Below are 72,089 nucleotides of genomic sequence, written 5' to 3' on the forward strand. Positions count from 1 at the left end.
AAAATTAGCCTGCTCAAGAGCATGTAACTATTAGGTTAAGCTCTAAAGTCGAAAACATTTTAAGCTTTTCTAAAGGATTAGGCCCAAATAGTCAACATCTGGTAGGAGCTCAATGAATCAATATATGACATTAGAAAGCACCGGGAAAGATGGGCTGGGAAGAAAAAAAGGTCCCTTCCAACTGGTGACCTGTCAGAAAAGTGCCACTATCTACAGGAAAGATCCCCAGGAGCACAGCAGGAAATTATACACCACTTATTTGACTTCCCATTTTAGAGAAAGTGCTGAAATTCTTTTCAGAGATCAAGGAGTTTGGAGGAACTTTGACACAACAAAAAACACCGTTATGAAAGAACAGAACTTGAGCAAGTTCCTGGTCTATCACAGTTAAACTCCATACACCAGAAGGCAACTTTTTCACCTAGAATTACACTTTGTTACTCATTTGTTTTATTTTGTTCTACTCAACTTTTATGTCACAATGAAAGTATTTATGGACCTCATACCAATGAGTATCTTGGGTACTTCAAGTGATAGCAATGGCATTACATATATTACCATACCAGATTGTAACTAAGGAATGAATATTTGAAATTATTATAAAAATAATAAAAAGAATTTTACAGAGGCACCCTGCTCCTTTGACCAGCCGGTCTGCCCTCCTTTTTATTTGTTGTGGGGGATGCCTCTGCCAATGTATTTGGTAGTATTAGGAATAAGAAACAGTGGGGATAACAATCAGGTAATAGCTATTGGCAACTATATGTTCTACCTAATACTAAATGAAAGTACAGTGGTCCCTTGTTGTCTGCTGGGGTTTGCTTCCAGGACCTTCCACTGATACCAAAATCTGTCAATGTTTAAGTCTAATTATATGTAATCATATAGTAAAATACACTCACGTAAGCTGGCAAAGTTAACATTGTTTTTGGATATTTGGGGGGGGGGGTATTTTCAAATCATGGATGATTAGATCCATGGATACAGAATCCATGGCAATGGAGGCCAACTGTATCCAGTTCACTGAGCCATTCTTTTTCTCTTTATTATTAACAATAGGACACCTTTCTGCCTTTAAGTAGGGTTCACACATCCAAATATGGGATTCTTCTCCCCCCACATGCATTTCTGTCCCTTCAAATAGGAGGCATCTCTTATAATAAGGATCGGGTTTTCTGGCCCCCTAATAAGCAACATTTCTTTTAATATGGGACACTTGGTAGCATTAAGTCCTGTGGACTATAGAAGACTGCAGCCAGAGCCGGCCCTAGGTATTTTTCAAGTGTAGGCGAACAGAATTTTGGCATCCCCCCCCCCCCCCCCCAAACCAATAACTGAAAAATAAAAGCGTTGGATAAGCGAAAATGTTTGATAATAAGGAGGGATTAAGGAAAAGCCTATTAAACATCAAATTACATTAAGATTTTACAAATTAAGCACTAAAACATCATGTTTTACAACAAATCAACAGAAAAAGCAGTTCAATACCTTGCGGAGGCAGGCCGCAGGAGATAGGAGTTGCCTCGATGGTGCCCCCCAACAAGATGATGCCACAGGCAACTGCCTAGTTGGCCTGGTGGTTGAACCGCCTCTGACTGCAGCCGTAACCTATTTTTTCCAACTATAATGCATATATTTGTCATGCTGTGCAGAATGCCTCACCCAGATGATATACATTTCTCTTCTTATCAGAGAGTAATATTCTTTGAAGACACTAAAATCTGGTGCCATTGAGTCCTGTGGAACTATTCATATATAAAAAGGCTTTTCTTAAGCTGCTGACCTTAAAGACAGGGAAAGGTTTCTCTCATGTCCAGAAGAAAAAAGGATAAACAGATTATTTAGACAGAACTGTTAATCCTTTGACGACAGATCAAAAATTCTCTTACCCAATATCTTTTCTGAGAATCAGTGAAAGAAAGGTAAATATTTACAATTCATATAATGCAAGGATGTACATTTAAATGACTTCAGGGCAGCCTGCAATACTGGAATTTTAGAACATGCCAGTGGCTGAAAATGTATGAACAAGAAAGACAATCAGAGAATAGACAAACCGTTTTTAACCTGAATGTAAGTCAGGTTATAGGAAAAAGTGATAACATGAATGCCCAATGTTTGCTTGAAGACCTGTCTTACAGAAATGATCAACTTGCTACAAAGCAAATCTGTTCCTTCACTTTTTAGTTGAAGAGATTCATGACCTTATCAGACAGGGGAAAATTCATTGGCATGCTCCTTCTTGCCATCCCTTGAAGTTTGGAGCCTGCCGGCTTCTATTACAAGATGCACAACTACATTAGTTGGGCTCCGTGTTTAAAGGGGTGGCAGAGAGGAGCATACTTCCACCATGGCAACATGGAAGACTTCCCATGTTCTGCCTGGAACAATGGGGGAAGCTGGACAGTTTATGTTTCCCCCTTCCCGGTGGGTGAGTTGTGGAATGCAGGTTGTGGGGTGACTGATAGTTTTCATTTATTCAGAAGCCTGTCACATTCAAAGGCTATATTTGTCTCTTTCCTCTTGAGATAACCAGTAATGAGAAGTAAGTGACTCTTCATGTATCAAATGCCTCAAGTGCCTACTGGGGGGTCTATAACCAATTTGGGTGCCTGCAATGTACCAGCAAGTTGTGATCTGAATGAAACCAATAGATAACCAATAAATTACATCTCAGAAAACTTTGGACATATGGAATTTGCCAATTCCAAAGCTATCCCGGGTACTTCAGAAATCATGGCTCAGCCCATGAAAAATTGAAAAGCCAGTTCCACACTGACAGTGTGGGTGGTGGTGGAAAGATGCAGCTCTGCTGGGAAGAAGATGTTAAAGAAGTTCAGTCATCTTTATCTGTGTCTCATGTAGACTCATGTCTTAAGTAGAACTCATGAAAGCAATATTTTTGGCCAACAGTTATGATAATACCCTAGCCTCCATGGTATTTGGATATTCTGTAATCCAAAAAAAAATTCTCATAAATTCTAGTCCTGATGCTGGATGTCAAAAAAACTTCTTTCAGATGCATAAACGAAGTGTAGGTAATTCTGGCATGCCCTGATTGCCAGTGTTTTCCTCAAAGGGATCCCCTGTCTTTAACTTTGGTCCTGCCTTTCTCTTCAGTGCTGATAGCTACCTTGTTCCATGATGTTAGCTAGAATTCTATTGGTTTCTTATATATGTATACATTCACCTATGGAAATATTTGTCCAGTGTGAAGCATTTATATTCAATTTGAGATTGCAGAGACAGAATTGCACATGTGATACTGTTACGCAAACAGGTGCACATTGTGCATAAATATTTCATTGCACAGTTGAAAGTAAAACATGGTGCAATGAAAAATCTTGAGTGCTTTAGTTACATACTAGAAATTCAAAACATAATCACACAGACAGAAAAATTAGGTGAAAATAACTCCAGAACCATTTGTGATGCTTCCAATATACTTTTGAAGGTCTATGCTATGATATATGAGCTGGTTACTAGGAAAGACTCATAAATCTTTCCATGGTGGATTCTAAATTTTCCAGTTTTATTCCATTTTATTCAATTTCTTCATAAGTTATGAATGTTTAGTTTCTATGTGATAAAGTTCAGGCATTTTTGGTCTTGTATCCCTTAATATGTACATTTTCCCAATAATTTTCTTCATCTAATACCTTATTGAGATTTCCTTTACCACTATACAATTTTTATGGATTTTCCCAATGTATGTATAGTTTTTCCTTAATATTCCTATACTTATTAACATATGAAGATGTGTATGACTATAAAGGGATAACTGATGTATTAATTTTAGAAGTACAGATTATTAGATGAGTCTGCATTACAATAAGAATCAAGTGGATCTCTGTGACATAAAACTGAACTATATGTAGGTCTAGTTGCTTCAGTTATATTTCTGTCACTTAATATACCTCTAATTCTCCCATTAGAAAAAGATTTTTATGTAGAGTTGGCATACAATTCAGAGGCTGAATCCATTTATTCCTGCATGTAGCTAGAAATTTATGGAGACTGCTTTGACAGAAAACATTGGCATGGTTGTTTTCAATGTCAAGAATAATGTGAGCTAAATTTTGTAATCATCTCAGATAACATTTGTCTTTGGCATGCTGAATGTGTGCTGAATGCTTATTTGATTTAGTGTTTACATATAGAGTCTTATGTTTCCTAATTATTCTGTGAATGCAAAAATAAAAATCAGATCTTTACAACAATCCAATTTAAGAAATTAGGCAATTATTTGTCAAATCTTTCTGTTCTTGAATTCTACAGGGCAACAAAAACATTTCTTGATTTCCCACTTCAAGAAAAGAAATGAGAATGATTCAAGAAAAGGTTTTCTTCAGTGCCTGCATCTGCATTATTCTATCGCAAGAAATCATTTTCTTGTCATGAAGGAGGAGATTCATGTTCCACACGGTGGAGAGACCAAACAAACTGTCAGCTCAGGCACTTCATCATGACTGATGAAGATGGAGAATAGGCCACACCATAACTCCAAAGCAACAAGAAATAGAAGAACTTGTCTGAAGAAAAACCATATGATCAGGAAGGAATGGGAGTGGGCTGGAGTGTGAGGGTGTCCTAATCTCGGCTAGTTCATCACTGATAGTGGGACAACTCCTAGCAAGCTTTTGAAGTATCATTAGGTTCTTCATCAAGCAAAGACGTTAAAAAAAGATGGTGAAGGTGTAGAGGTACAAACAATGTGGATGGATAACCTTCTGCCAGTACTCAAGATGAGCGTCGTGCTTCCTGAAAATCTCCATGAAGACAACAGTCTGGAAGTATTGGCTTTGGATTACAATTTTGGACTAGGTGATTTTAATATTTTATACTAGGATGTTTTCATTTGTTTTGTCTTAATGTTTAAATGTTTGTTTATGCCTAATGCTTTAATATGGTTAATGGTTTTAATTTATAGCTTTATGTTATTGTCTAGATATTATGTTTTGTTTTTCACATGTATGTCCTTATTTAATTTTTCCATTATTATGTTGGAAACCGCTTTGAGTCCCCTCAGGGGTAAGAAAAGTGGTTTATAAATGCAGTAAAATAAATAAATAAATACTGCAAAAGGAGCTGGAGTGGGAATGGGACTCTAGCTGCGGTAAGCTGGTAAACTGGCTGGGATTTCTGGGAATTGAAGTCCAAAACACTGTATTGTGGCTATTTTTTTTACTGGTGTCATGTAATATTGATAAAACATTTTGTTAAAGTTGTCCAACAATGAATAATTTCTGAAAATATTTATTTTTACTTTCCAGAGGCATTCCCACTCATCTAGACTAATTGTATGGCCAATATTACAGGCCAATTTTAACATACATTCCTTGATATATTCATCTTCCATATGTAGTTTCAGCAGCCGGGCATGCATTGAATGCGATTTCCTGCTTCTTGGCAGGGGGTTGGACTGGATGGCCCGTGAGGTCTCTTCCAACTCTACGATTCTATGATTCTATGATTCTATGATTCTATGTTTGTCTTGTCTTTGTTCTATGTTAAAAGGCATTGAATGTTTGCCTTATATGTGTAATGTGATCCGCCCTGAGTCCCCTTCGGGGTGAGAAGGGCGGAATATAATACTGCAAATAAATAAATAAATACTTAATTCAGAAAACAGTATTTTCTACATAAGAAAAACAAATTTTAAAATCTATTTTCTGGACCAAAAATATGCAGACTTTGCATGGAAGAAGTAATCCATTACAGCATTTTGGCACAGGAATCATTTTACACAGAATAAGTCCAAACTATCTTGAAAAATGTATGGTTTTTTTACTACCTGTTCACAGTCGGAAGCAAATCGCTAACATGATGTTGAGAATGAAATTAGTGAAGAATTACATCCTTATAACCTGCAGAAATGCATAGTTGATGGGCATTTTCCCCCTTTTTTTCCATCAGTGGTGCATTTCAAATCTGAATTTTTCTGCTTGGGTTGTAAAGAAAAAGGACTGATTTGTACAAGTCAGTGATATGCAAAACGGTTATGCTCTCAAAGTGTTGAAATGAGGAGGGTTTTTTGCCCTCTGTTCCCAACATGTATTACATTAGATCCCGGAACATTTCCTCCCTTCAATATATAAAAGTAAAAGCCCATGTGTTACATTGTGTGACGAACCAAAGGCACATTGTAATGATATTCTACAGGAGATGGAAAAGCCAGTAATAAAAACATTGTGACACTGTAATCCCCATGCAATAACAAAGACTTAGAGATAGGGAAATGACACATTCACCGCAGCAGGGACTGGAGGCAATCTCTGTTGCGATGATTCAAATGCCTAATATGAAAGAAATGACCTCTTCTGCTAATCTCCAGAGGAACTGCATCTACTATAGATACATGCATTCATAACTTTGCATATTTTTAAAAAAAGAAAAGCACTATGGCATAGAAGATTGTAGCACCAAGATATTGCTGAATTAATACAGAACTGTAAGTGTATTTCCACTTTTCAGGTTGCCATTTGTTATCATGGCTCCATGGTGTAGAATGTTGTTGTTTGTAGTTTGGATGCATCTACATTATAAAATTCACACCATTTGACATCACTTTAACTGCTATGGCTCAATGCTATGGTTTCATAGAAATCATAGTTTTACAATGGATTTAGCCTTCTCCTCCTAATAGTGCTGGTGCCTTCCCAAACTACAAATCCAAGTATTACAAAGCATTAAGCCATGTCAGTTAAAGTGGCATTAAACTGCAATAATTCTACAATGTAAATGCACTGGTAGACTATTTTGCTAAAATACTTTCTAAGTACCTTGCCAATCCCAATATTCCAATCCCAATGTTGACTTGATGGAAGTCAATAGCAGAAAACTGCTTAAAGTGCAAAAGACAAAGACCGAATACCATAAAAATACAATGCAGAGAAAAAGAGAAAATTGGCAAAATAAGGCTCTCCATGGACAGTCCGTGGGAAAAATTGAGAGCAAAATTGACAAGGAAAAAACATGGATGTGGCTCATAAATGGAACTTTGAAAAAGGAAATAGATTGCCTGATTCTTGCAGCCCAAGAACAAGCAATTAGAACAAATGCCATCAAAGCCAAAATTGAAAAGTTGACTACAGATCCCAAGTGTAGACTCTGCAAGGAAGCGGACAAAATGATGGATCACATACTCAGCTGCTGCAAGAAGATTGTGCAGGCGGACTACAAGAAGCATAATACTGTTGTTCAGATGATCCACTGGAACTTGTGCCACAAATACCATCTGCCTGCAACAAAGAACTGGTGGGATCATAAGCCTGAAAATGAACACGTCAAGGTGCTCTGGGACATCTGACTTCAGACTGACAGAGTTTTAGAGCACAATACTCCTGACCTCACGATCGTGGGGAAAAACATAATATGGATTGTTGGGTTGCTGTGTGTTTTTCGGACTGTATGGCCATGTTCCAGAACTATTCTCTCCTGACGTTTCACCCACATCTATGGCAGGCATCCTCGGAGGTTGTGAGGTTACATATGCTGGATTTTGTATCACAAAATCACAAGTCGAACACTTCCCAAGTGTTTAGGACTGTGTGATTTATTATTATTATTATTATTATTATTATTATTATTATTATTATTTGTGTGATTTATGCAAGGCCAGACCAAGTAAACATTTTGTTCCTTTAAAAATTGAAATGTATCATCAAACTTTTACATATCCTTCTTTCATATACATAGAATTAACATTCTAAACGTGAAATCCCCATATTGGAATTTTCTCTTCTTCCAAGAAGTTTTTGAAGGGTTCCCAATCTTTCTTAAATATTGAAGGGTCTTTCGTCTGTAAATATCTTGTTAGAATGTCCATTTCTGTTATTTCAGCTACTTTTACCATCCATTCTTCAATGTTTGGTGTTCCTTCTAGTTTCCACATCCATGCATACACAATTCTTGCTGCAGTTATCATCAGAATGAAAGGTCTATCATATGTCTTCAAAAGTTACCTATCTTTTATGCCTAGTAAAAGTGAACCTGGATTCAAGGGTATTTTAAATTTTAATAGTTTTTCTATAATTTTATCAATCTCTATCCAAATATGGTGGGTTTTTTTTTCCTTTTTGCAGGACCATCACATATGAAAAAATGATCCCGTTGCTTGTTTACATTTCCAGTAGATATTTTTCAATTGTGGCTGTATTGTGGCTATTTTTACTGGTGTCATGTAATATTGATAAAACATTTTGTTAAAGTTGTCCAACAATGGGGTAAGAAAAGTGGTTTATAAATGCAGTAAAATAAATAAATAAATACTGCAAAAGGAGCTGGAGTGGGAATGGGACTCTAGCTGCAGTAAGCTGGTAAACTGGCTGGGATTTCTGGGAATTGAAGTCCAAAACACTGTATTGTGGCTATTTTTTTTACTGGTGTCATGTAATATTGATAAAACATTTTGTTAAAGTTGTCCAACAATGAATAATTTCTAAAAATATTTATTTTTACTTTCCAGAGGCATTCCCACTCATCTAGACTAATTGTATGGCCAATATTACAGGCCCATTTTAACATACATTCTTTGATATATTCATCTTCCATATGTAGTTTCAGCAGCCGGGCATGCATTTTGGATAGTTGTTTATTTCCTGTTTGTAATATTTTGTCAAAATTGGTGTTTTTTTTCCAAATCCTATGTGTACATTCTTTTGATATTGATGGCACATTTATGTAAATTCAAACCAGTACAGATAATAGCCTTGTAGGTTTGTTTTCATCCTTGTTTTTAGTTGGAGATTGCCTTGTGTCTTCTATCAAGTCGCTTCTTAACCTTCCCTTCTCCAGGCTACATGTACCTAGTGAGGAGCACGACACTAACTTCACCCGCACCTAGAGATGACTTAAAGAGAGATAGCTACTATGCACAGACAAGACTGCTCCATAGTAGAAGGTGAGTATAGAGTCCTCAATACAAAATTAGATAAGACTGAATGTGATGCTGGGAAAAAAACCTCTTGCTAGTTCCTATTTTTAATTTTATAATTGGTTCCTATTTTTGCAGCATCATTGTGTACCTTCTGGTAATTTCAGATTTATGGTGACCCTAAGGTGAATCCACCATGGGATTTTCTCAGAAGGATTTGTTCAAAAGAGATTTTTGACTGCCCAAGATCACCCATTAGGTTTCTATGTCTGAGCAGGGATTGAAACCAAGATCTCTGGAGTCATAGTTCAGTGCTTTAACCACACTGGCTCTTTTCACTGTGTTCATGCATTAAAAATCCTAACAACAACGAAATCCTAGATCCCTTTGTTTGTGAAAGGATTTTCCTTTTACCTTTCTGTGAGATACAGGTTCCCATGGCTTTTCAGCATGTTGTTTTTCTTGTTTGTGTTTCTGAAACATTAAGGCTGAAGATCAGGACAAGGAGCCTTGGCTAGGTGGGCACATGCTAATTGGTTGCTGGGATGTTTTGTGTCACTGTATTCCTTATCTAGAAAGCCGGCGAAGGAAATAGGTGTGCACTTGGTCAGTCTTACTCAATAATATAATTTGCCATTGAAGCAAAGCTTAATCATTTGCAGAGAAAGGGACATTAATGGACTTTACCAACCCCAGATGATTTTAGAGGTACATTGGGAGACCAGCAAACATTAATCTATTTCTCAGAACACCAAAAGCCTCCATCTCTCTCTTCCACTTAATTTGATTCCTGTCCTGAGAACAAATTGACAATGCATTAACTTAAGTGCTTATTTTTTAAAATCTTGTAAATGAATGCTTTTGGACTTGTAAAAGCCAAGATAACAGCATGAAGAAAGCCTTGTGGAAATTTGCAATGCTTTTAACCTTAATGCAAGCCATTTTGGTGGCACCCAGTTCTTTTGATTATGATAAGGACAGTTTATACCCCAAACCTTCAATTCTTAAACTGGTAAATGGGGGATTCAAGTGCAATGGACAGAAATCAGTTATGCTGTTTTGTTTGGAACCAAGGACATTGAAAGAGGGAAAAGAATGACACAGAAATACAACATTATCCTACTCTCCCAGTTCTGAAAAAGCACAGCTTTTGTGAGAAGTTATTGAACAACATTCAAAATAAAGCAATGGAGCAAAAGCAGACAATTTCCTTGAAGTAATTCAACAAATTCAAAAATTCTTCCAAGAAAACCCTATAATAGAATCTAGGGTTCCAACCATCATAAATGACTTGAAGGAACACATAATCTCCCCATATAAAGCTAGGACTGACAGATGGGAGCTCATCCAATCTCACAGATTTGAACTACAAACCTTCAAGTCAGCAGTTCAGCCGGCACAACGGTTTAACCCATTGTGCCATCATAATTCCTATTTGCTCATGTGATTATGACACAGACTATATATAAAACCAAAAACTTGATTTGGAGGACTTCGAGATTCCTAGAGATATGTAACGATTTCTTAATTTGAGATTTTCCCATTTTCATGGGGATCATGTACCCTTAACTCCAGATAATGTGGACAGATTACCGTAATGACTGAGGTCCTGCATCAGATATATAACCACAATATAATTGTGTTCTGTAACTTTCCATCAAACTTTCCATACTAATGGAAGTCTGCCAAACAAAGGAAGAAAGGAAGGAAAATATTAGCCAACTCAGATTTCCAAGTGACAGGCAGAAAGACTGAAGCATAGTGCCTTATCCAAAAACATTCATGAAGTATATAGTTACAGAGACAAATAGCGAAATACCTCTAAAACTCCACATTGACAGTACCTCATCTGTCACTATCTAAACCAGCTTTTTGTGCTGTAATAAATAAGTCCTTGAGAATAATAGCATTTATGCAAGTGACAACCAGGAGAGGAAAGGCCCCTGGATATCTAATGTGTGCAATCTATGCTGTTCCATAAAGTACAATTTTAGATGTCACTGATTATTTAGGCAATAAGACACACTGAGTAATGTGCACCTAAGCAATTATTGCATAGCTCGAGTGGTATTGTCAAACTCAATGCCTAAGGTACAGTACAGCTGCTCAAATCACCTCTGGAAGAACTTGTACCAGAATCTTGATGAAATGAGATGGAAATAATCAAGGAAAAAAGCCTGTCTGTGCATACATTCATTGGCTGGGAATGACATGAGTTTGACGGGACTGACTGACAACCCCTGCAGAAAACTTCATTTGTGTCAAATTTTGAAGCTAACACATAATTGAAAAGACAACCTGCTGTGTTAAACACACATTTCACCTCCAGCTCAACCATGCTTTTCCAAACAAAAAATTTCTACATATATTTAGACTTCTAGTTTTAGATTTGCAATTTGTGAAGAAAGACAACACACACACAGAATACAAAGATAGTCAAGGGCATTAGATATTCATCCAAATATGACTAATTGGAAAATATAACAACAACAACAACAACAACAACAACAACAACAACAACATTTATTTCTTACCTTTCTCTTCCTGTGGCTTCAGTAAGGATCAACAACAAATATCACATTACATCATATCAGTTAAAAGAACATATAAAAACAATGTATATTAAATTCATCAGTAAAGACTACTGGAAGAGGCTGGTGGTCATTATAGTGATTTAAAATCAGATACTGTCTTGAGCTGACAATTTGTTCCAGAAGGTCATCCGAGTCTAGGGTAGCTGAAGAAAATGTCCTCTGAGTAATAGTCATTTTAGCTTTGCCTGACTGAAGTCGATGTCTCCCAGAGGATCTGCATGTACAAGGATGTTGTTTATATGGGGGAAGAGATTCCTGCAGGTAATCTGGGCCCAAATCATGTAAGGTTTTAAATGAGTTTATTTTTCTTCTATTGGCGCTGTTCTGAATGGATGGAAATTGATAGATTGCTATCAATATGCGGACAACACCCAACTCCTTCTACACTTGGAGCCTGGAGCAACGTCAATACCAGACAATTTCACCTTATGTCTGGAGGCTCTGTCAAACTGGCTACATGCTAGTAGACTGAAGGTGAACCCGGCGAAGACTGAGATTCTCTGGCATGGCCGCTTGACTGGTCTGACCCATTTGCTACCCACCTTCGATGGTTCTGCCCTATCTCCTTCGCCTACCGTTAAGAGCCTGGGTGTCGTCTTGGATTCGCAGCTGACAATGGAAGCTCAAGTCGCTGCTGCCAGCAAACAGGCCTTTTTCCACCTACGACAAGCGAGGCAACTGGCACCCTATCTATCTGATGAGGCTCTGGCAACAGTCATCCATGCCACGGTCATGTCTAGGCTGGACTATCATAACGCCCTGTATGTTGGCCTTTCGATGTCCACGACCCGAAAGCTCCATTTTGTTCAGAATGCGGCAGCCAGGCTACTCACAAGAACACCCATGAAATGCCACATAACACCAGTGCTGCAGCATCTGCATTGGCTTCCAACTGATTACCGTGGTCTATATAAGATGTTAGTTCTGACCCTTAAAATTCTTTACGGCCAGGGCCCACTGTACCTTAGGGACCGTCTCTCCTTCTCCCATCATCGGAGGTCGCAACGACCATCTCAACGCGACTTACTTTACATACCGGGTCCTAGGGAAGTGCACTTGGAAAGGACCAGACGCAGAGCTTTTTCTATTTCTGCCCCTGCCTTATGGAATGCCTTGCCGCCCTATATGAGAACCATGCGCGAGTTAGGGCTTTTTACCCTAGCACTTAAGACCTGGCTCTTTACCAGAGCTTTTACTCTATGTTAATTTTATCAATATTTGTATGTATGTATTTTTATCCTTTACTATTTTATCTTGTAAATTGCCTAGAGCATCTTGGATGGAAGGCGATTAATAAGTAATTAAATGATGATGATGATGATGATGATGATGATGATGATGATGATGATGATGATGATGATGATGAAATGGCAAAGGCATTGAGATGTGCCCTCAACAGTGAAAAGGAATTAACACCTATCCTGGGTTCCTTATTTTACTCCATCCATAATATGAAGCACATGCCCTTTATTGCATTGCTCTCACAGTCATTCCTCTTTCTTTCATTATCCTGGATCCCACTTTTGCATTCACAGAACATATTGATGACAACATTTCTATATGCCATGAGCAGGTATTATTTATGTGATTTGGAAAGAAAGAAAAAGGCTGGTGTCAACCCTGGTGGACAATTCCAAACCAGAGTGCCGATGCCTGAAGAAACCAACTCCCATGATACCATAGCATTGAACCATTGCAATAAAAGTGGGGTCACGCTGCATTCATTCCAGCAGTCATATTGGGATTTTATTCCTATAGAAGTCAGTGTAGAAACAGGTTCCAAAACTCCAGCTAGAAGGTGCATATTTAACAGATACACTAATTTAAGTCTTGTAGTTTGCACATAGTGAGAATGTAAGAGTTCTTCTGGATCAGAGCAAAGACCTATGTTTACACTGCAGCCAGCAAAATAGGTAGGGCATGAACAACATTCAACAGTTACATATGAAGATATAATATATTTGACATTCAAGGCATGGTGCAGGTGATATTTAGAAATTAAGACATGTAGCTGCTGATAGCCTTATCCTATATAACACTATCTATTTCCTCCTTAAAGCTATCTGCCTTTGGCTATTGCTATATTTTCTGGTGTTGAATTTAAGTATATGCCTACTCATTAAGTATTCTTGTCATCTGTCCTGAATCTGCTAGCATCAACTTCCAGTAGATGACACTGGATATGTTGTTTGTTACTGTTTTGTTGTGACTGTTATATGTGTATGTGTGTCTGACAATGTACTTTCTTCACAAATAATACCATTTTCCTTTATTCTAGGTAACCCTATTCATCCCCCCCCAACCAAATAGTGAGAAACAAACAGCCAGCTGTTTTAGCCTTTAACCATCCCTTTATAGAATATTGTACAGACTGAGAATTCATTTTTTTCAAAATACTAATTATCAAACTACTGATATCTTTAGCTATTACTGGCATCTTGTGCTTATCTCTCAGTGCATTTTGTTGCTTCATGAGAAATCTGCACAGTAAAAACATGATGAGCAAATATCAGCACAATATTATGTATACCACTGATGCATTACATAGTTTTACCTCAGGAAATTAGTGTTTGGATTACATGTTTGAAGCACAGAAGTTTATATCCCTTATAAAATTTTAATCCCAGCTAGGTTAATGCTTTCTTAATATGCACACAAACACCTGAGCTTTATTTTTGCCATAGCTTTCATTTCTTACTGTAATAAAACTGCCATCTGAATACTATAAAGATTCAGTTGTAGCCATTCCAAACAGGGAGACAGACTCCTTCTTGTAAATCACTTATCACGGGGGATTAGCTGTATTCTTATGCATTTCTCTTTGTGGAGCAGTTCTTCCAAAACATTGAAAGCTCATAGCCACTGTGTGATGGATCCTGGCTGTCTTTACATTTTTCCACTCCTGGTAGATATTGTGGAGTAAACCCAGTTTAGACCCATATTAAGAAAAGCTCGGGGAGTAAGATTTGGCACAATATGGACAGGAGGATCAAATCAGATGGCTATCAGTGCCATCATCAATGGAAGTAAAAGGAGATGGATAGGATATGTGCTGCTGCTGTTGCTGGTGTCAGATGGCCACAGACCTCCATGAGAGATCTTGGTGGCTGTGAGTGCCCGATCCTGACACCACCAGGATCCCTTTGCTGATGTCAGCAGAGTGTGTCCATATCATTTAGGAGCACTCATAGAACTTTGTAGTCATCTGGAAATGATGACGCTGACAATAATTGACCATCCAGAAGGGCCAATGCCCTGGACTAGACCATCTAGATTCTGACTCATTCCTGTTGCAGGACCAGGATGGTGCATGTGACTGTCTACAGTGCCAGATGTAGCATTACTGTTATGGACTGGCACCTTATTAACCAGCCAGTGTAGATGAGGCTTTAAAGTGCAATTCTATGTATACATGTGTTTATGCATCCAAAATGCGTTTCCCTAATTTTTAGTGATAGTTATTAGGCTTGAGAAATTTGACTGGAGGGTGATCCATTTTTGGTATCCGGATTTCTTTGGGCACCCAGCTCCATTTTCAGGAGGCTTCTGAAAATCAGCTAATGACAATATCTGTTTTTGGCTAGGCAGCCAAAAGATCCAGTAAGATCTGGCCGATTGGCAGCAATGAGTAGCTTATGAGACTCCCCTTTCAATTCCTGGGACCCTTTCTTTTCTTCCTTTCAGGAAAGCCTGGGTTTGAGCAATAGGGTTAAGGAGGCACCCTTCCTGAGACCCTTGCATTTCTTCCTTTCAAGGAAGCCTGGATTTCAGCAACAGGGTTAAGGAAGCACCCTTAATGGCGCTCACCCATTTAATAGACACAGCTTGCATAAGCACATCACAGCATTCTTCTATTTTGATTGGTTGAATGGGTAGGGCTCACAGAGAAACCCCATGAAAGCATGTGACACCCTCTTCACGCACTGTGTGATGCTGAACAGGAGAGGAGGAGTCATGACCAGTTGCTGTGTGGCCCATTTCAGTTGGCCAAAAAACCAAGGCGGCTGAGCCCTTATTGTTACGACCAGCTGAAGAAGCTGAACAAGCTAGATTGGCTGAAGGGAACTGACTAAGCCAAATCTGTGCACAAGCCTAATAGTTATAGTAGTTTGTAGTTGCAGTAGTTAGGTTTTAAATTGTACATTATTAGGCTTTAAATTATACATTGTATTGTTTTTAGAATTGTTAGCTACTCTGAGTGTCTTTTAAGAGAGAAAAACCAGGTTATAAAACAATAAGAAGAAGAAGAAAAAGAAGAAGAAGAAGAAGAAGGAGAAAGGAATATATTAGAAGGGTGAGAAAAATCTTGAAATCAAATCTCAGTGAAAGAAATACAATAAAGGCAATCAATACGTGGGCTGTGCCTGTAGTATGCTGCCCTGCAGGCCTAATTAACTGGACACAAGCCAAAGTAGACACCCTGGACAGAAAAACACAAAAAAAATATGTCCATAAATTGAACATTGCACCCAAGAAGTGTCATAGACAGACTCTACCTAGCAATATCTGGAGGAGGAAGAGTGTTGCTCAAAGTCAAGAATCAGTAGAGAAAGGGGGACAGAAAGAATACATGTAAAAAAAAACAAAGAGCTAACATTGAACGGAGTCCATAAGGCTGAGATACTGAAAGCTAAAAAATCAAAAGAAGAGTACAGAGCCCAACAGTTTACAAGATGAAAAGAGCAGTGGCTAAGTAAGCCACTTCCATTGAAGAGAATGTCAACAACAAGAAAACATGGGACTGGCTTAGAAGGAGAACCCTAAAAAGGAAATGGAAGGTCTGATTTTTGCTGCACAAAAACAAGCCTTACGAAGAAATGCAATATAAACAAGAACGGAAAAGTCCAACAACGACCCAAATTGTTCATTTGCGGCTGCAAGAAAATAGCCCAGACTATATTGAATGTCACAGCAAGCTAGTAGCAATGGTGCACTGGAACCTTTGCAAGAATTATAGCCTACCCTGTAGTAAAACCTGGTATGAGCACAAGCTGGAAAAGACTACGGAAAATACTCTGGGATTTTAAAATCCAAACAAATAAATACTGGTCACATAACACACTAGATATAATGGTTGTGGAAAAGAAACATGTTTTATTATAGACGTTGCAGTACCAGGAGACAATAGAGTAGAGGACAAAGAGCTGGAAAGATCACAAAATACAAGGACTTACACTTTCAAATTGAATGACTTTGGCAAAAGAGAACAACAGTGGTACCAATAGTGGTTGGTGCTCTTGAAGGCATTTCAAGAAACATCAAAAAGCACTTCAACATCAATCCACATGTTGCAGAAGACAGCACTTCTTGGAATTATGCACATTCTACAAAAATATCTCTAATATCTTAGGCCGTTGGGAAGAGCCCGATATTCAGAGATAAATCTCAGGCACTAGGACTTAATATGTATGTGTGCTGTGTTGTTATGTACATGTACATGTACATGTACAATTATTATTATTATTATTATTATTATTATTATTATTATTATTATTAATGATAATAATAATAGAAATTTGGGAGGGTGGTTCTAAGTGTGTGAGTTATATTGCATTTGATTTTTTGTATTTTTTTGGTAGATTTTAGATACATAAATAAATAAAATTCCTGAAAATTTCCAACAATAGTCAACCAATGCAAGAATTTGGTTCAGAGGATAACAGAAAAATTTCAATAGTATTGTTTTAAAATAAAAGCAGTAATTCCAGTGATGATATAATATAAACAATCAAATGGGATTACTTTCTTTCAAGCATAAACATTTCAATTATTGATTTTTAAAATAATTATGAACATTTTAAAGAATCAATTTTGTGTAGGTATGAAATGTCCATTTAAATATATATTGGGACTGGAAACTATGTTCTAAGTTCAATCCTCAGTCTGAAATCTGAACACCATCCAGAATTGTTTAACATGGACAGTAGTTTTTATGAGCAAATATAAGGACACTTAAAATTAGAAGAGCTATTTCAAAGACAGTTTTCCAAAGAAAATCACTAAGTTATGCAGCACCTCACTCAAAGTTAAAAAGTCAATGTTCATAATTTGGAGTGAAAGATGTTTTTTTTATAACTCTTCTCCCAATTTAAAGTCTAATCTATTGCTCGTCAAACACAATGGAAATACCAAGCCATGAATTTGAAAAGCTGATTTAATTGCTTGCAAAACTGAACCAGGCATGGCCAATGATGTCTTGTGAGTTTCTTTGTTAATGTCATGGCTTTCTTTAAAAAGCTGAAGAAGAAGTGAGAATAATGCTTTCCAAAGTGACCCCCAAAAAAGTTCCTTTCTTCTGGATTTGCACCACTGATATCCAATGTATATGTTCATAGCCTATTCTCCAGGCAATAGGGGTAGCATTAGGGTTAGGGTTAGAGTTAGTGATAGAATTTAATACTTCATGTACTTCATGGAGATACTGAAACTATTGAAATTTCCAGTATACCTCCAAATGAACGTTGTTGACTCTGATGTTACTAGAATAGTAAACCTGCTCATAAAACACAGTAATATTGTATACAAATTATGGAAATCATTACCAAAAAAACTCTCTCAATCTTTTATTGGAGGTAAAATCTTTCAAGAAGGCTGGAGGTTCTTGAAAACACTGAATTGATTAGGTTTTTTCACATCCCTAGTTTATATTTCCAAGCTAGTGGAGATGTGAAGGTTCATCAAGCAAGGGTATTGTAAGATGCCTAGTGAATGGCTGTATAAGAAGTGTTATCACTCAAGAATGGTGGAACCTGTGAGAAAGCTATGGGTGGTTTTGTAGCTTAATATAATCATCCACATTGAATGTGGTGGCGGTGGGTTCTTGGATGGTGTGACAGTGAAAGACCACCTTTGACATCCATAAGGAAGTGGCCCAAGGTAGGAAATGTGTGATAATACAATCACTCATTCTTCCGAGCAGGAAGACACTCATTCACTTTAAACAAGCTAGTGTCTGTGAGGTTGCAGACTTATCAGGAAAATGGGTTTCTTTCAATTAAATAAGGTAACAGAAGCTTCTTTGTTCTCCTTTAAAAATAGTTGCACTTCTCATATTTTTCATTGTCATGGGAGACATTTTCTCAGTTGTCCACTTTTATATTATTTCACTCCATATGTTAAGTTTGTTTTTTTAGCTACCTCAATCCAGTGTCTTTAACAAACTTGGTTAAATTATCTGAAGATTATCTCTTAAAGTCATCTAAAACATAAAAAAACAAAAACAAAATCCTTCAAGGGGGAAAACACGGTTATAACTGTGGCTCGTCAATGCATCTCAAAACCACTTAATCTCATTAAATACTCAGTTATCTTACATTTCCCTGTCAGAAACTAGTGTCAGGGCACTTTTGTTGCTAAACCAGGTCTGAATCAAAGGCAGACTGCTGTGCTGTGCAACTTGGGCATTTAAACACAAAGCAGGGGTTAGATTTAATTTCTTCTGAAGAAAAGGAAGGGGTAGAGGGAATAGATCCCAGGCCTAACAAGAGCTTAGTTTTCTTGCAGCTTAACTCTCAAGTTGACAGGATAAAGCAAATGCTCCCTAGACAAGTGAGACATCTAATGGAATTGCAAAAAAGGCAGCTCAATATGGAAACAGGTTCACTCACCTTGCTTCACTCAAGGGGACAGAAGTCCAGAATCCATCTAAATAGCCTTTAATTTTTTTTAACAGATACACTCATTTGCAGCTATATTTTCTCCCACAGTGAGCTTGTGTTTGATTTTACCAAAGGCTGAGCAAAGCTTATGTCCTTCAGCATGCTATAGTAGAAAGAAAACTCAGGGAAATGAAGCTCTAAAGTATTTTTATGTAACCAGGATTGAAGCCTATGGATAGAAATAATAATAATAATAATAATAATAATAATAATAATAATAATAATAATAATAATAATAATAATAATAATAAGTTTATTTGTATACCTCCTCCATCTCCCCCGAAGGGGACTCGGGGCGGCTTACAGCAAAATCAAAATACAAACAATGATAAAATATAAAACATCAGGACAAAAACAAAACCAATAAAAATATACACAATAAGTTAAAAACACAACGCAGAATTAAAACATCAGGTTAAAAACAATGAGGTTGCAATAGTGGATAAGCAAAGTGTACGGTGCACATTATGGGTAACTATTGCTAATAACTATTCCTTCCTATGTCAAAAAGCAGATGTTCCAACAGTACAAATCCATGTCAGGAAGAATGACCAACCAGTAAAAAATGGCAACATGAAAAGTGCATGAACTCATAGCAAACAAGACCAGAGAGAATAAATAAATATGTCCAAACTGATGTTATTTTACTGTCTTTGTCTGATGAAGATGCTTGTGTGTTTTGAATGCTAGTAAGGTAAAGGTTTTCCCTTGACATTAAGTTTAGTTGTGTCCGACTCTGGGGGTTGATGCTCATTTCCATTTCTAAGCTGAAGTGCTGGCGTTGTTTGTAGACACCTCCAAGGTCATGTGGCCAGTATGACTGCATGGAGCGCTGTTACCTTCTCGCTGGAGCAGTTCATATTGATCTATTCATATTTGCATGTTTTAAAAATGCTAGGTTGGCAGAAGCTGGGGCTAACAGCAGGAGCTGACTCCGCTCTCCCCGGATTCGAACCGCCGACCTTTTGGTCAGTAAATTCAGCAGTTCAGCGATTTAACCCGCTGCGTCACCGGGGGCTAGAATATTAGAATGGGATATTTTGTGCCCTTTTGATAAGCTTAATGAAATTATCCCCAATACAGGGGTTTTGGCCAAAAAGGTCCCCAGATTAGCGGAGGACCTAGAATGAGAGAAGGAAATAAGTAACAATTCATATCTCACACATGTTGATTTCAATTTGGGAAACCATCAGCTACCTTTGTCCAAAGCCTTTTTCTAATATTAGTTGAGGCCATGTTATCCACACGTGAGCAAAAATGTGCCAAAATGTCTTTTTCTTCATTCACGCAGTCATTTCCGACTCTTCGTGACTTCATGGACCAGTCCATGTCAGAGCTTCCTGTCGGCCGTCGCTGCCCAGTTCCTTCAAGGTCAAGCCAGTCACTTCAAGGATACCATTCATCCATCTTGCCCTTGGTTGGCCCCTCTTCCCTTTTCCTTCCATTTCCCCCAGCATCATGATCTTCTCCAAGCTTTCCTGTCTTCTCATGATGTGGCAAAAATACTTCATTTTTGCCTCTAATATCCTTCCCTCCAGTGAGCAGCTGGGCATTATTTCCTGGAGGTTGGACTGGTTGGATCTTCTTGCAATCCAAGGCACTCTCAGGATTTTCCTCCAGCACGAAAGTTCAAAAGTATCTATTTTCCTTCGCTCAGCCTTCCTTAAGGTCCAGCTCTCGCAACCATAGGTTACTATGGGGAATACTATTGCTTTAACTATGCCAAAATGTAGGATGCTTTAAAATCTTGGCTGGGATATGTATATTGTGCCAACAAGCGTTGATATCATGCCTTAAGAAGCTGCCCAGTCTTTGAAGAAGGAGATGTGGAATCTCCCTGGAGATCAAGATCAAGGTCTGTGAAGTTCTCCAGCTTTCACCCAGAAAGCAATCCCATTCCAGAAATGGGAAATATGCTTTCTTCAGAAGCACAACTAACTGAAAAATAGGTCAAGGCCTGTACAAATATGTGTTCCAAATGTTGTGCAGCTTTCTCAGGCACATCTGTAGATTTTTCGAAGTCACTATTCAGCTTCAAGTCTTGATTTGCATTTCAAACATTCAGTGTTGGTGAGTCAATACTAGAGAAAGAGTGAAAGCAGAAAAAGAAATCTACAAATAATTCTGGGGAAAGAGGAGAAGAATAAGCCTTGGAAGGGCAGGTATGAAGGAAGTATAAATATTTATTTTATTTATTTATTACAGTATTTCTACTCCGCCCTTCTCACCCAGCAGGGGACTCAAGGCGGCTTTCAATATAAACACATATATAAACAATCACATATATAAACAATCAAAGTAACGTTCAATTTCAGTTTAAAGATCAATAAATAGATAGACACCCAAGTGAAAATCATACAAACCATAGCATTCCTGATTTCAAAATATGGGCACAAAAGTTAGCTGACAGGAAATTAATACATTTTAAATATGGTGCTATGGGATAGTTCTACTTCCAAAAAGATTGCCCCCAAGGGCTTGAGAACACATCAGGACTGAACTCTTCCTAAAAATCAAAAGAAGGATTTTATTATTTATTTACTTCACTTGTATGCTACTTTTCTCGCCCCATGGGACATTGGGGGTGGGGGGTGGGGACTAAGAGCATTTCCAACATATTTATGGAAAAAGGAAGAGTTGATTCTGCTTATTCTATTCTTTCTTTGTACAGTGGATCTTTGGAATTTGCTAGGATTTGGTTTCAGGACACCACTGAATAGGAAAATCCATGGATGCTCGTCTGATAATATACAATGTGATATCAACATGGTGTTCTCATATAAAATGGCAAAATCAATAGATCTTCTCACATGGGCTTCTTTTCAGAGGCAGTGATTGGGTTTTTTAAGTTTGACCATGGAGCCCAACAGCTCCCATCACACTAATTACAAGTACTTCTGGGGCAGCTCCATGGCCAAATTGAAAAAATAAACCCTGTCGCCATTGAAAAGAAGCCGGTCTTTTCATAATGAAAGATGGGTTGAGGCTGCTGAGGCTTCTTCCTGTATAATGGGGTGGGGGAAAGCAAGGATGGTGTGCATGACAGGTCTTGGGTGGGCTTATGGGGCAGTCATTTTGGAGTGCAGGCAACAGCAGCAAGTAAGGAGAGACAGGAGGAAGCCCTGTGTGCCATGAGTGTGAGTTGGTAGCTCTACATTGCTCCTGGCACACATGGCATCTTCCTATCTCCTCCTCCTCCCCTCAGCACAGCCACCTCCAAAGAGAAAGAGATGGGCTCCCACTCTGTCAACTGCCATTTCCCCCAATCCTCTCTCTTCAAAACAGGATGAAGGCAGGGGTCCTTCCTTTCTCTCTCCTACTCTGTCTGCCTTCCTGCTGCCTTGTGATCCAGGGAGACTGTGGTCAGAACCTGAGCCTGCCGGAGCCCTCCACGCACTTGCTGCAGTTGATAGTCAACGTTGAAGCATACACGTTACATGCTCTTCATGGCAGGCCTCACCTCCTAGCAGAGTTGGAGGGGCTCGGGCAAGCTGATGCTGTGGAAAATGGGGAGACACAGGAGGGTCAGCACCATAGAGAGAGGGAGGGAGGGAGGGAGGGAGGGAGGGAGGGAGGGAGGGAGGGAGGAAGGAAGGAGCCTCGACCTGCCTCACTGCACTCTGTGTGTGGTGAGGGTGGGGGCTTTTTCGCCAGGATTGAGGGGCCATTATCCACACAGAGCTCCTTGGCCAAGGCATGGTGAGATAACTGGCACTCCTTCCTTCCCCCTGAATGATGAGGGGAAGCTGGGACAGAGAAGCGTGGGGCGGCAGGTTCCTATGCCCCCTTGGGTGGGAACCTCTGAGACACAGCAAGACTAGTTGATTCTGGTGGCACGTGTAACAAAGTCCTATGTTTGGAATTAAAAAAAATATTTTCAAGCTGTGGATGGCAGAATTTGTGGATGCAGAATCCATAAGGAATAACTAGATTCTGTACTGCATTTGAAGAAGTGGGTTTATATCCATGAAAGCTCATGATAAAATGAAAACCAGTTAGCCTTAAAGGTGCTGCTACATTTCTCCTTTCTGCTTCCTTCCTATTTTTCATTCAGCCTATAAGGAAATACAAAGAAAACAAGCAGCATTAATTACAGGCAATCCCCAAGCAGTCCCTTTTGAAAACAACATTTTTTCAAAATCCAATTATCACGGGGACAGAAAGTGAAGTGAAATCTTCTGAACAGGGGCACAGACAGCACAGCAAATATCACAGGGGTGTTAACTATTCCCTATTCCCATGCTACACACACACACAAATTCAACTTAAACAACTAACGTACAGAGCCTATCTTGTTCATAACTTGGAGACTGTGTGTGTGTGTGTGTGTGTGTGTGTGTGTGTGTGTATTCTATCCCACCTTTCTCACCCGAAGGGACTCAAGGGGAGAGAGTATGTGTTTTGGATATCATGGGAAAGTGTTAACAGCCCTGTGGTTCTTGTTTTGCTGTCTGTGCCCCTGTTCAGAAGATTTCACCTCACTTCTTGTTGTTTCAGTCCTGTTTATTTATTTATTTTATTTATTTACAGTATTTATATTCTGCCTTTCTCACCCCAAAGGGGACTCAGGGCGGATCACATTACACATATAAGGCAAACATTCAATGCCTTAACATAGAACAAAGACAGAGACAAACATAGGCTCCGAGCTGGCCTCGAACTCATGACCTCTTGGTCAGAGTGATTTGTTGCAGCTGGCTGCAGCTGGCTGCTCACCAGCCTACGCCACAGCCCGAGCCCTTAACTATTCTTAACTATGAATCATTTGTAAGTCGTATGTTTAAAACTCAGGGACTGCTTGTATAGTACATGGGACATTTCACAATTGAAACCATTGATGACATATTTCCCAAGGATATTTTGCCGCCTCCCTTAAATATTGGAATTGGAACTTTATATGCTGAGTTTCAAAGTAAGTAAATATAGCTGTCCAGTTGCAAATATCTGCCACATAAATATATGTCGGAAGGTGATAAACAAAACAACAACAAAAATGGTGAGCATAAGGACAAGTCAATGTTAATGTATTTATCAGACAAAATACCTTTCATTAAACCTTCACAGTTTGTAACAATGTTATCAATTAGCAGAGAGTACTGATTAAGTAGATCAATACAATTTGTGTTTGACTAATCAGATTCATGTTCTGATAAAGACATTCTTCTGATCTTGACTTTCTCAGAAGGTCTATCTATTTTCTCAGAAGATTGGGTTGTTGTTTTTGCATAGTAAATTGGACCGAGTTGAGTAAATAAATCCCCCTTTAAGTCTAAGGCTGTAATAGGGGATTATTTCAATCAGTACATAAATCAACTGAAGATTTAGATCCCTCAGTGATAGAGTCCATTTTTAAACTGGTCAAGTGATACATTGATTAGACTCAGAGAACTTTGATTTTGGTAGTTGAAGGCAAGAATCCTCCAGAGCCCACATTAGCATATCTCAGATGGATGAATTTTATTTATTACAATGTCTAGAGAACTCTTGAATACTTCATCAGATGTATGGACTTTGGCTTCCCTTAATAGGTGTCATGAACCTTTTTTTTTGTGGAGGGAAGGGTTGGAGTTTTGGGATGGAGGTGGGGAAAAAGAAATAGAGGTACCTTCAAATGGAGAACTTAACAGTAGTCATTTAACAGTCTCTGAAGGGTGATAAATACAGCTTATATCATCCTCATCAGATATTGATATATTTATATACCAGCATATATTTATATGGAGCCCCTGGTGGCATAGTGTGTTAAATCGCTGAGCTGCTGCACTTGCTGACCAAAAGGATGGCGGTTTGAATCTGGGGAGCAGGATGAGCTCCCACTGTTAGCCCCAGCTTCTGCCAAACTAGCAGTTCGAAAACATGCAAATGTAAGTAGATCAATAGGTACCACTCCAGTGGGAATATAACGGCACTCCATGAAGTCATGTTGGCCACATGACCTTGGAGATGTCTACGGACAACCCTGGCTCTTTGGCTTAGAAATTGAGATTTCTAAGCCAAATCCCCAGAGTCGGACATGACTAGGCTTAATGTCGGGGAAAACATTTACCTTTACCTATATATTTGTATCTTACCTTTTTTTTACCAGTTTGGGACTGTAGGTTGCTTACAAGACTTGAAGCAAAATATTGTTAAATTAAAAATTAAATCAGAAAAATATAAACCATTAAACAAGAAGAAATAAGAATTCCGCATACATTGAACCCTTGGTTTCCACTGGTGCTAGGACACCCCCCCCCCCCAAAAAAAAAACCCTGTGGATACCAAAATCTGAATGCTCAAGTCCCATTATATTTAATGGCATATTAAAGTGCTGTCTGTTATATAAAGTAGTAAATCAAGATTTGATTTTGGGGATTTTAAAAATATTTCCAAGTTGTGTATAGTTGAATTCATGCATACAGAATCTCTGCATATGGAGGGCCAATGGTATTTTACAAGGTTTGTTTTCCCCAAAGCACACATATTTATTTACTGTATTTATACCTTATCCTTCTCACCCTGGAGGGGACTCAAAGTGACACTTCCATACAGTGTCAAAATGTAAATTTTCAAAGAGGGATAAACAAACCCTGACCTGACTACAGGTTCCCACACCTGCAATCTTCACATGCCACCCTCACAGTCCTATTTTTGACTCACAATAAAATGAAGGATGGACAGGGGACATCCGTCCAAAGTTTCATTTAAAAAAAAATTATATGCTGATCCTCATATGTGCACATGAGAATACCTTAATATGTTGGATAGAATTGATGTTCGTCACAGGAAAAGGTAAGGCTCACAATAGGTTTATTTGATTCAGGAAATGTAATTTCCCAAACTGGTTTCAAAACCCATGTGCAAAATATGAAGAGATTCCCATGGGGGCATATGAGGAATCAGCACAACGAAGGTATTTTAAAAAAAAAACTTCCCTGAATTTCTCTCATTCCCCAATTGTGTTTTCATGCTCTGTTTAAGTTTAGAAACTTAAAATAAAGATTTTCAGAGAGCTCCAATGGCTCTCTTTCCTGCTTTGTTCAAGACATTTGGAAATTGGTTGTGTCTCCATGATAGCCTGAACTAATCAGCTGTTTTGGGCTTCTTTAAAACAGATCTGCAGTCTCTAGGGGTGGTGGGGGGAGAGAGAAATCTCATATTTTCCATGATTGCGGGATAGACAGTCATGCAAAAATGCACATTTCCCAGCCAGAACCAGGATAAAAAGGGACTTCTTTATGTGTGTTTTGGCTGCATTGCTCCGATTCAGTAACATCATCTAGCCACCCCCCTTTTTAACCCATTCTCTCCCATTTCTTTTGAGCTGTGTGGAAGGGCCCATACACACACATTTCTCAGAGACTTGCTAGAATGAAAAAAATGGCTTGGTTGTAGTAAAATATTGTCACTTTAGGCTATCTAGGAAGAGATTAGATGTATGGTTACATTTAGTTTCATCTATGATTTTTTCAACTTTCCTTGTAATAGTTTTCTTTTGCGATGATCCTACAATTTTAAAGAAAGATTAGATAGAATGCAAATGCCATTTCATCAAGCCAATTCTTGTTCAAAAAACAAATGTAATTGCTTAGACCATGTAATCAGCAAAAGGGAAAGTGATAAATTGAGCAAAATATCTTTATAAATATGCCAGCCTAATTAATACAATTGGCAATGAGACTATTCATCACTAAGAGTGATAACGTCCATTGAGACCACAACAGAACAGTTGCATGATTTTTGTTTGAAGGGCAGGAATTGGAAGAATTGCTATTCTTTATAAATCAGGGGGTGTGCATAAGGAATTAGAAATATGTAAAAATAAACAAACAAACAAAAAACTGGGAACTTCTCATTTATTTTGTCATTTGTTATAAAAAAAACAACAACAAATGAGCATACAAATTAACAAATCCCACTAAATTAGCTACAGATTTTTCACTGTTTGACATTGGAGTTCAAGCAATTAAAATGTGTATATATGTGCCTTCTAATCATCTGTCAACTTATGGCAAACCCATGAATGTCATAGTGTTTTCTTAGGCAAGGAATACTCAAGTGGCATTTCCAGTTTCTTCCTCTGAAATAAAACAACATGGAGCAAAAGAGGGGAATCATGAGCATGAAAATCTGACTGTTAACTACACTGGTTAAATTCAACAAATGCAGACATTCATAACATGGTAAGGACCACATTCTACCTCTTAGATCAGTGGTTCTCAACCTGTGTGTCCCTCTGTGTTTTGGCCTACAACTCCCAGAAATCCCAGCCAATTTACCAGCTGTTAGGATTTCTGGGAGCTGAAGGCCAAAAAATCTGGGAACCCACAGGTTGAGAACCACTGTCTTAGATACATAGATGTTAAGGATGTGAAGCCTTTTAGAAAAAAAGAGGTAATAAACTTCATTTCACTCTAATAAGATTGAATCCATAGGGCTTTGAAACCAAATGCTTGTGAGCTGAATGCTGAAACCATTGGATCTGGATAGATAGATCTGTTGGCTTTGGACTCTTCCATCTTTTTTGCTTCCCAATTTGTTTCCATCCCAAATATGAACCATTTGGTGCTTTTGGATAAATTCACTATAAAAATTGATTGAAATTAAATTCTCACCCATCACCTAAAAATAAGTAAAGCTTAAACATAGCTGAAAGAAAACATAACATGCACGAAATATTGAGTTTTGATTGAAAGCAAAAAAAAATCATAATGAAAGGAATACAATGGAAAATCCTAGAGGTGGAACTGTGTGATTGGTTATAATCTTGGACAAGGAGCATTCAGGGTACACTGTAACAATTAATTGCAAGGAAGTATGTGAATTCTGGTCTTGCGCATGTAGAGTATGTGCATGTGGGGGATGAATCTGGCCTTCTGTGTCACTTTATGCGGCCCTTCTGGTGCTCGATTACAATTCCTGTTGTAGTTCAACTCCTGTATTCCTCAACATTAGACATCATGACTTGAGCTGCTGGGAGCTGTGATACAGTAACATCTGGAAGGCTGAAGTTTGTTCTGTTTAATCAGGAGAGTGGTATTTGAATTTCGATACAAGGCACGTGGATATGATGTCTGACTATAAAATGTACTTTACTTTTTCCTCAACCACAGAGTCACAAGTGCTGATGAGTTGCAATTCCCACTATCCCCAGTCTGCATGGCAAACAATCAAAAGTGATGGGAGTTGTCATTGAATAACATCTAAGGACCCAAACTGGGTAAAAATTAAAGAGCACTGACCACTATATAAAATATATATAGTTGGTCCTCTGCATCCACAGATCCTCCATCCATGGATTCAAGGGTCCTTTGAAGGCAACCATAAGGCTGATATGGCCCTTGATGAAAAGGAGTTTGACACTCCTGATATAGAGCATTTACAGATATTAAATTTCAGGTTATTCTGGTTCAATATTTTAAAGGTCATTTTTATTTTAAAAAAACCACTGAGATTTGATACTGGAACTACCAATATTCATATAGAAATTAAATGACAGTATAGAAAATTCTGTTAACAATATTGTTGTTGTTTGTTTTTCCAAGTCATTTCCAACTTATAGTGAACATATCATGAGATTTTCTTGGCAAGATTTGTTCATAAAGGGAAGGACTTTTTCTTCCTCTGAGGCTGAAAACATGATTTGCCCAAGGACAGCCAGTGAGTGTCCAATTGTCCATAGCCAAGGCAAATGGGGAATTGAACCCTAGCTTCCCAGTGTCCTAGTCCAAAATTCAAATCACTACACAATACAGACTCTGGCAGATTAAATCTGAAAAAGATTTCAAAAAGCAATGGGCTCCAAAACTTGCAGTCTGTTGCTAACATTCTGGTGATAACATTCTGCTGATCCCAGAAGGGCAGTTGGTTCTCGCAGAAGCAGAGGCAGCAGGAGGACATTTTTGCTCCCTGGCTTCAGGTAGGATTTGGCTAAGATTTGGCTAAGATTTTAAACTGAGTGTGGGCTTGGCTCCTGTGGTCAAAGTCTAACTGTTGTGTGACTGTTGTGTTGAAAGAGGGCCAGGTACTTAAGTTGATTGACAGCAGGCATTGTCCCCTGTTAATTGAGTTTCTGGGAAAGCTTTATTTGCCAGTGAAAAAGGCACCTTTACTAACTATCCTTTGCAGTACATACAGGAAACAAAGCAACATAAACAAATACACAAAGAGGTGGTTTGTTGCAGTTTGCACATAAAGTGCATGCATATTACTTATACTTAACTGTACAAAGATCCCACTTGGCCACCACGCTCACCAAGAGATGCAACAAAAGCAAAACATTCCCATCACATGCACCAGCTGTGGCATGTTCCGCTTTTTTCACACAAAAACTAGACAACTACATCTGCTCCAAATGCAAACAGATGACTCTGATGGAGCAGAGGATCCAACAGCTCGAGCACCGTATTAAGACCCTTAAGGACATTCAGGCACTCGAGCTCTTCTTGGACACTGCACAACACGCTGCTGTAGATCAGCAGCCTGCATCACACCAACACCACCAAGACCATGATCAGGAACCTTATGGGGAGATCAACTCAAAGGTAGACAACCCTCAGGCTTGGAAGGAGGTCACCCATAGAAGGAGACGCAGGACCAGGCAGCCTCCACAGAACTCTTCTGCTCAGCTGCATTTACACAACATCTTTGAAATTCTTACATCATTAACATACAATCAGGAAACACATCTTGTGGAGGACCACAGTTTCTTAGATACCACTCAGTGGACCACCCTGGATCAATGCGCAGGGGATAGCCCTGACGGGGACAGTGCATCACCACAGTCACACTTATGTAATCATGCAAATGCTCCATCCCCAATCATAGACCAGGAGCAACAGGAACATCCTTGGGAGAGTAATGGGCTCTCGGATGTATCTCAATGGATTGTCATTGATGAATGCACTGGGGATGTTGAGGAGGAGGACAACACTTTACACCTACATGATTCACTTCAACAGGAACACTCTTCAGGGGACATACACACTGTCTTGCACAAAAGGGACCCTGTCAATCCTCAAAGGAAACAGGTCTTGGTAGTAGGTGACTCCCTCCTTAGAGGAACGGAAGCCATCATTTCCAGACCGGATGGGATGGCTCGAGAAACATGCTGCCTCCCGGGGGCAAAAATACACCATATCACTCAGAGGCTCAGCAGGCTCCTAAAGCCCCATCACCCTCCCCACCTTATGTTGATTCATGTAGGTACCAATGACACCGCTAGGCATACTTTTCAAAAGATCACAAATGATTTTCGAGCTCTGGGAACAAAGCTAAAACTGTATAATGTACATGTGATCTTTTCATCCCTCCTCCCTGTTGTAGGACACGGCTCTACAAGGGCCGGAAAAATAGTACAGGTCAATAACTGGCTCAGAAAATGGTGTCAAGAGGAGCATTTTGGCTTCCTTGACCATGGTCTACTCTTCCAAGAGGATGGACTACTAGATGGGGTGCATCTCACACAAGTAGGAAAACATCTTTTTGCACACAGACTCACAAACCTCATCAGGCGCACTTTAAACTAGATCCACTGGGGGAGGGGAACAACAGCCTGGCGAACACTATATTACCCACGACCACAGGGAACCGTCGAAAGGCTAAACGGAGGGCTGCACAAACACAGCAAGGACCAAGTACAGAGAGCACAATAATCCCAAATAAACAGTTCGAGGGGAGGTCACAGGGGCTTACATGTCTTTACACTAATGCTCAGAGCATGGGAAATAAGCAAGACGAACTCCAACTCCTAGCACAGCACCACACATACGATGTCATAGGCATCACTGAAACCTGGTGGGATGACTCCCGTCACTGGAATTTAACCATTGAGGGCTATAACCTCTTTCACAGAAATAGAACAAAGGGGAGAGGAGGGGGAGTAGCTTTATATGTCAAAAACAGTTACGTTGCAGAAGAAATGCAAGACTGTAATCCGGGAAACCAGCTTGAAAGCATCTGGATAAGAATCAAGGGAACCGGGACTCAAAAAGATCTTGTCGTGGGTGTCTACTACAGACCTCCGAGTCAGGATGAAGGACTTGATGAAGCCTTCTGTCAACAGCTGACCAAACAGGCACAAAGAAGAGATATAGTAGTCATGGGCCATTTCAATTATCCCGATATCTGCTGGAAAACAAACTCAGCCAAGAGTACAAAGTCCAACAAATTCCTCACTTGCCTTGCAGATAATTTTATGGTCCAGAAGGTAGAAGAGGCAACAAGGGGATCAGCAACTCTTGATCTAATCTTAACAAATGTGGAAGACCTGATCAATACAGTTGAAGTGGTTGGATCCTTAGGGGCAAGTGACCATGTGCTCCTGCAGTTTGCAATACAAAGGAATGCTGAAACTAAGACAAGTCAAACACACATTCTGGACTTTAAGAGAGCTGACTTCCAAAAAATGAAGGAATTACTGAGCAGCATTCCATGGACACCGATATTAAAAAAACAAGGGAGTTAAGGATGGATGGGAGTTTTTCAAAAGTGAAATACTCAAGGTGCAAATGCAAACAGTGCCAACAAAGAAGAAAAATAAGACAAGTGCAAAGAAGCCAGAATGGATGTCCAAAGAACTTCTAACTGAGCTAAAGCTCAAAAGTGACATGCACAAGAAGTGGAAAAGGGGAGAAATCACCAAAGAAGAATTCAAACGTATAGCCAACACCTGTAGGGAAAAGGTTCGCAAGGCTAAAGCGCAAAATGAGCTCAGGCTTGCCAGGGACATAAAAAACAACAAAAAAGGCTTTTTTGCTTACGTTGGTAGAAAAAGGAAGAAAAAGGAGGCGATAGGGCCATTGCAAAGAGAAGATGGGGTGATGGCGACAGGGGACAGGGAAAAGGCAGAACTACTTAATGCCTTCTTTGCCTCGGTCTTCTCAGAAAAAGAAAGCCATCTTCAACCTCAGCAACACGGAATGGACAAAGGATTGGGGGAAATCCAACCCCAAATAGGGAAACAAGTTGTCCAGGAACACTTGGCCTCTCTAAACGAATTCAAGTCCCCAGGGCCAGATCAGCTACACCCAAGAGTACTGAAGGAACTAGCGGAAGTTATTTCAGAACCACTGGCAATTATCTTCGAGAGTTCTTGGAGAACGGGAGAAGTCCCAGCAGATTGGAGGAGGGCAAATGTGGTCCCTATCTTCAAGAAGGGAAAAAAGAACGACCCAAACAATTACCGTCCGGTCAGCCTCACATCAATACCAGGCAAAATTCTGGAAAAGATCATTAAGGAAGTGGTCTGCGAACACTTAGAAACAAATGCGGTCATTGCTAATAGTCAACACGGATTTACCAAAAACAAGTCATGCCACACTAATCTGATCTCTTTTTTCGATAGAGTTACGAGTTGGGTCGATACAGGGAATGCTGTGGATGTAGCGTACCTGGATTTCAGTAAGGCCTTCGACAAAGTCCCCCACGACCTTCTGGCAAACAAACTAGTAAAATGTGGGCTAGACAAAACTACGGTTAGGTGGATCTGTAATTGGCTAAGCGAACGAACCCAAAAGGTGCTCACCAATGCGTCGTCTTCATCATGGAAAGAAGTGACAAGTGGAGTGCCGCAGGGCTCCGTCCTGGGCCCGGTTCTGTTCAACATCTTTATTAACGACTTAGACGAAGGGTTAGAAGGCACGATCATCAAGTTTGCAGACGACACAAAACTGGGAGGGATAGCTAACACTCCAGAAGACAGGAGCAGAATTCAAAACGATCTTGACAGACTAGAGAGATGGGCCAAAACTAACAAAATGAAGTTCAACAGGGACAAATGCAAGATACTTCACTTCGGCAGAAAAAATGGAAATCAAAGATACAGAATGGGGGACGCCTGGCTTGACAGCAGTGTGTGCGAAAAAGACCTTGGAGTCCTCGTGGACAACAAGTTAAACATGAGCCAACAATGTGATGCGGCTGCTAAAAAAGCCAATGGGATTCTGGCCTGCATCAATAGGGGAATAGCGTCTAGATCCAGGGAAGTTATGCTCCCCCTCTATTCTGCCTTGGTCAGACCACACCTGGAATACTGTGTCCAATTTTGGGCACCACAGTTGAAGGGAGATGTTGACAAGCTGGAAAGCGTCCAGAGGAGGGCGACTAAAATGATTAAGGGTCTGGAGAACAAGCCCTATGAGGAGCGGCTTAAAGAGCTGGGCATGTTTAGCCTGCAGAAGAGAAGGCTGAGAGGAGACATGATAGCCATGTACAAATACGTGAGGGGAAGTCATAGGGAGGAGGGAGCAAGCTTGTTTTCTGCTGCCCTGCAGACTAGGACATGGAACAATGGCTTCAAACTACAGGAAAGGAGATTCCACCTGAACATCAGGAAGAACTTCCTCACTGTGAGAGCTGTTCGACAGTGGAACTCTCTCCCCGGGGCCGTGGTGGAGGCTCCTTCCTTTGAGGCTTTTAAGCAGAGGCTGGATGGCCATCTGTCGGGGGTGCTTTGAATGCGATTTCCTGCTTCTTAGCAGGGGGTTGGACTAGATGGCCCATGTGGTCTCTTCCAACTCTACTATTCTATGATTCTATGATTCTATGATTCTATGATATTTTTCTGCTGTCATTCAAGCTCTCTGCTATGTGGACGAGTAATTTACATTTTGTATATTGTATAAATTGCATGTGGAGATTGATATAAAGAAAGTTGAGTTGTAATTGCTTCTAGTTGAGTTGTAATTGCTTTTCACTGAACAACAATCAAAACTTGATTGCTGACATTTGACATCACTTGATCACTGAAATTATGACATTTGCATTTCAGCAGTATTGATCACTCAGATGCAGAGATATATCCCAGTGATTTTCAGACTTTCACCCTTGAAGGATCACTCAGATAGCTTGATACAGACATATGTGGATTTGTGTGTCTGTAAGAGAGTTCCTACACGTTGCAAACAACTCTGCAATGTGTTCTAGGTTTATTTATTATTTATTTACATCATTTTTACCCTGCCTTTCTCCCCAGGGGGACTCAAGGCGGCTTACAATAAATAGGCAAAAATTCAATGCCTAAAAACAGTGTACAAAACAACAATTCATATAAAGCAGATACCATTACAAAATAAAATCATGTTATATAACATTTTAAACATATCCAAGATTACACATTTAGTTCATAGACAGGAGCATTACTATTTATGATTGTGGAAATCTCTTCCAACATTTAATTGTACTGCACTGAATCTCCTCATTATCGCCATTCTTATTTCATTTTAGTTTGCAATACTGGTGGGCAATATTTCACTGATCCATAGATCCACTGGAAGAGGATTAATACAATAGAACAAATAATTACAAATGATTTCATATTGCATTTCAAAATCATGAAACTATATTTTGTGTCCAATAAAACAGTGAAATAGTTTGGCTATCTTTTCAGAAACTTTTACACATCTCACTGCTCTTGGTATTGAGAGTTTCTTGAAAAGCTACCAAAGAATATGAGGCTCCATGCAATACAGTCATGTTATTGTCATCATCTATCCATATAGAAATGGGAATATAATAGAACTGTTTCTCTGGCCACTTTTTGGTAAAAAAAAAAAAAGTGCCACCCTCTTTCTCTCTCTTTCTTTTTAGTCTGAAAAAAAATATTCTACTTTATCTCATGAGTGGTGACCCCATTACAATCTTTAAGGTTAGGGGCAGAAGATGATTAATTATCAACGGAAACAGTACAAACTCTTAACAAAAAATGTAAAAAGAATATTATTCCACATAAGGAATATTTTTTTGCTAAAAGTTGTTTTAAAAACCCTTGATGGCAGTTCTAAAACATCTTGAGAGGGAAACTATGCTATCACCAGACTACCAAGGGCTTTTCCCCTTAAAACACCCTAAATTCACCAAGTTAAACTGAATTTACTCCCAATAACTACCTTAGCCTCAAGTAAGTTAATCAGCCTGTAACTCACCCACTCTTAACATTCTAATAGTCGCCTAATTGTCAAATCTAAATACACAATGTTTACTTTTTTAACAAAACTGGGTAGAACTACAGATTCTGAAAACAGTCAGAATGGTCTCACCAGAGGTAGCCCCATCAAGGAATGTTAAAATGATAATTGTAAATGATAATTTCTCTAGCAAAAGTAAGAGAACCCTCTCTAGAACTTTAGCCCCACCTTTAGAACAGATAATATCAACCCTAGAGTATCTTTTAGTTGGGACAAGATGCTAGGAAGAGCCCTGAAACTGAGATGGGATACTAAAAGACAACAAACAAGAACTGCCCAAAAGGTCTACCAAATCCTAGCACAGCTTTTAGTCCAACCTACTCACAGGACATGTTGAGATAGATCAATTTTATTTCAAGCATCAGTATCTTATAAAACTTCAGAGTTGCACAAATAACTATGTTTGTTTGAGCAATATCTCTTTTAGTTGCATCTTGTGTTTAGAATTGTTTTAGTACTGTTCAATTTTTAGTTTTTATGTTTTTAACTGTAATGTTCTTTTAGACTGTGAGCTACTTTGCCACCCAATTTTGAAAGGAAAAAGCAGATAAGGAGGTGGAGGTGGAGGACAATGAGGAGTTTGCCTCAGTGGCCATAGAGTGTCAAAAGACTATTGAAGCCAAATAGACCGGGATGAGTTACTTGAGGCTGATTGGAAATAGAGCTCCATACTACAATAGTTTGTAGTCCCACTCTCCATGTCTTGCATATAACATCTGGCAGTATTCAATAGTTGACATGTAACAGCATTTAAAAAAATCTGTCAGCATTTGATAGAAAACATGCAATTGTATTTAGAACATAACTGCATTTGATAAGTAGCAAGCATAACAGCATTTGACAAGTAACAAGATTTGTGTCTGGCAGTTGGCAGCTTATGAGATTTCATATCTGAAACCTGTCAAAAATAGAACAATCACACAAAAAGCTTTCTGCTTTTTTAAGCTAAATTTTTCAAAAGCAGATCTCAGATTTATTGCCTAAGCAAATGGACTGTTAAAAAGACATCAGATGGGATCCTGTTGGTTTGCCAACACTTCTGTAAGTTCCCGTATGTGTATAGATGTAGTTTCTTTTGGATATACAGTAAGCACATTTGCTGGGGTTAGGAGCACAAGAGCTCTGAAAAAATCAAGGAAAATGTAAATAATTTTTTTTCCAAAAAAAACCCCAGAGAGAACTCCTCTCTATGAATCCCTAGGCTTTCCAGTGTGATTGTATGGTCAGCTTGGACTCTATGATAAATTTTCCACTGGAGGACCTGGAGATTCCTAGAGATAACAGTTTGATCAAATCCATGAATGATGAAATCTGCCAAAGTCAGACATGCAAATGTGAAAGGCTGGTGGTTCTCAATTCCTGGCTGCAGAGTAGTGCCATTGTATCAATTAGATTTACCAGTTGGTAGAATAATCATTCAACAAATGATTGAATGGGCCTAATTTGGTTGTGACTAAACAACACATTGGTTCATTACTATTTTCCAATGACTTGGTTTTTCTAAAGTACAAAAACAGCTCTTGTGTATTCCCTGTCCTCTATCTATTAGCAGATACTCTGTATCTATTACACCATATCGGCTTTCAGCAGAAAAATGGTGTAGAGCAGATGGGCAGTTGGAATCTAAGAGGCTACACTGCCTGCTGAAAATCTTGTATGAGTACTTCCCATGTCATCCAGGGTGAAACCATTTTTGCCACCTAATGTCTTTCAAGATGTAGTGGTATGACCATTGCACTGGTGATCAGCACTTAAATCCATGTTATCTGTAGACAGGTCATAGGAGGACTACAAAACATGCAAAAATCATCCTTTATGGCTCTTGAATAGTGTTTCAGAGTATTGGGGGAATTTTGTGACTCCCAGTGGAATCAGAGTAATGGCCTTGAAGCTGCATGCCAATTCTAGTGTAGACTAAAAATTATATTACCCTAAAAATGTAGATTTATGCTGCATAGGTATGATATCGTATCCTGACCATTAACAAAAAAATGCACAGTAAATCTGAAAAAAAAAACTTCTATAGGAGACCAGGACTGTAAAAATATCTGGAAATGTTTTTATCCTCTGTGAGAAAGGATATCTCTACACACCTATAAAGGAATTTACACAGATGTATAGCAAATGTTTGAATAATTAATCATGCAAAAAGTTCTTGAAAGTACAAGTCTTTTTGTAAAGAGGGAAAATGTAAAAAAAAGTGTTTGAATCACTATGAGATGCTTGTTAGTAATTCATAATCATAGTACTGTAATGAAATCTATGGCAGTACTCTGTGGCATCCTGAAATTTCTAGTTGCGCAAGGCACTCGAGCTCTCTGGTAGGAAATGTTAAATGCCCATCCTTATACTATAAATCTTAGGATTCCATTGGATAAAACAGTAGCAGTTAAAATGGAATTACAACAGTTGAATAATGTGAAAGTACCTCAGGTGTTTCTATATGGAAAGTAACTACCAATTTTACTACTATGACCCAAACTTGATCTGGGTTCATAGCGTCTTAAGAGGGCTATATCAAATTCTTGCATCTTTTTACATCAAAATTATCATGTTCTGTATTTTGATGATCTTAGAGGCAGACATTAGGGAATGTTTTAAAAACAATTTATTTCATGATCTATTTTCCTTTGAAGTTTTGTGTGGTTTATGGTCTGTATAGCTGTGTTCTAGCAGCATGTTTCGCCTGCACCTGGCACCTTCAGAAGATTCTCTATTTGGGAAAAAAAGCTATTATGTTTATTTTATTACTTCATCCCTTCCCATTTTATAACAGTTTCTTTCAGATTGATTGATCAATAGCAATTTATTGCTACTGGAATATCTAACTATCATATACAGATGTCATAAATAATCTTTGAACATTAAAAAGGTTCCTTAATCTGTTTTCAGTGGGACAGATTGCATCAGGCACTTTCAGAGAAACAAGTAGACACACAGACTCAGTACTGGTTTTATAATAGCTATATTAGTTGCACAGACAAAAGGGAACACCCACATTTACTCAGCATTCACTCCACAAACAAACCATTCATCCATACTCACCACCTTCTTCATTCAGGCCAGGTGATCAAACTCTACATTCACCACAAATCTGACACACTTTTTCAAGAGGGAAGTGTCCCTTTATGTAGCAGGTTTTTTTTTTTGCTGTTGTTGTTCTTGATTGTTTGACAACTTTTCATTCAGCTAAGATTTGTTGATGCTCCATCAGTTTCAGACAGATGTTATCTTTGGGGTTGTTGTGTGTCTTTCGGGCTGTGTGGCCATGTTCCAGAAGCATTCTCTCCTGACGTTTCGCCCACATCTATGGCAGGCATCCTCAGAGGTTGTGAGGTATGGAGAAAGATGTTGTCTTTCTTCCTTACCATTGTTTTTACTACTTTAACTTGAAGAATCATTGTCTCTGACCATGTAAACATCTGCTATTTACACCAGAACCTCTGAGGTCAGTTATCATCAACAGTTCAGCAGTTTTTCTTTCAGCCCTTTTCATCTCCTCCATAATTCCATTTTCCAGGTTTCACATTTCTTAGGATGGTGTCTTCAGCCTTGGCAGGCCTTAATAGACCTTTAGCCAGATCCCGATCATACAATTTCATTCAATCCACTCATGACATTCACGCAGGCACAATACACACACACACATTTATACACACATGGGATGAATACAGCCTTTAACAGAAAATAGTAGAAATGTTGATTATTTTCAAATAAAATAAATGTATTGTGATGACTCATGGGCCATGTAGTCCCGTTCCTAGTGCTGTTGTGACAGATGAAGAGGAAAACTTGGGTTTTCCACCATTTCAGCCAGAAAGGGAACTTTCCCAGCCAGAATTGGAGCCCTTGCACCTGCAGGAGGTTTGTCTTCCAGAAATCTGCCAAACAAGCCCTGAGTCAAAATCTCCCCCATTTTCTCGCCGTAATTATTATCAACAACAAAAAGGAGTTCAGCAGGCTAATCGCAGAAGCCTGAGAATCGCAGCAAAGCATTCAGATGATTAAGCCAGCTTCCATGAGAAATTTTAGGGAGTCATACATCTGGACACAGAGATTGACTTTCGTTTCTGGTTCCCCAGAGAAGTGTTCTTTGGTGGGAAAACGAGACCCTATTTAGGTTCCTTGCCCCTTTAGGAATCTTGCGGAGTCAATTCGTCAGCTACTGGAGTAGTGTGTGTGGACAGCGCTACTCCCGCTTCCAAGCCTTGTTCCTGTTTCCAAGCCTCCGCTCCCAGCCTTGTTTATTCCCCGGATCTTGCCTTGCTTCCCGGACCTTGCCAAGAATTTACCACGGATCTTGTTCCTGCTCCTCGTTCCTTGTTGCCTTGTTTCAAGCCTTGTGTTCCAAGTATCAAGTTATTTCCTAGCCTTGCTCAAGTTTCATGGACTAAAGGACCTTGTCATCTCCCCTCACTTTGCTTGGCAAAGTGAGTGTTTCGGTTATTGGATTACAACTTTGGACCTTAATATTTCATATTGGACATTGTTTCTTTGGACTAATTTTGACCTTCCCTGAAAGGTCTGTTTCTGAACTATTTCCTACACTTGCCTTTATTAACTTTATATATTTCCTTAATAAAGATATTAGATAGATTCTGGCCTCTGTGTATGGTTATTGGTGCTCTGCAGCCTGGGTCGTGACAGTTTGACTCCGCCACCCTAAGCACCAATTAACCTAGGCCAGAATGTCTACCGGAGCCGGACCGGGGGGCCAGACACTCAGCTACACCATCGACAAGGACGAAGTGGACCGCATCCGTGATAAGCTCAATGCGCAGGATGGTGAAATAAGGGGTTTGAAGGAGCGCGGAATCCGTCTCCCGGCCATGGCGTTGCCAACCAAGTTTTCTGGAGAAGCTTCTAAGGTTCATGTTTTCCATCGCCAATGCCAGGCTTATCTAGAGGCCCGTGCTGCCGAGTTTCCCCAAGAAGACATCAAGGTGGCGTGGATTTACAGTCTCCTAGACGGGCCAGCGGCCAACTGGGCGACGGCACTGTTCGACCAAGTCTCCCCACATCTAAGATCAGCGCAACACTTCTTGGACCACCTTAAGGCGACCTGGGGGATCGAGGACAATTTGGAGGCAGCCGGCCACAAACTCCGGCGCCTCTCCCAAGGGGACAGACCCTTGTCCCAGTACATAGCCGAGTTCCGAGTGCTGGCCCATAACACCGGATGGAACGATGTAGCCCTCAGAGGACAATTTCGGGAGGGTCTCAACATCGAGATGCTGGAGGAAATCTCCAAGGTGGATCCTCCACACTCTCTTGAAGCACTCATTGATCAATGTTTACGAGCTGAAGTCATGCTTGCCAACAGAAGGCAATGGATCCGAGGCCAGAGCGGTAGGACCGGAGCGAAACCTCCCGCTCCCACCGGCGTCCAGCCGCGTCCAGTGTGGAGACCCCCGCCACCAGCCCCATACCCCAGAGGAAGCGAGGAGGTGCCGATGCAGTTGGGCAATGTGCGTCCCAGATTAGATGCCGCCGAGAAGGCCCGCCGCCAACGCCTGAATCTCTGTTGGTACTGCGGAAACGGGGGCCACTTTGCCAGAGAGTGTCCAGCCAAAGGGAAGCCCGCCGCTCGTCTGGCGGCGGCGTCCTCCACGGAGACGAAGACGTCTGAGGCGGCTGGCGCACAGCCGGCGGGGGAAGCCAGCGACCGGGCGTAGAGAGGCTCGCCAACCCGGTCAAAAGCCCACTCAAGAGCCGCCAACCGGGGTCCTATTTCTTCTAGTGGTCACCTTGTGGTCAGTGAAAAAAGGACCCGTCATGGTCCATGCCATGATAGACTCAGGAGCCACAAACAATTTCATTGATAGAGAGTATGCCGACTCTCTGGGATTGCAATATCATGACTTCAAGAACGCCCGTGTGGTGCAAGCCATCGATGGCCGCCCCCTCAAGACAGGTCCAGTAAGCCAGTGGTCGGAACCCACCAGAATGTGGATAAGGGAACACATGGAAGAGATTTCCTTCTTTATTACCGAGGTTCCCCACTTCCCTGTGATTTTGGGAATCCCATGGCTGACACTCCACGACCCAAGCATCTCCTGGTCCAACAGAGAACTGCAGTTTGCTTCAAAATATTGCCAAAACCATTGTCTTGTAGCCAAGGTCTGCCAAGCCACAGACGCTGAACCCATCATCACCTTGCCCAAGAAGTACTCGGAATATTGGGATGTATTCAATGAAAAAGAAGCCGAGAGACTACCCCCACATAGACCTTATGACTGTGCCATTGACTTGGTGGAGGGGGCCCCGATCCCGCGAGGACACCTCTACTCCCTGACTGAACCAGAGCAAGAAGCTCTCAGGGAGTTTTTAGAGACAAACCTCCGCAAGGGGTTTATTAGACCCTCTCAATCCCCAGCCGCTTCCCCAGTGATGTTTGTAAAAAAGAAGTCAGGGGACCTACGCTTGGTGGTGGACTATAGAGCATTGAACAATATCACTAAGCGAAACCGGTATCCCCTGCCCTTGATCTCGGACCTCTTAGACCGGCTTCGAGGGGCTAAGGTTTACACCAAACTAGACCTTCGAGGAGCTTATAATCTAGTTCGCATCAGGGAAGGGGACGAGTGGAAGACTGCCTTCCAGACTAAATTCGGTTTATTCGAAACCCTGGTCATGAATTTCGGTTTATGTGGAGCTCCCGCAACGTTTCAACATTTTGTCAACGATATCTTTCAGGATTATCTAGACCGGTTCTTGATTATCTACCTGGACGATTTTTTGGTGTTTTCTAGATCACAATCAGAACATGAGAACCACGTTAGAATGGTGTTACAACGATTGCGGGATCATGGACTTTATGCCAAGCTGGAAAAATGCGCTTTTGATCTACAAGAGGTAGATTTCCTGGGATATCGTGTCCCGCCACTAGGGCTCACCATGGACCCAGCAAAGGTTGCAGCAGTATTGGAATGGCGGGCGCCAACCAACAAGAAAGAGGTGCAACGCTTCTTGGGGTTCGCGAACTACTACCGCAAGTTCATTCCAGACTTTGCCCGCTGGTCTGATCCAATCACCAGCTGCATCCGTGGGAAGCAGCCTTTCCGCTGGACAGAGCAAGCTGAGAAAGGATTCCAACAACTAAAGAAATTATTCACGTCACAGCCAATCCTTCAGCACCCAGATCCTGAAACCCCTTTTGTCGTACAGGCGGACGCCTCCGATGTGGCAATTGGGGCTGTACTCTTACAACCAGTGGGAGATCATCTTCACCCTTGTGCCTTTTACTCCCGTCAACTGACCGCACCAGAGAGAAATTACACTATTTGGGAAAAGGAACTTTTGGCCATAAAGGCAGCCTTTGAAACTTGGAGACATTGGTTAGAAGGGGCCAAATTTCCCATTGAGGTCCATACTGATCATCGGAATCTAGAGCATCTAAGGACTGCCCGCAAGCTAAATCAGAGGCAACAACGCTGGGCTTTATTCTTTGAGCATTTCAACTTCCAAATCCACTATGTAACCCCAGCCCAGACCAAGCAAGCAGATGCTCTGTCACGGAAACCGGAATATGCTGCAGGGCGCAAAGAGACCTTTGAATCCCAACTGCTACAGCCCGAGAACTTTGCCACGCTCACTGTGGGGAATACCAAATCCACTCCAATTGATTCAGCTCCCTCTACTCCAAGGCCCCTTTGTGCTCAGGAAATCAGGGCCAGTCAACAAGCAGATGCTTGGGCTCAGGACCAACTTCGCCAAGGACTACAGTTTCCCTTCTCGCTTAAGGATGGGTTACTATGCTATAGAAACCATGTCTACATTCCTCCAGGACCGGGCAGGGAAAAGGCACTTCGTCTGTGTCACGACTGCAAACCAGCAGGGCATTTCGGACTATTTAAAACCATGCATTTGATCCTAAGAGATTTCTGGTGGCCCAAGATCCGCAAGGATGTGGAAAAATATGTCAATTCCTGCCCAGTATGCCAGCGCTCCAAGACAAGAAGAGAGAAGCCCTCAGGGCTTCTGCAACCCCTTCCTACCCCATCTCGCCCATGGGAAATAATCTCTGCGGATTTTATCACTGATCTACCACCTTCCTGTGGATTCACCACGATCCTAGTGGTGGTGGACCTTTTTACCAAGCTCGCCCATTTCATTCCCTGCGATGGCCTCCCCACGGCCAAGGAGACTGCAGATTTATTCCTTCAGCATGTTTTCAGATTGCATGGTTTGCCCAAAAGTTTGGTCACAGACCGTGGGTCTCAATTCACCTCTCGTTTCTGGAAAGCACTACAAAAACTATTGGGCATAGACTCTCGTTTATCTTCGGCTCACCATCCCCAAACGGATGGGCAAACTGAGCGCACCAATGCCACTCTGGAACAATACCTTCGCTGTTATGTAAACTACCAGCAGGACAATTGGGCTTCCCTGTTACCGCTGTCGGAGTTTGCCTATAACAATGGTGTCCAGGCTTCAACTAAAGAAACCCCGTTCTTTGCAAACTACGGCTTCCATCCACGTTTCTTTCCTTCTATTGTTGAAACCTCAGAAGTTCCCGCAGCAGAGGACTGGCTGCAGGAACTCACAGCGGTGCAACAACTTTTGCTCCAGCAACTAGACCAAGCCAAGGAGGACTATAAACGCCACGCTGACAAACATCGCCAGCCGGGCCCCGAAATCAAGGTAGGAGACCGGGTTCTTCTGTCCACTCGCTTTTTGCCCTCCCATCGCCCTTGCCGGAAGTTAGATGCCCGTTTCATTGGTCCCTATCCGGTGGTGGCGCAACTTAACCCCGTGACTTTCAAACTCCAACTTCCGCACTCTATGCGCATTCATCCAGTGTTCCATCGCTCCCTGCTCCTTCCGGCGGATGGTGTGCGCCCTGATGCAGACCGGCCGGCCCCCCCTCCTGTTTTGGTGGATGGGGAGGAGGAGTTCGAGGTTCAGGACATTTTGGATTCTCGCTTTCACCGCCGCCGCCTGCAATATCTCATTGACTGGGTGGGTTTTGGCCCCGAGGAACGCTCATGGGAAGACGCTTCCACAGTCCATGCCCCCGATTTAACCCGCCGCTTCCATCAGACCTACCCCACCAAGCCGCGGCCTCGCGCCTCGGGGAGAGAGCCCTATTTTGAGAGGGGGCTTGAGGAGGGGGATAGTGTGATGACTCATGGGCCATGTAGTCCCGTTCCTAGTGCTGTTGTGACAGATGAAGAGGAAAACTTGGGTTTTCCACCATTTCAGCCAGAAAGGGAACTTTCCCAGCCAGAATTGGAGCCCTTGCACCTGCAGGAGGTTTGTCTTCCAGAAATCTGCCAAACAAGCCCTGAGTCAAAATCTCCCCCATTTTCTCGCCGTAATTATTATCAACAACAAAAAGGAGTTCAGCAGGCTAATCGCAGAAGCCTGAGAATCGCAGCAAAGCATTCAGATGATTAAGCCAGCTTCCATGAGAAATTTTAGGGAGTCATACATCTGGACACAGAGATTGACTTTCGTTTCTGGTTCCCCAGAGAAGTGTTCTTTGGTGGGAAAACGAGACCCTATTTAGGTTCCTTGCCCCTTTAGGAATCTTGCGGAGTCAATTCGTCAGCTACTGGAGTAGTGTGTGTGGACAGCGCTACTCCCGCTTCCAAGCCTTGTTCCTGTTTCCAAGCCTCCGCTCCCAGCCTTGTTTACTCCCCGGATCTTGCCTTGCTTCCCGGACCTTGCCAAGAATTTACCACGGATCTTGTTCCTGCTCCTCGTTCCTTGTTGCCTTGTTTCAAGCCTTGTGTTCCAAGTATCAAGTTATTTCCTAGCCTTGCTCAAGTTTCATGGACTAAAGGACCTTGTCATCTCCCCTCACTTGCTTGGCAAAGTGAGTGTTTCGGTTATTGGATTACAACTTTGGACCTTAATATTTCATATTGGACATTGTTTCTTTGGACTAATTTTGACCTTCCCTGAAAGGTCTGTTTCTGAACTATTTCCTACACTTGCCTTTATTAACTTTATATATTTCCTTAATAAAGATATTAGATAGATTCTGGCCTCTGTGTATGGTTATTGGTGCTCTGCAGCCTGGGTCGTGACATGTATAATGAAGAATGAATAATAATAATAGAGTTACGAATTCCATCTTCGAGTACAAATTTATTTATGGTGTTCAACTTGTTGAAGCACAGAGTTGCAAATCTAACTGCAAGTTTTTGTTTTAATTTCATGACACTATCTACTATTGAATTCTTTAATCGTATTAAGTGTGTATGCATTTTTTAAAAATGCAGAAATAGTTATAATTCTATAATTATAAATTGTTGAATGTGTGTACATTTTGGATATCACAAATATAAAAATTCACCATGTCTGCACTTATTATGGTTAAAAGCTAACTCATCTTTTAATACTAAAACTTTCATGGTTTTGATTTAAATGTCACAAAATTCTGAGGCTTTGTACTACTCCTCATTTCTCCAGGCTGTTAAGCTTCAAAGAGGTCAGCCTAAGGGTTCCTATTTTATTAGCTGTTAGATAAAGAAGTCACACCCTAAAAGCATGTAATTTCTCCTGCTGGTAAGTTAATGCTCCTATCTTGTATTCCAATAGCAATAAATTAGAGCCGGCAGGATACAGTTGCCTTCAGGAAACCAGACATTTCAGCAGGAGACTGGGATGCTCATTCATGGGAACCTACTGGGTAACCTTGGGCAAATCACATTCTCTCAATCTCAGAGGAAGACAGGAGATCTCCCCCCATACAAATCTTGCAAAAATTACAAAATAGGTTATTTTATGAGTGCTGTAAGTTGAAAATGACTTGACACGCAACAACAATAACGATGACATTGTAGTTCATTGGTTGCTATTCTACAACCTATGAATCTTTCTGTAGACACTTGTTTAAAACTTATTGTAATTTCCAACTATAAGAGATCATTTCAATCCATGGAGTAGATCCATATTCTGGCTCACTATTCAACAATTCAGTCATTGCATCTGGTCCTGAAAATGACTTGAGGACACGCAACAACAACAACAATAACGATGACATTGTAGTTCATTGGTTGCCATTCTACAACCTATGAATCTTTCTGTAGACACTTGTTTAAAACTTATTGTAATTTCCAACTATAAGAGATCATTTCAATCCATGGAGTAGATCCATATTCTGGCTCACTATTCAACAATTTGGTCATTGCATCTGGTTCTGAAAACCTCTTACAACATTTACAGGAAACCTGCTCATTCTCCTGCTTGTTTATAAACCTCCAAAGATGGAAACTCCACTTCACTATGAGGTAGTGCAGCCCACTGTTGAAGAGCTCTTACCATCAGGAAATCCTTCCTAATATTGCTGTTAAGACAGGCATCACCTATTTTATATCTGTGCATTTCATTTTTTTCTGCCTAAATCTAACACCTTAGGTCACATCCACACTGACCAGTGTGAGGTCAACTTTGCCCACAGGCAGCTATACAATGCGTGGGGACTAATCTGGCTTAATTTTTAGAATGTCACTTAACCCAGCTTTACCCTAGTTCATTTAGGTTGCACTGAGTTAGGGCAGTCCTAGCTGCAGCTGTCCTGATAGCCATCTCATTCTCTTTGGGCTCAGACCCCCCTTCCCCATGCCACTGCAGCGATAAGGCAACCTACTTGATGTTTGGGGTACTCTTTTCTTTTTCCATATTGCATGACTCACTAAGAAGGCTGAAAAGAGGGAAATGGTTTTCCCCTTTACTCTTCCCAGCCTTCTTTGTAGGTGAAGTGACATAGAAGAAGGACGTGGGATTCCTGAGTAGCCAGCAGCGACATGGGGAGGGGTGGTAGTAGTTGGGCCCTGCCCAGTAGTGCAGAACCTGGTGTAGAACTTGATGGCTGGGCAGTGGAGTGATAGCTCAGGGAGTTTATGTGGGCTGGAACCAGCATCTCAGACACTATTTCCAGCCAGCTTTAGTTGTTAATGTAGAACTGCCCTTAGTTGTTAGACTATGCTAGAGTAGACAATAAAAAGAAAATCTTCAGGTGCAGTGGACACAATGATTGGAACACTTTGGGAGTTGTATTCCAAAAAAAGTAAGTTTTCCAAGGGTTCATGTTAACTTTCACAGTTCTGTTTTCTAAAATCACATTTTGAAAATTTTGAATCACCACCAAAGAAAATATATTATCTAATGTTCCATGTGCAAAATTGAAGGCTGCATTTATTGAAGTCAGCAAAGATGAAGAAACTGAGCTCTGTATTAAGAAGTGTTAAGGAGAAAAAAGAAGTTAACTGGTCCCAATTATGTCACAAATTAATGACCTAAAAGCATCTAGCAAATTAGCTTTCTAAATTTATCCACTTGCTCCCTTAGGTAAAAGAACACAAATTCAAACTAACTTAGGCTGAGGAAACAAGGAAATTTTTAATGAGTTACTTTAAGAAATGTTCCAGCTCTATCTTTTGGCATAATGCACACAACAAAAGGAAGAGAAGGGCTTTTGCTACATTCCTTTATCGTAACCACCAACCTCACCACCACCTGACTATATTTTCTTCCCTTGCTATGGGATGCAGCACAGGGCACAGATATGAGGGAACCCGGAACTGGGCCTACTATTGGGCAGAGTGAGTTGGCTGCTTCAAGTGTTAAATTCTTGGGGATGGGATAAAGAACAATGTGGTGAAATCTCTTTCTCTTGAAAGAATGGATTGCCATCTGTCAGGAGTGCTTTGATTTCTGCATGAAAGGCCCTATTGCATGGTCCTAGTTATCTCTTCCACCTCCATAATTCTATGATTGTAGGCCATGGAGACAAATCATTTAGCTCTTTTTCACAGCTGTTTGTGGGTCTGTCAGGTTTCCAAAAATTTCTACCCCTGCTCTAAAAACTGTATAACTGCATATACTTATGCACGAGTCAACTTCATGTATAATTTGAGGAGACATTTTTTGGGTGGGGGAATTATGGATTTTGCTATGACCCATGAGTAAGTTAACTGCCATTCTGCAGGGGGCCAACCACCTCTAGCTATTGCCATAATTTTACAGTCCAGACATTCAGAAATACCAGAAGTGGCACGATGGTAGAGATAGTTAGTACTTCTTTTAGGTTCTGCTGAGACAGACTAAGCTCTCATATTTTGCGCCTCTACCCAGAGAAGATTTTTTTTTTGTAATGGTTAAGATAACTTTTATTGACCCATGGATATGTTGACTCAGGTTTTTGGGGATATTTTGACAAAAAATAGTTAGGCTTATACACCAGTGAATATGAAAAGTTCAGGAACTAGAGAAGACATTGTCCTATCCTCAGTGCTGAAGTAAGATTTAATTGCAGGAGGAAAGTAAGATGCAGCTCCCAGAAGGTTTATAAGACTGGGAAGTGGGAATTTAGCCATTTCAAGAGTCAAAATTACTTAAATTAAGACTGGCACAAGGAAAGCATTACAAGCTAGCAAAGTAACATCAATGGCTTCATGATTTTGTCATGCAACACTTTGATTCACATCGAGGAGATGTGGGGCAGCTAATGTTTTAGGCTTTCCACAAAGCATTAATGCAGCATTACTTCAGGTTGGCATGTGAATGATGGAATTATAGAAGTGAAAGGGGCATCTGGGGCCCCTTTCCTACACAATGCAGGATCTCCAGCAAGAGATCCACCAACAGAGCTGCCCAGCCTCTTTTTGAAGGTATTTGGTATTATCATCAAGAAGTTCTTTCTAATGTTCAATCGAAATCTTATCTCTTGTAACTACAGTGAGGAGAGGTATGGCTCTCTTCTCTCTGTAGCAAGTCTTTGGATATTTAAAGCATGCCAATATGTCATCCCTCAATCTTCTCTTCACCTGGCTGAACAAGGAAATTTAAAATGATGAGCAGCTCACATCTGCCTGCTGTCTGCTGTAAAAAAACTGAGCAAGAAGAAAAGGGAGATGAGTGATCCTCATTCTGGTCCAACTGTTGCTAATCACATTCAGAAGATACATAGCTGATATTGGTATTAATACACTGTATGGTGCTAATGCCTCAATTTAGGAAAGTACAAATGTATTAATGTCACTCCCTCCTCTTAAAAAACAACAACTCAAAGTCTCCTATGTGTATGTTTTTGGAGAGGAGGGAGTGACTCACACTGCAAATCCTGAAAAATGTGCAGTCACACATTTGTATATTTTCAGCCTTTACTCCATTGATGACATGAAACAGCAATGTGCTTGAGAAAATACACATATTGGGGAAAAAAAACACCTCCTTCTCCTCCCCCCCCCCCCATATACACATTACACACCTTTCTAAAATTTGCAGAAATACATTTTACCCAGTGGAAGCATGTGTTCATTAAAGTGCCCATTCATACATCTTTTGTTTAAATATACATAGTATGAATGACAAGTATCAGGGATGGCCTCCCCAAACCTCAGAATTCCAATAAATCCCCCATGTTCATCATATTTTTTTTTGAGGGAGGGAATCAAATAAACACATTTTTGCAAAATTGCTTCAAACTCCTACAGCATCTGCTTATTCATACTCCACGACCCCCATCTTCTCAAAAACACATTGAAAAATTCTTGTTCAAATCAGCCTCAAATTAATCAAACTGAAATGAAAAGTTGATGCACTTATTTGAGACTGAAAATTAAATAAACCAAAATAACATGATTTTTTTTTGTGTGTGATAGCTTGATGTGGGGAATGGGGGGAAATTGTGCAATACTTCCTCTGCCAAGGACCATGTGAATGCACATCCTACATGAAAATGGCAGGGGACAACCTAATGATGAGAAATGTAGGAATTCTGCATAGATCAGGAGTGAGTAATTGGTAATGCTCCAAGTACTTCTCATAGAATCATAGAATCATAGAGTTGGAAGAGACCTCACGGGTCATCCAGTCCAACCCCAGGCCAAGAAGCAGGAAAATGACATTCAAAGCACCCCTTTCAATACTTTTCCAGATTGTTTGTATCTGATAGGAGCGGTTGTCCAATAACTTTTGGAGCTCCATAAGATGCCTGCTCTGATGTAAAGAAACTTGACAGATTTGTTCAGTCCTCATCACATCGCTAGGAAACTCACAAACATCAGATGAAGGTAGATTTGGGAATGCTGATCACAGGCCAGAATATCTTGAGAAACAAGAAGAGACAAACAGGATGGAGGAAGAACAAGTTGCTAATTATTTCATTTCACTTTTTTGTGGAGACAACGTTATGTTCTGAAGCTGGTGAGACATAGATTTCTCTTGCAGCCAAGTAAAAAATAGAATCCAGGTGTCCTTTCCATGATCTCTTTTCTGCTCAGTATTGAAAATGAGCTCTTGCAATGCATTATTAAACCAAACACCATGTAATATCATAAAATGAATTGCTTTCTCTTTATTTACATGTGTGGAACATCTGCCATTAATCACATCACAGGGGCCTGATCTCAAGTTTAAAGGGAGAAATAATAAATAAATTTGTTTGCAAATTTGTATCTTGGTGAGAAATTGATTTATTACCAAGGAGAACATCCCAAACCATTTTGCGTTGCTTGTTCATCTGTGAAAAGCAAATATTGCATATTCTAATTTTATGTTGTTATCTGTCATTAGTAGAATTTTCAATTAAGCTGAAACATCGTAAAATAAAGGACTCTTTAAAAGATTTCATTGGGAAAATGTAGAACATGGGTTTAATGTTGTGACAGTCAAATAATGAAATGAATCTTTACTCAGGCTGGTACTGGCATCATGGAAGTTTTTTTTCTCTGCTGACTAGTCTCTTGGAAAGTTTCCTAAATCTAATAATGGGCACTGTAAAATGTGAACCAAAATCTATGTCAATACGGCCTTGGGGATTTGCTCTAGAATATGATCATCTGCTCTGGGACACTTGCTAGCAGGGTAGTTCACTAAGACATCATCACAAGCATAGTTCTCCTACTTAGGAATGATTGGGTGTTGTTATGAGGACAAAAGGGTATAACATCATTACCCCTCGAGAATATGAATTCAACCTCCCAATAGAATTTTCCTTGACTTCCCAAATGTATAGCATTGCATACATTTTAATTAATTAATTTAATTATGCACGTCTGCTGCATAATTAGGAATCCAAATTGGTGTTAGGACCTGATCCACAGGGTAGAGGAGTATTACATATTTGTTTATCGTAATATTTCTCTATCAAAACTGCAATTCTACAATCAAAGTGTACAGGATTGAGAGCACATTTTAGGGCCAGTGGTTTGAAAAAAATCCCTCAAATGGATAAAAACTACAATAGAAATATCCTGAAATCTGCCTGAAAGAATTAGATGCTTTAAAAAAGCAGAGTATAAGTCCATTACAGTGAGGTGGATGTCATTAGCTGGAATGCTGGTGTCCATGGTGCCTAGATTTGTGTACCATAGGATTAGGGGCTTACATATTTGTTGATTACCCTCAAACCTTGAACAAAGTTATATATTGGATGGTTATAGCTTTACTTCGCAAACTGTACCACCTGCCAGACAATGGGTGTTGAAATTAAACCATTACCTTATTGCAGTAGTGGTGAACCTATGTCATGAATGCCAAAAGGGGCATGTAGCATCCTCTCTCCTGACATGTGCGCCATTGCCTGCTCCTCACTTGCTCACTCACCTGGCCACTTGCCATCCTGTTCCATACTTGCCTGCCCATCCACTTACCCACTCGCTTATCTGCTCCCCTGCTCACTTGCCCAGCCCTTGCTTGGTCACCCACTTGCCTGCCTTCTGCTTGCCCCTCCCCCTGCTCGCTTGCTCACCCCACCCCCGCTTGTTCACCCACTTTCCCACCCCCTCACTAGCTCACTCAACCAACCCACCCACCTCCTCAGCCTCTTCTCTGACCTGCCTTCACCACTCTCCACCAGGCAAGGAATGACTGTGTGGGAAGCTGTAATGGCTCAAACATGAGACGTGAAGCAGTTGAATGGCCTGCCTTGTTTTTAACAAAAATGCCCTGAATCTTGTTGGTTAATAGTCATGTGCATGATACCCATTTCTGCCTGGTTTTCAGTGCTCGGCTGCAGGATCTGGAAGCTACAGGCGCTTTGAGCCTGCACACCACATACTCACTCTTCTTGAGGAGCAAGGCCACTGGCAAATGCAATGGAGGGCAAGCCCTGGAAAGCCGCCAGCAAATGTGGCATATCCCAGCCCTTTGCCAAGGATCCCACTGGGTCTGCCCCTAGCTCAGATGAAGAGACCTCAGCAGTGGCTCAAGCTAGGTTTCCCGATTGAAAGGGGAAACGGCAACGAGAAATGGCAGCAGAGCTGGCTAGCTTTTCACCCTGAGTGTAATCACTCTATCTCTATCTCGGGGGTGTCTCCAGCCCCAGTCAGGGATCCCTTCGACTTCCCCAGATGAAGGTGAAGCAAACTCCAATAAAAAGCCTCCTTAAGGCATGTGCCAGGAAGGGGATCCTGAGAAGCCACCCATTGCTGCAATGGGACATAAATATTCATTTTTTTGGACACTGAACGAAAAGGCTCATTTGGAAAGGCACTCATTTTTGGGAGAGGTGCTCAAAAAGGAAAACGGGGCCTTACGAATGAAACAAATAGAAACTGATAGTGATTCTATACTCTGCTTGAGTAGATCCATTGAATCAATTACTGATTGAGGAGTCAGATGACAACAAGGAAGCCGCTCAGAGACCTCATGTGATGGGAAGGATGCCTGGCACAAGACCTCTACTGCTGTTTCTGAGGAGTGGAGCATGGTACTGCCACCACCTCCAGACAAGGAGAAGGAAGAAGGCTGAGCAGGCCATTGCTAGGCGTGGGGCTGCCAGCATGAACAGCGTGGGCTGTGGTGAGCTCAAGATATATTTCAAGAAGGCGACACCATTGACAAATGCTGCATTCTGAGATGCTAGGCAAGGAAACTTGGTCCTCCTACAGCTGTTGTTGAACAGTGGGCATGCTGATGTGGACTGCAAAGACAGTCTTGTTCAACAGTTCTTATGGTAGCATTGTTCTATGGCCACAAAGAATGTTTACGGGAATTGGTAATGAAAGTAGCTGATATTAATCTTCAGAGAGAGACTGGTGTCACTGCTGTTCTTTACTGCACAACAAGGCCACAATGATATTTTGAAGTTACTCTTTGAGTATGAAGTCTCCACAGAGTTTAAAACCAAACATGGAGGCATTACTTTGTTAGTGGCTTGCCGATATGGACACGTAAGAGTAGTGGAAATGTTACTAAAGCATGGCACCAACATCCACAATCAGCTTTATGATGGAGCTACTTCCCTTTTCTTGGCTGCTCAAGAAGGATATATGGACTTAATTAAGTTATTACTGTCTTCAAGAGAAAAGGTCAATCAGCCAAGGTAGGACGGGACAGCTCTATTGTGGATTGTCTCTTAGATGGACCACAGTGAGATAATGTGAATAATGTTACTCCGAGGGACTGACCAAGATGTGGCAAGAAGTGATGGCACAAACAACACTTTACTTAAAGCTGCAAACAAAGGATATAGTAGTGTTATAGAATAATTGCTTAAAGTCTCCCCTTTATTTGGTTTACTGAAGAGCAGGACATCGGCTCTCCATGCTGCAGGTCTTAGTGGCAGAGTTAGAGCAATTGCACTACTCTTAGAAGCAGGAGCTGATCCGTTCCTTAGAAAAAAGAAAAATGAGCTGCTTTCAGATCTCAAGAAAAATAAGTGCATCCTGTGACTCCTGAAACTTAGAAAAAAGGACAGAAAAAGCTAGTACCCAATGCATCTCAGGTGAGAACTGAAAGGTCCTGCCCATATTAGCTCCCAAGCAAGTCTAGTATTTTTTCTGCAGAAAATGGCAATGTTTTGCTGAAACTCAAGCATGTCCTGGCTCCTTCTCTTTGAATGAGACCAGGATTCCTCAGAAAGTGTCAGAAAGTGGTACTTTCTGTTTAAGTCCACTACTAAGTCCACCAGGTTTTTGTTGCTGGCTCCAGGGCAGAGAAGATTGGGTCCCCTATTATAGCATTCCTGAATAATAGCCCTCTTTGCAATAATCTGTTCTTTGAGATAAATCTCTCAATGCTTCTGAAAAATCACAGAAGTCTTTCTCCAGTAGCATTTTGGTTATTCCAACTCTGACCTTGTTTATAAAATATTATGGTGTAAACAATGAGTCAACAAATAGATCAGTCCCACTAATCCAGTGGATCTATTCTACTGATCCAGTGGATCTGTTCTAGATAGAACTAGGAAATGAATTGAGACCAAATTTGGACTTTTCCACTTTTAGGCTTACATTTTTCCTCACCCAACTCAACCAGAATTTGATCTGATATCCAGATCACTTGGAATTGTGTTTGTATTCAGTGAGCAATTATTTTTAATAGTAATTATACTGAAAGGGTTTGTGAGTAATACCAGCCCTCAGAATTCAAGGATGAACTTGCATCTCGATGTCATTACACCAGAAGTGAAATTTCGAGTGTGCAGTAAGCAAAAGTCATGCACTGCTATGACCCCCATTTTCTCAATTAGGCAATAAAGAAGCACTTAAGTCCAATAATCTTAGCCAGATAAATGTAGTCTCAGAAGGCTAATGAGGCTCATGTTATTTAAATTGACAGCATCCTGCTTTTAATTAAATGAAATGAACATATGGGAATGAGATGTTGTTACATCGCTGTCAGTGTTTGTTTCCTTGTTTGGGAGATTTCTTCAACGCCTTGTAGAACTAATGCTGATAGGGGAGCTGGGTCTTTACTTTCCCTCTTTTGTTTGGTCAGAAAGTCTCCCCTGAGATGATTTTGTTGTGGCAGTTGCTAGAGCTTCATAAACCTACACAAGAAATGAAAACAGCAGATTTCCCAGGGAACGCAAGAGGAAGTTGTAACAAAAGGGCCACATGAACTATTATGCTTAGTATGTTAAAATATGCAGACAGGTTACAGCCAATCTGGGATCTTAATTATAATATCCAACGTAGTGGCTAAGAAGAAACAATCCTATACAAGACTATCCCCTCAAGCAACTCTCTGGCTGACATCTTACATTGTTCTTGCTATGTATAAATCTATACCCACATAGTTACACAATATCTCTCCTGAATACTAACTTCTTGACTCTAATTGTGAATCTGTTTATTGTCCATTGTAGAATGAGGAATGCATAGGGGCTGTTGTTGCCGGCCCAGTGAATAAATTAGCACACTGAAGATATCAAGGAATGGAGATTTGTTTAAAATGTGTTAAGATAGAATGTCCCTCATCCAAAATACTAGAAAACAGAAGTGTTTTGATTTTTTTAAAGGATTTTGGAATACTTATATTTTCATAACGAGATATCTTGTCCAAACATAAACTTCACTGATGTTTCATATACACCTTATACACATAGCCCAAATATTATTTTGTGTGTGAAACAAATGACCACAACAGGCTTCCAGCCTGTTTTCAAGATGACCATATTCTCCAGGTGTCCCTATTTGGCAGAGTCAAGCCCATTAATCTGCTGTTGGCTTTTCCATCTGCTTTTAAAATGCCCCTGTTTGTCTGTTTTCCTCTCATTTTCCCCTATGTCCTTAGTTTATTTCAACTGTTGAAAACCGAGTTCTAGTTTGCACTCATTTCAGTAGGGACAAAAGGAGAGAAGGGGCAGAATCTTCCCAGTAGGCTCAGACAGAAGCAAACTGTGGGGGAGATATAAATATAAATATAATAATATATCAAGTGTTATTCCTTACTAATAACTTTGACCTTCTCAATCACACTCGGAGGTTGACTGGCTTTGTGTATTTTTTAAAAAAGAGTGAATTATTAGGGAATATGGATGCTTTACATTGTATCCTCATCTTCAGAATGTGAAGTTAGTCAGCCAAGCCAGCCAGTGAAATTTGCAGTTCCCTCTGCTTTAGGAGCTACAGAGAGCTCACTTTTCCTGTAGATTTTAATCATGTCTCCCCCTATATATATTTCACCCGTGTATCTTGCCTAAGGAAACCTTATGAAAAATTCATGGGGTTGCCATAAGTCAACAGGCGACATGAAGGCACATACACACACTCTAAAAATAGTGTGTATGTGTGTGTATATATATAATATATATAAAAGCTTGTGTATGCAGCCCAACTTTGCTCCTGGGCCTGTGATGCACTCTGGCTGTCATTATCTCTAGATCTTGTTCTCCAGCTGGGGCAATGAAAATTGCAAAGAAAGCATTTGTCTTGGCAATAAAAGGATAATAAACACACTGTATCACTCACAGTGCCAAAAACATGCTGGAATACACAAAAGGGAGAAGGGAGAGAATGTTCCCATTTCACCATTCTAAGTTAGAGGTAGTACTTACTAGGGTCTAGTTCAATTTGTCTGTCAATACCATACCAACCTTTGACCCAGGCTATGCTAACATGGCCCAAATAAAATGCTTTCACTTCAAACTTATTGCCATCTGTCCAGGTGATGTAAAGTCAGTTCTGTAACAAAACTGCCCCTTCCAGCCATTCATCCAGAGGTTACTCTGGAGCTTCCAAGAAACTCTGGAATGAACCCTGGTGTTTTTGACATGTGGAAAACTGGATTCGAAGTGTTCCAGAGTCCAAACATCAGGAAGATCTGCCATGGTTTCACCAGCCAGAAGCAGCTCCCTGCAGAACCTTATTAGTGATGTCATTCCTGTTGCACACATGGTTAGGCATCCTATCATGACCTCATCAGAAGCAACATCACCAGCAAAGCTCTGCTAGGGAGTCGTTTCCAGCCAGCAAAATCATAGCCACACCCAGTAAGACAGGGCACTGGTGCCGACATGCTGACTGGCTAGCTGATTGAATAGAAAATGGCTTTGGGGTATCCCTGTGATGTATCTGGGACAACTCCAGAGCAGAGTAATTTGATGTGTTTTGTCTAATGTAGACACAGCCCCAGTTTTATTACTGAGGTTTTAAAGGTAGCTTGATTTTCAGGAATAACGGGGAAATCTCTGGCATGCAGACAAATGACTAAAGATTTATGCTCTTGTTTCCCAGCATTTTGCTGTTGTTAATTGGACATCTTATACCAAGAGAGTGCAGCAGCCATATAGGTTCACCTCCCACATCGTGGACTATTTTTCACGACACAGTTATAGTATTCTTGATACACTTTAACTAGCATTGGGGCCACATGGATTCCTTGGTTTACACTTTGCTGACGCCCATTCTAGTTGAACCGATTCAATCAAGAATAAACAAGGGATTCCTGTTGAAAGTAGGTAAATGCTAATTATCAAAGGACCTTAATAATAATAAAATGCAGACTGTGCAAGGAAGCTGACGAAACCATGGATCATATCCTCAGCTGCTGTAAGAAAATCGCACAGACAGACTACAAACAGAGGCACAACTATGTGGCCCAAATGATTCATTGGAACTTATGCCTCAAGTACCACCTCCCAGCAGTAAAGAACTAGTGGGATCACAAACCTGCAAAAGTATTGGAAAATGAACACGCAAAGATACTGTGTGACTTCTGAATCCAGACTGACAAAGTTCTGGAACACAACACACCAGACATCACAGTTGTGGAAAAGAAAAGGGTTTGGATCATTGATGTCGCCATACCAGATGACAGTCACATTGATGAAAAACAACAGGAAAAACTCAGCCGCTATCAGGACCTCAAGATCGAACTTCAAAGACTCTGGCAGAAACCAGTACAGGTGGTCCCGGTGGTGATCAGCACATTGGGTGCCATGCTAAAAGATCTCAGCCGGCATTTGGAAACAATAGACATTGACAAAATCATGATCTGCCAACTGCAAAAGGCCACTCTACTGGGATCTGCGAGCATCATCCGAAAATACATCACACAGTCCTAAACACTTGGAAAGTGTTCGACTTGTGATTTTATTTATTTATTTATTTATTTATTTATTAAACTTATATACCGCTACTCCCAGTTTGGCTCGGAGCGGTTTACAAATATAGATTAAAACAATACACTTGGCTTTAAAATAACAATAAAAACAATAAAAACAACAATAAAAGCAACAATAAAAACAGACATAGCCCCGAGTTTTTCACCCATTGAATGCTTGTCGGAAGAGCAAGGTTTTGCATTTTGTGATATGAAATCCAGCATATCTATCTTGTTTGCTGTGTCATACAATGTTGTTGTATCAATAATAATAATAATAATAATAATAATAATAATAATAATAATATATGAATATGAATATTTAAAATCTATATAAGTATATGCCTTCAAGTCACCTGTCAGGCACATGAATTTCATAAAACGTTCTTAGGTAAGGAAAACTCAGGTGTGTTTTTGCCAGTTCCTTCCTCTGAATTATACCCTACAGCATTTGGTATTTGTTGAGAATTTCCCATCCAAGTACTAACCAGGGCCAGCCCTATTTAATTTCTAATATTGGATGGGATATAATGCCTTTAGGGTATTTCAGATTCTAAAATCCAGCTATTTCTTCCCATATGAAATAGAAAGAACATAAGCTTTTAACTAACAGATGTAGGATAAACACAAACTGACAGAATCCTCTGTCCAGGACCCAGAGATATTCTTCCCAATTTATGTTAGTTCCCCCATGTATGTAATTTGAGTAATGCTGTATTAAGATTGTCACCTCTTTCTTTAAGACAGTGTCTTCATCCTTAACAATTATGTGGTAGGGATATTGGGAATAGCTGTTACTATTGAATTTCATCTGTACAAAGGAGGAAATTTTTTGGTTCAATTCATTTCTTAAAATCCAAACTTACAAATTTAATTTTATTCAGGATGAAAAGAACTGAGCATTTCCTTGTTTTTAATGAATTCAGGAGAAGATGAAGGTTGTTTCTCATTTATGGGCCCCAAAGATGAAATTATCATAGGGTTTTCTTTCTTTAGAGAAGGCTTGCTGTTAGGTAGCCATGGGCAAAACCAGTTCAAATCCTCACTCAGCCATGTAATCCAGTGTTTGACTTTGGGTAAGTAACCTTCTCTCAGCGTCAGAGGAAAGCAATGACATACCTCTTCTGAACAAAGCTTGCCAAGAAAACCCTACAATAGTCTCCCATTGGAGTCAGCATAGATCAGAAATGACTTGTGAGCACACAACAACATATTTTTAGTGTGAAAAAAAAACCAAATGAGCTCCAAATCAGCACAAGAGTATTATGTCTTACCTCACAAGACTTTGAAAACTGAATGAGCTATGTTTCTAAATAATATAATAAATAATATAGAAATATATTCGTATTCTAGCTGGCTATATATCCAATACAAGCTGAAGGCTGATTTCTGTGGACATTAGTAGAAGTATTTGTCTCTGGTATGTGGAAGGCATTTTTATTGATTTTTTTTATTTAATCCAGTTACTGTAAAGGGTCATGGCAGAAGGGAACTGTCCTCCATAAATAAATAATAACAGTAATCCAAAGCTGTTCTCTAACAAAGATATCCCAGGCGGGAAGAGGGAGAGATTTTTACCAAGAAGGTATCTTTTATCAGACACTGCAGAGGTTGACATAAATATAGAACCAAAGAGTTGCTGTGATCATTCTTCATGGCAAACAACACCAATGGTGTGTTATCAGTCCCTCTTTCACATCCAGCTATGGGACAATATAAAAGAAGAGTACAAGGTTTTCCTTGGGTCTTATGCAGAAGTCTTCAGCTCAGATGCTAGAGTACCTAAGAGAAAACTAATTAAGCAATTTGCTTTGCTAAAATCTGAAATTAGACTGGAGGTGCTTATGATCTTACTAAAAAGAAAGCTAAATGGCAATATAAGGTAGAGTTGTCAGATAAAACCGGAGGGGGCTCTTGTACCTTTAATGATTGGGTAGGAGAGGGAATTTCAGCAGGTTTTGCTGGCTGCATAGTTGTATTAAAGCCAAATACTTCAGAATCCTCTTTCTTCGTTATAATTAAAAGTAATGAAGTCTCTTCAATATTCAGTTTGACAGCCTTAATTCTAGGGAACGTGTAGCTCACACAACAACCCTTTTTGTGCCACCTCAAACCCACAAATCCTCAGTTCCCCACAACTGAATTTTTTTCTCTGAAAAACGTCCTGCAATGCTCCAAAATGTTACTTTGCTAGTGTCATGTGATGGTAATTTACCTTCTGCCCCACAAATCAGATAAAAATCAATCAGGAAACCCAAAGTACAAATCAGATACAGATTTTCACCCAGTTTCATCAGATTGGACCTTTTCCCCATTTTTAGCCCAGATTGCAATGTTGCAGACCAATAGAAGGTAATTTATTTTTTGGAGTTTGGAAAACATCTATTTGCACATGTATTCTAAAATCCAGATATGTGAGCTCTCTTGGATATGGGACCCATGCCTACATAAGTACCTTATACATATAGATTGACAGCAGAGCCGGCCCTAGGTATTTTTCCAGTGTAGGCGAACAGAATTTTGGCGCCCCCCCCCCCCAAACCAATAACTGAAAAAGAAAAGCGTTGGATAAACGAAAATGTTGGATAATAAGGAAGGATTAAGGAAAAGCCTATTAAATATTAAATTACATTATGATTTTACAAATTAAGCACAAAAACATCATGTTTCACAACAAATCAATAGAAAAAGCAGTTCAATACTTGGTCATGTTATGTAGGAATTACTATATTTGCGAATTTAGCACTAAACATTGAACAGGGATATAGGGCAGTGTGGACTTAGATAACCCAGATAGCCCTCAGTATTAAAAAAAACCCTCTAAAATCAGGACAATAAATAAAGAACACACTCTGAAAACAGAAGAAATCGAGACAGTAGACAATCAGGGACAGCTAACACCTCCCAAAAAAAATATTCTCCCAGGCAAGAAGAAGCCAAGCCTTGAAGCCACAGGGCCATTAAATGCTAATCAAGGTGATTAATTACAACATTCACACCTGCTTCAAAGAAGAGTTCTTTCTCCCACCCTGGACCTTCTTCAGATATATAAACCCCACTTACCTAGCTTCCAAGTTCCCACAGACCTCACAATCTCTGAAGGCCCCAAAGGTGGGCTCGCGTGGTGCGAAGGCAAGCTCGCGCTGGACAGAAGGCCCAGCGCAGCCGCCGGGAGGCCCGAAGGAGAAAGAGGCGGAGAGTGGTGCCCTCCTCCCAGGACAATGGTGCCCCCGGGACGATGGCGCCACAGGCGAGTGCCTAGTTTGCCTTATGGTTGGACCGCCTCTGATTGACAGTAATTTTCTGCAACACTTTTACATAATTTTATGCATGAAACAAAGTACATGTTCTACTCATGTGGACAATTTTGTAATTCAGAGTATTTTGAATTCTGGAATTCTAGATAAGGAATGCCGAGCCTGTATTAGGATGCACTTTTACTAAATGTTTGTTACTGAGGCTAAATTGATAAACCTGGGGGCTTATTCAAAATTGGCTTAGGAGTTAATCCTTTCTTCTTCTTGCAAAAAACATGTCACCATGGTTGCTCAAGCATTTGTTACAGCAAATTTTGTTACAGCAGGGATGGTCAATCAATCTATCTATTAGGACCGTGCAAAATTATCATTAGTCCTCATATGTTGGATCAAATTCATACTTACAGCGCAATATTCCACACGTGGGCATGGCCCACGCCAAAAACTTAAGAATCAAAACTTACCCAATACTTTTTATTTTAAATTTGTAAATCTTGGAAGCCTCTCAAAGTCAGTTTCATTTTCAGCTCAAGCAAAGCCAAAAAGGCTGACTTTCCTCTTTAAATTAATTGCCTCTTGCCATTAGGAGAGGGAAGCAGCTAGGAGTAAGAAGAGTTTGCTGGAAAAGAGACTGAGAAAGTGCAGAATTCTGGAAAATGTAGTTTAGGAAGTCAAGGAGCCCTATGCTAGAAAATTCAAAAGGCCCTGCCCTAAACTACATTTCCCAGAATTCTGCTCAACATCAGAAAGCCCCAATCAGGAGAGGGGAGAGATTTATCCCTCCATAGCAGCAGCCAGCCAGAGTTCCAATAAATTTTTGGATTTGCAAAGAGGAGGATTGACTGACTGATACTTCTAGTAAGTAAATCTCATTGAGGAAATCTTTCAGTTGAAGTTCTATTGGTTAATATGAGAGACATTCAATGAGATAGCTTTTAAAAAAAGATAGCTTTTAAAAAAAGGTTTTGTCAAAACTTTACAAAATTCCCTAAATTAGTAGATGTATTAATATTTCTGAATATTGGGGGGAATGATCCCCTGTTATCTTGTGTTATTAAATAGAAAATTCAAAGAGATAGCTCTTGTATGTTTTTTTTAAAAAATGTTGTTGTTAAACAAAAATAATAATAATAATTTATGTATATATTAAAGCATTGAAAGTTCCCCAAAAATCCATGGATAAGTGAAATGTTCAGAAACTTGATGGAATACCAGTGGCACATACATTCTACCATTGCAGCAAGTTTCACCCCAAAAACTGTAAAAATGAAGGAGAAAGGAGCCCCTGAAGTTTCCCCACTTGCGAAATTACTATAGCAAAAAAGTAATGAAATTGCATTATTCTCGTTATAGGAACAACATTTTCACTAATGATACTTTAGAAACACTTTAGAAATGAAAAAAGTGGTGCCCTCTAATTTTGTAATGAGTTTTGAAACATTTTTTATCTATCACACAGTCCTATTATTTAGCCATCATCTATCTATAATCCATGTATCTATCATAACTTTATTTATACCCCACCTTGAATTTCCAAGAAGTTTAGTTGCCACCATTAATTATGCTGTCTAGAACTGATGGGACATGCAATCCTACTGGATTCAAAAGGCCACATAATGCCTAATCCTGCACTTACTTTTTTCTGCTTCTTTTTTGAGTGCTTGATTCTATTGTTCAAACAGTTTTGAATATTCTTCTCTTGGCCTAGCCAGCTGTGGTACTTCATGAACAAGAGAAAACCTATGGACAGAAACCTTCTAAATTTATCTGCAGGTCTAAGTTGCATGTCAGTATACCACCAGATGTGAGACTTAAATACAGGACCTTGTCAAGTTAAAACTGTAAATTTAAGACCAATGGAACATAATTCCCCCTCCCTCTACTTACTATCCATCTGTTTAAGGCAAATTGTCTTTTGGTCTCCTAATGGACAGTCGAGAAACACTGCCAATGTTTTATTTGTTTTGTGCTAGGGAAAAAATACCACCAGCTATATAATTTAACTTGCAGTCAAAGCATGATAAATAGGTGGCTATAGCTTAATAATAGAGCTGGCATGATAAATAAGTGCCTATAGCTTAATAACAGAGCAAGTGAGGTGTGAGCCAAAAAATTGTCAGTTCAAATTTCTTCCCAGCCATAAACTCACTAGGTGGCCATAGGCAAGACACTGTTTCTTTTTCTACCCCATCAATCCTTTGTTTACTTTTTGACACAAATCTCCAATCCAAAAATTGTATAAGAATTACATATTTTGGAAAATTTGCATACAAACAAGGCACGTATGAGTTGATAGCATTTGAGATACATATGCTCCATGATGTTGACTGCCAGATTTATTCTATTTTAACTTATTTATTTATTTCTTGTCAAAAGCATTGCATAATAGATAAGTTTAAAAGTGATAAAATAAAGGAATCACAAGCAGCTAAATAGTTTTAGACCAAAAGCGGGCAACAGTGACCGCATTGTCCGTAGCTTTAAACAACTCTTCCTCCATACATGAGGCAGGACATTTTGAGCAAGCATACATATGCAGAGTTGCTTGTTCTGCTCCATAGTCACACAAGGTGGAGGATTCCTCCAGGTAGTGCCATCTTGCCAGATTGTCTTTTGATCTGCCCACTCCACTTCTGGGTCTGTTCAGGGACTTCCAAGTTGCCCATTCTATTGTTGAAATGGCACTGAATGTTTGCCAGTTTTAATTTTTATTGTCTGGAAGCCGCCCTGAGACCCTCTGAGGAGATAGAGTGGGTTAGAAATAAATTATTATTATTTTATTGTATGACACAGCAAACAAGATATATATGCTGGATTTCGTTTCACAAAATCACAATCGAACACTTCCCAAGTGTCTAGGAATATGTGATGTATTTTTGGATGATGCGTGCAGATCCCAGTAGGGTGGCCTTTTGCAGTTGACAGATCGTAATTTTGTCAATGTCTATTGTTTCCAAGTGCCGGCTGAGATCTTTTGGCATGGCACCCAGGTGTCCCCCCCCTGCAGGTGCCACCTTGACGGGGGGGGGGGGCTTAACTGCTCCAATGATGACTGAGGGCTGTGCTGGCGGTAGTGTAATTACCGGCAGGTCCAACCAAGCCAGAGAGGCCTCAGCTGAGGAGCAGAACTAAGAGCACCTAACCCATTAGCATTATGGAGAATCAAACCAAAACAAAGTCTATACTGCCTCGGTCGTCACCCAGAATAAAAAGGACAGCGGTAGATGCTGCTGATTCTGGACATCCATCGACAAGTGGGCTACGGAATCAAAATACAAATGAACAGTCACAGAAGCGGCAGAAATATATAATGCCAGAAAACCGCACAATTATTATTATTATTATTATTATTATTATTATTATTATTATTATTATTATTATTATTATTTGCATTGAGGGAATCAATAAGAGAAGGGTAGGTTTTGATAGAATATTAGAAGGAATTTTTTTAACAGTGAGAGCAGTTGAACAATGCAACCAATTGCCTAGAGAAGTGCACATAATTCTCAGGATGTTTTCAAAAGTAGATTGGACAGCTTCTTACTGGAAATGTTATACTTGAAGATGCTACCTTGAGCAGGGAGTGGGACCTGATGGTCTATTGAGTTCCTTTCAACATTATAATTCTATGAAATGTGAAACATGCCCAAAAGAAAAGAAAAGAAAAGATACATCCATCTCTGTGTGAAGCACTTTGCATTCTGAGGTCTGTAAAAATCTCATTGCCATTGTTGTCTTCATTGTTCTCCTCCTCATCTATCACTGCAGTGTCAAAAAAGTGTGCCTAATAAATGAAATCACCTTTTGGAGCATGAAACCTATCTAACACTCTTTGATTTCTCTGTCCAAGAGTTTAATTGCTTGGGACTACAAGGAATAGAAGACTGATAACCTTCATTGACCATCCATTTTTCTTTCAGGAAGGAACATGCACCTTCTAATGATCCAGATTCTTCTTCAAGGCCTTGATGACCTCAGTTGTACAATGGAAGCTATTTGAAATATATGATGGGCTCAAGTTAATCAGCAAACCGCTCCCGTTCATTTATCCTCCTCATGAGGGAGAGTGGATTCTAATAGGTTGGTTGCAAGGATGTCAATAATTTATAGACAGTGTATTCTACAAAGCTTCCATTTCCTCTGACATACTAGTTTGAGAGGCTGAGGCGATTCGTAAATTTTTTATGGTACAGGAAACCTTAATAACTAGATTTTATAAACCTCAATTAATTTAGCAAGACAAGGAATGTCGATTTCCCTGTTGTATTCAAATACAATTTCTCCTCCTCCTCCTCCTTTTTGACAAGAGTATTGGCCAGGATTCTGTTAAATATAATATGCTCATCTATGTCACTCTTGCAGTTGGCTTCCCTTTAAGTAATGGCTATGTTCAACATGCCCACCTCTCAGTGACAAGGTCTATTCTTTGGATTCAAAAGATCCGAGGTTCAATCCCCAGAAGGGAAATCCTCTTGTTTGGGACTCTGGAAAGTAGTTACCAGTCAATGTAGACAACATTGAGCTAGATGGGTCAAATGTTATGAGTTGGTATAAAGCAGTTTCAATGTGAGTTTCCTATGGCCACCTGTCTGGATCATGCTGCAGCCATAGAACAGAACCAATGCACATGAGTGACATAGTCCAGTTAGAGACTCACATCATCAGATGGCTCACCATAGTCAATGCTGACTTTAGTTATTTTAGTTAGGACCATGGATAAGAAGGTCCATGCCCAATGAGCTTCTGTTAAACTGGATCAGCCAGAACAGAAAACAAAGCACTCCGGGTTGAAGGCAAACTACAGAGGATGTAAAGCACTGAGTCACTACTCAAATGTATGAGCATACCTTCACAATGAAATAGAAGACACTTTATACACTGACAGCCATTCAGACTCCCTATGCCTTCTCCTGATTGATTAGGAAACAAACCAGCTAGGATCTATGCTGGGGGTTTCCAAGATGTCACAGACAGGAGGAGGGGATCCCATGTTGGGAAGAAGAACAGTTGATTATATGTTTAATGGTCCAGTCCATTGCAGAGATGCCCCCATAGAAGATATGAAACTGAAGAGGTTGATGACATGAGAATGCAGATGACCCCATGATTGACTTAAATGTCAATTTCCGAAGTAGGTAAAAGTGTAAGGCACAGAATACAAAGGTGTGAATCCAGCATCTTGGCAGTCCTTTCGAAAGGCTAATTCATTCATCTTTAGCTTTAGCTTTTTCTTCCATGTCTGAATGCCTCCAGTTAAATAAACAGTGCAAACCCAACCCTGGTGATAAAGGGATTATCCGTCTTTCACATATATACAATGGAGAGTATTATATCAAGCCTGGGAGATCGCTGGAGGGGAGGCTTATTGATCTCTGTTCCCAGAGGGTTATGCTAATCAAGGGCATTGGGGGAAATGGATGCCTTCACAATATATTTGATGTCGTTTTATACACTTAGAAATTAATACATTACACAAGCAATACAAGTTATACAGAAAATATCATTTTTTACATTAAGTAAAGGGTTTAGTTCTAATATAGTTCAGGTTACAGTTGCTTCTGGGTCCTCCAAGAGCTTCCAACAGTTTCAAAATAGCAAAAATTCAAAATATTATATTTTTTAAAAAAATTATAATAAAATCATACATCCTGCTTGGAGTCTCTCTAAAGGTCTAGATTAATATGGGGAGGTGGTTGCTAAAACTCAACAACAGCAACATATATTTTTAAACTTCTACATCAGGGAATCTCTCAACTGTTAATTTGCTGCATGCAGAGGTAGCCACAGAATTCATAGGTCACCATTTAGAGAGGCCACTCTTTCATAACTAGAAAAGAAACAGGCTTAACTTGATATTTCTCTAGAATTTTTCCACTGTCCATGTCCAGGAATGAGCAATGATGGTGACATGAAGTACATATGATGCATGAAGAAAGTAGAGCAGCTGTGCTTCCTGCCCTATGAACAAGGCCCCAGTTCCAGCACTGCTCCAAAAATGTTTATACTGGGGTTAAAATGCCCAGTGTAGGTGAGTCTCTTGTCATTCAATGATATATTTTTACATTTCTGTATCTTAACTAGTTCCTTCATACCTTCTCTTTCAAGTCCTCTTCTTTTTCTGATTCCTTCAGAACTGTCTCCCAATGACCGTCTCAAAATTTTTGTTTTTGCTTCTTTGGGAGTCCTTAAAGGGATGTTGGATCACAATTTCCCAGGCTGGTTTTAGTTGTGTGAGGGGCTGGTCTAGATTTCTTTTGTGGTCCCTTCGAGTTCCATGATTCTACAAAACTCCTATCATTCATTGTTATCAGTCAGTGTTAACATTTATTTGCATTCCCCGTTCCAGATTCAAACCCTCAAACAATAAACAAATGATCCCTTAATTTATAGCCTTGCTAATTTAAAATGGATGTCACTAAATAAAATAGCCCCCCATGGAATAAGCAATGAAAGCTCGGCACAATTAACCTATCAGTTACACTGTGAAGGTTTAATATTAACATTTGGGATTGACATTTATTATAGCTCAGGGCAAATGAACCAAAAACTCTACAAAGATTTTTATGATTCTCTTGGGACTGAGATTACTATGGAAGTTCTCCTAAAATTACATTTCAAGATAAATGTGGTGATTCCTCTAAGAGAAAAAAAATAAGAAAATGTAAGTAGAACAGGAGGAGTTTAGATAAGCTTCGTAATATGTATCTGTCTCTTTCAACCATGGGATTTGTAATGGTGGAATCAGTGCAACAGAGAATTTTTAATTTATATTTGAAGAAATCTTGTTTGACCATAATGTACTATATATCACTGTAACTATAGTGAAATGTAAGAGATATGGGCTAGCCCTTTTTATTCAGGTAGGCTTTTAAAAATGAAGGTTTTTAAGATCAAGTCAGGGGCTGCTGTGCTTTTTAGTTTTGAATATGTTTTATGGATTTTAACTGATTTTTTTTTAATACCAATGATATTTAATTCTGTTTTAATGTATGGAAATGCTTTTAATGTAAGCTGCTTTTGAGTCTCTTGCTGGAGAGAAAAAGCAGGGTATAAATAAACAACAACAATAACAATAATAGCCACCCAACACTACTTAGTGGTAAGCAGCCATTGTGACCAATGGGGTCAATTCCCCTATTGAATGAGAAGTGGCTTCCTGAAATTCTTTCCCATGCGTGATATCCAGTGTAATAGGCAGACAAAGAACCCCTTGCACCAGAAATCATTCATGGGGATATCCAGTGATCACTTCTTGATTGGTAGAGAATGGACCTCCTTTAATGCCAGTGCCTATTTACTTGTAAGTGGGGTTTGGAAGGCTTTCAAGATCCCTAGGTAGCTCCTAGGTTAGGGGGTATGTAGCAGTTGCTAATGTGTAACTTTAAGTTACATCTTTATAACTTCCTAACAATATCACAGGCTATATTTTTAAGGAAATTTCTTTTTTATTTACATTGTTGTGGTGTATATTTAAGTCATTTCCAACTTATGGAAAATTACAGGGTTTTCTCAGCAAGATTTGTTCAGAGGTGGTTAGCCATGGATTTCCTGTGAGGTTCAGCAAATGTGACCTGCCCAATAGGTTTTGTAATCCCACTACACTGTACTGGCAATTATAGGATTTATCTATCTATCACCTCTCAGTTCATCGACCCCCACCTCAAAGTAACATACAATGAATAAAACCATTTCAACAATTAAAGGTCATGAATAAAAATAATTAAAAACAGAATAAAATAGTTAAGAACAAAATTAATCAAATCTTTAAAATAGTTTTTAAAAACAGAGATAAAACAGCCAGAGCAGTGTATACATGTGTGTGTGTGTGTGTGTGTTTGTGTGTGTCTATATATATATATATATATATATATATATATATATATTCAGGATATGCAGCAACTGGTGAGGGGCAAGGTCTTCTTCTACATCACAAAAGGGCCATCCATTTGAAACTGAATGGTATGAGATTCAAGACAGACAAGAGTCTGAATCCTGTAGGACTCTATGGGCTAAAACCAACACTTTGCATTGTACCCAGAAATGTTGCAATACAACTTGACATGATGCCACATGAATGTGAATGTATAATGTAGTTTTTTGAAATTGCTTTTTTACGATGTTTATATAAACACGCTTTTTTACGATGTTTATATTGATGTATTTGGAATGTTGTTTATATGATTTTAATATGTTGCAAGCTGCTTTGGGTCCCATGAGGGAGGAAAGTGGGATATAAAATAAGATATTATTATTATTATTATTATTCCACCAGCAGCCAGTGGGGCTGGTGCAGTAAGAAAATCACTTTGTGTCTCAGTCACAGAGATAAATATATATATATTAGGCTTGCTCAAATAATTCGTTTTCCCCATTTACCGTTATTGATTCGTTATTTTCGTTTGTTTTGAAGCAATATTGAACCTTGGTTGTCCACACGCCTGGATATCGCGGTTTCGAACCGCGATTGGCCGTTTTCCGTTATGGCGCCTTTTTTTTCGTTTTTAAAAAATGCTTTGGCAAATCATCCAAACTTGTTTAAGTCCACTGGGGCAATCTAGTGTGTTGTTTGCACCTTGTAGCCAATCAGAGAGCACGTTTAACCAGGGGGAGGGGCTGGTAGGACGTCCTTAATGAAAACAGCGTGCACACGCCTCGTGGCTCAGTCGCACTGGGAATTTTGGAGAGGGTGGAAGGGAGATTTTGGTGCAGGCACTGGCAGGCAGGAAAGATTGCTGCGTCACAGCATGGCTGTGTGAAGACCGGGAGAAAAGGTGGGGTGGCTGGCTGAGTTTGGGTGGTGTGTGTTAGTTGGGTCTTTCTTTTTCTTTTGTTTTTGCAAAGGGCTGTCCTGTGGGTGTTTTTTTCCTGGCGCCATTTTTCTTCTTGCGGGCGGGGTGGGCTTTCTCCTTTCTTTTTTCCACGCAAAAGTGTTTTTGGAAACAAGGGATCCGAGCCAGGGACGCTTCCTGATAATCCTAAGCCAAGTTTGGGAAAGAGTTGCATATCCCATACTTCCCTGTACAAAATACAACTCCTTTTGGGGAAAGAAGAGGGGGTGCCTTTGTCCCTTCACTGCTCTCAAACACAAGCGGGGCTGATTGTGTCTCAGCCAGGGACGCTTTCTGATAATCCTAAGCCAAGTTTGGGAAAGAGTTGCATATCCCATACTTCCCTGTACAAAATACAACTCCTTTTGGGGAAAGAAGGGGGGGTGCCTTTGTCCCTTCACCGCTCTCAAACACAAGCGGGGCTGCTTGTGTCTCAGCCGGGGACGCTTCCTGATAATCCTAAGCCAAGTTTGGGAAAGAGTTGCATATCCCATACTTCCCTGTACAAAATACAACTCCTTTTGGGGAAAGAAGGGGGGGTGCCTTTGTCCCTTCCCCAGTCTCAAACACAAGCGGGGCTGCTTGTGTCTCAGCCAGGGACGCTTTCTGATAATCCTAAGCCAAGTTTGGGAAAGAGTTGCATATCCCATACTTCCCTGTACAAAATACAACTCCTTTTGGGGAAAGAAGGGGGGTGCCTTTGTCCCTTCCCCAGTCTCAAACACAAGCGGGGCTGCTTGTGTCTCAGCCGGGGACGCTTCCTGATAATCCTAAGCCAAGTTTGGGAAAGAGTTGCATATCCCATACTTCCCTGTACAAAATACAACTCCTTTTGGGGAAAGAAGGGGGGGTGCCTTTGTCCCTTCCCCAGTCTCAAACACAAGCGGGGCTGCTTGTGTCTCAGCCAGGGACGCTTTCTGATAATCCTAAGCCAAGTTTGGGAAAGAGTTGCATATCCCATACTTCCCTGTACAAAATACAACTCCTTTTGGGGAAAGAAGGGGGGTGCCTTTGTCCCTTCCCCAGTCTCAAACACAAGCGGGGCTGCTTGTGTCTCAGCCGGGGACGCTTCCTGATAATCCTAAGCCAAGTTTGGGAAAGAGTTGCATATCCCATACTTCCCTGTACAAAATACAACTCCTTTTGGGGAAAGAAGAGGGGGTGCCTTTGTCCCTTCCCCAGTCTCAAACACAAGCGGGGCTGCTTGTGTCTCAGCCAGGGACGCTTTCTGATAATCCTAAGCCAAGTTTGGGAAAGAGTTGCATATCCCATACTTCCCTGTACAAAATACAACTCCTTTTGGGGAAAGAAGGGGGTGCCTTTGTCCCTTCACCGCTCTCAAACACAAGCGGGGCTGCTTGTGTCTCAGCCGGGGACGCTTCCTGATAATCCTAAGTGTGCTGTGCCAGGACCATCTCCACATTGTATGTGTATGAGCCCCAATGGCGAAGTGTGTTAAAGCATTGAGCTGCTGAACTTGCAGACCGAAAAGTCCCAGGTTCAAATCCCGGGAGCAGAGTGAGCGCCCGCTGTTAGCTCCAGCTTCTGCCAACCTAGCAGCTTGAAAACATGCCAATGTGAGTAGATGAATAGGTACCGCTGTGGCGGGAAGGTAATGGCACTCCATGTAGTCATGCCGGCCACATGACCTTGGAGGTGTCTATGGACAACACTGGCTCTTGGGCTTAGAAATGGAGGTGAGCACAACCCCCAGAGTCAGACATGACTGAACTTAACGTCAAGGGATACCTTTACACACACACATATGCAGGGACTACACCAATTTAACAAAGTTTCAGCCACAAAAACAAAGTTTCTGAAGTAGAGCAATGACTTTCACAGTAAAGACAACCCAATTTAACAGGAAATAAGACTTTCAAACCAGGAACAGATTTCTGCAATTATTAAAAAATGGTTTATTATAAAAGCTATGAAAATTTGCCAAAAATCAGAGGATAAGGGAAACGTTCCACATTTTGGTGAGCTATCAGTGTTAAATGTGTTCTACCACTGTACCAAGTTTGAAGAAGATCACTCAAAAAATGAGGGCGGGAGAGCCCCCTAAGTCCCCCCCCTTTGGGCTGTTTTTGGGCCACCGCGCATGCGCGTCCGCCATTAACGAATTAATTTCGAAAATAACGAATTTTC

At 40.2% G+C, this 72,089-nt stretch overlaps 1 pseudogene; it reads left to right on the forward strand.

The window, feature by feature from the left end:
* The first annotated feature begins 52,689 nt into the window (after window positions 1-52,689).
* Window positions 52,690-53,736, forward strand: LOC100555597 (ankyrin repeat domain-containing protein 29-like; annotated as a pseudogene).
* Window positions 53,737-72,089: the final 18,353 nt, after the last annotated feature.

Source organism: Anolis carolinensis, chromosome 3, assembly GCF_035594765.1.
Source record: "Anolis carolinensis isolate JA03-04 chromosome 3, rAnoCar3.1.pri, whole genome shotgun sequence".
Lineage (NCBI taxonomy): Eukaryota > Metazoa > Chordata > Lepidosauria > Squamata > Dactyloidae > Anolis > Anolis carolinensis.